The following is a 72089-nucleotide window of genomic DNA, read 5'->3' on the forward strand; positions in this document are numbered from 1 at the left end:
AGCCTTTAATAGCAAAGATGGAAAAAAAAATTGCATCCTGGAAGGAATAACTTATATCTACTATTCAGGTCCTGTTGTATCAGATGAGGTTTCAACCATTGTGTTCCCACTATGTTTAACACACCATTTTAAGTCCTATGAGTTTTTCTAAGATACTCAGTGAAAGCAAGAGAAATATTTCAGCCATAAAGTTTAATGTGATATAGACTGAACACAATTAAAGTTTCTCATCAGTTAGAGAGTGTTCACACTATAAATGGAGACAGATAAAGGGAGTCGGGCTACCAGTGAGCAATAATTTAAGTCTTTAAATGGACTGTGAGGATTGAATTCACTGAAAGGACTCTGACCCAAAAGTAAGAGGGAGTAGTAAGCAGGTTATTAGGTGGAGGCAGGCATGAGCCAGGTATGCTGGCATCTTTGTGATCAGGAAGCAGAATAACTCCTGGACATTCCAAGAAGATGAAAGGTGTTAGAGTTGTTACCATCAGTTTTCGTTCCTTATTGAGAAATGTTGCCATGGGTGTTCCATTTTCTATGCAAAATGTAAACAGCTGATACTTTATGAATTTGTAATTAGTTGCTTTCTGACTCAAGTTTTCTAATTATCTGCTTTACTAGGCAAAATGATTGTGTATATTATCCATCCATTTGAAAACTTCAGCTACCTTGAGGCTGGTACCCAGAGGGAACTAGGTAATAAATGAGTCAATTGCCATTTATTTGGCTAGATAATGATTCATATTCTGACTTGTAAGGCTGCTTAGCAAATGCTATTGTACTTCAACTTTCTATTAAGCAGGCAGGAAAACATGAAATCCATTTTTGAATTAAGTAGTTTTTCTCTTCTCTGTGGTGATACTTTTGGAACGTTCTGATCTTTTAAGGTGGAACCTGGCCTCTTTTTTATTTATTATTTTTTTTCTATTAAATATTTGAAAGAATATATGTCTATAGTCATAGAAGTATGGTAGGGATTGTAAAAACCAGATAATTAAATCCATTCTTTATTTCCATAATAGAAAGTTTCTGAGAGCCACAGTTCAGTTTCATCTCATGAAATATGTTGATTTTTAGATGATTGATTTTAGATGATTAGCTGCACTTTCATCTGTCCACTGAAAGGAGCATATTGGCTTCAAAGGCCCTGACTCTGACATCAGGTTGTATGTCTTGAATTCAGTCCCCCCTCTTGGTCTTGCTACCATTACAATTGTAGGAGAGGGAAGTTTACAGAACTTGAAATAAATGCCTGATTACAAGAATTGTGCTTCCAAATAAGGCTCTAGACTATGAAGTAAAATAGTAGATTAGAAAACAGAAGTGGGGATGCTGGAATGTAGGGATATAAAACTCACCAGAATGACTGTCCTAAGAAAGGCCCAATGACCACACTATGTACTATGTACTAAAGCAATAGAAATTACTGTTAATGAGCTAGAGTCATTGAGAAACATAGTAGTTGCTGTTCTCTGTAGGTTCGGGCTGAGAGTAAAAAATTATGAATTGAGGCTCATCAAAGCCAGTGAGGATGATACCATCAAGGATAATAGAAACTAGGTGGCTATGCTTAACCATCAGAAGGAAGGATAGACAACTTTAAATGAGACAAGAGCAAAAGAACTGACCAGGGAGAGTTAAGAAAATGGTTGATAGAACACAGCATTTCTAAGAGCAAGTCAGATGGACGTACGGGCTACCAAAGACATGGCTCAACATATACAAGCAGAAGAAATAAAACATGAATGAGGCTCAGAGCAGTCATAATAGTCATGGTCTCTTACCAAGTTTCCAGATGAGACTCATTTCAGACCTAGAAATAATGGCTAAGGAAAACATGACATCTGGGTGAAAGACCCTATAACACCAAGTATACCTGGTTGATTTCCTGCTTCTTCCCCAAGGGACCTAATCTTACATAGCTGGGACACCAATACTGACATTTTTTTCCCAAACATTTTGCAGCTGAGACACAGGTCCCAACACAACATTGATATCTAGAGATCCACAGCATAATCATGGCATTCCTGTAAAAGAATATATAAATTGAAAGATGGTGTTGGACTAGATCACCAATGGAGTCCTAGCCCAGCCACACTGTCCACAGAGCACCCCAATGGTCATTTCCCTGGTACCTGACTGCATAATCAATATGAAAATACTTGGTATCCAATACACTTCTAATAGTGGTTGTTTTAGCTTGTGGAGTAAGAACTGTTGTAACGGAGAAGACCAAAATGGTCAGCTTTTGGCCAAAACAGGAAATCAAATGTAACATCCTGGAAGGAAATGGCAAAGACTTGGTTAGACCTAATTTTTCAGGTTCTGTTGTATAAGATGAATATTCACTCAATCAATGGGTGCCTATGTGACATATCAATAAGTCCTGGTGACACTTGGTGGACTCAGAAGTCCCTGCCATTAAGAAGTTCAATGTATACTGAACAGTAGAGAGTACACATGGCACTGGATAAAGGTGTCAGGCATGGTCAAGTTTGAATTCACTGAAGTGGTTGGACCCAAAACTTGGAGGAGGGGAAGAGCAAACACTTGGCTTTGTGGAGGAGGTAGACATGAGCCAGATCTGCTAGCATCTTCCTAAAATGGAAGCAGAATCGGGGGTTCCCAGAGGATGGGAAGAAGAGGAAGTCATCCACCAGTCCTGTTTCCTGTCATTGATTCTTCTTACCATGGGTGGTAAAATTTCAATATAGCATAAAGATAAATTTTCAGGAATTTGGAATTGGTCACTTCCTGACCAAAACTTTCTAATGTTTATTTTGTCTACCAAATATATTTTGTCATCTTTACATTTGAGAAATCCAGCTCCCTTGACCACCCTGAGGCTCGTGCCAAGATGGAACAAGCTATTTGTAGCTTCCATTGTCCATTGTTCCTCAACTAGACAAGTCTTCTAGGTTGTGACTTCTGATGTTACCAAACACTTTTACTTTTCTCAATAAGTATAAGAACAGAGAAAAACATGCAAATATATAATTACTTATACTAAGTGTTCCTCTGTGGTGATCCTCTAGAGGGCTTCTGATCTGTTGAGGAAGATCTTGACTGACTCCCCCTTTATTCATGTACTTGCACCTTCAACAGTTCCAGGCTCTGAGTGTTCCTTTACCTGTCCTGATGGACAAATTCTCAGACCCCAGAATTATTGGCTTCATTTATATCTGCATTCGGAGAAGGCAATGGCACCCTACTCCAGTACTCTTGCCTGAAAAATACCATGGATGGAGGAGCCTGGTAGGCTGCAGTCCATGGGGTCGCTCAGAGTTGGACACGACTGAGCGACTTTACTTTCACTTTTCACTTTCATGCATTGGAGAAGGAAATGGCAACCCACTCCAGTGTCCTTGCCTGGAGAATCCCAGTGACAGGGGAGCCTGGTGGGCTGCACAGAGTCAGACACGACTGAAGCAACTTAGCAGCAGCATATCTGCATTATAGAGATCCCCGTGCTCTGGCAAAAAGTACCAGATTAGCCTCCTTATTCTTTTTTGATGGGATTAGCCTCCTTGATCTCCCTTGGTGAAATCTGAGCCTGAATCAAGGATGAATGGTTTGTTGGTAGTTCTAAATATAAAACCAATCAACCCATCCTGGGGATTAGCACATGATGAATGTGATTTCCCTTGTAAATTAAGGAATTCTTAAGGATGAAAATACTTCCAAATTTCAGCTTATATCACTACTCAAATTATTTAATTTATTGGTGTGATAGACTGGGTTCTGTTTTTCTCCACATGATCTGGAGAAAATCTGCCAGTTATGGTAAAACCATTTTGAAACACCTTTTTAACAGAAACAGAATAACAGGGCAGCTAAACTTCACACCTCCCCTCACAGCACTTCTTTTGAGTCTGAATTTGGTGAGAAGGTGCTATATTTTCTCTGGGTCTGCGAGGCCTGGGACTAATCCTGGAGCCACCTCATCTTCTGGAATAGTGTGATGTGGACCATGCCAAAGCTTGGCCTCATCTTGGACAAGCCATGGCCAAGGATGTTGGAGATGATGGGCAGTATCTGGGCTCTCCTTTTGAGCATGAGGCTGCATGTCAAGGTGACAAAGATGGAAGAATCTGAGGAGGTATTGAACTATCCCCAGACATTACCAGAGAGTTCCTCATCCAGGTTCTGATAACTATATTCATGTATCCAGGAAGTCCTACAAAATTCATCCAATGGATTTTGGTCATAAAACTTAGAATTACTATACTGACTCTGAGTTCCCTCCAGAAATGGTGTTTTTTTTTTTTAACATAGCAATTCCAGGTTTTTCACAAAATCTGAGAACTGTATCAAGTTTTCAGTATACAGATGTGTGAAGCAACTGCTAAAGAAACTGTTAACTGAATCTATTAATAGTCATCTATAACATTCTATATATAATAGTCATTAATAGTTAATAGTCATCTAGGTGACTACTGAGACAAGACTTGTGGGTAAATTGGTCATGTGTTCAGTCACATCTAGGTAGGGCAAGAGATGATGTGACCTCAGAGTCATCTTTTCAGACTCTAGTAAAGGGAAATATGGACCCCTAAAATCTGGGGATTGTATAGGAGTATCTGAAAGGGACCTTGAAGAATCTGGCCCTTGGAAGTCATCTTTTTTCTCTTTATTACTACTGCCAACCTAAAAAGTCCTTTCCTGGGATTATCAATTCTGACACCAAAAGGATAAGCACCTTTCTATTAACCTACCACCTCTGGTCTACAGATGATACAGAGGTCTTCTGAGACCTTCTCTAAAGATGAGAGAGCCATCAGAAAGGGATAAACATCTGACCCTGTGAAGAGACAAAGAAGGAAGGACTAAGAAGAAACTCTGACTGTGTCACCTTTCAGAAAGTTTTCAGCAGGCAATAGGAGGCCTTAGAGTTAGAACAGAGTTCTGTGCTGGGCAGGAGTAAGGTTTAGACTGCAAACAACCGAGGGGAGGACAAGGCCTCGGCCTGAATGTTGCAGTAGATCCTGGAGGTGCAGCTGCTGGTAGCTGTTGGTCATCTACACATGTCCAAGCATGCCACAATTTGGAATAAAGGTACTACCTTTAATCAACCATTTACTAGATTTTTAAGGTAAGAGAAGAGCAAGCATACTTCATCTCATGGGGCATTGGTAGCTGATGTGTTAGTATGTTGGGAAGAATCCAATATTTTTCTAAGCATCAGAAAAGCATGCTAGGCTGAATCATCAGTACCTGCTTAAGGGAGGCATGTGGCTTCAGTTTTGCATAAAACAGTATTTACTTCTCCTGTTCTGAAGACTCCTAAAACTTTTTAAAACTTATATCCCACAAGTCAAAAAGGATTAGACACTTAAAGCAATTTCAACTCTTGTCCAAACAATGCTATGTTCTCCTAGATTTACATTTACATTTTTCTTGCTGTATCTCAGAGCTACCTTTACAAATCCCATGTTGTAGAAATGCTAAAGATGTAAGTTACGTACCACAGCAGTAAAACAAGCAGAAAACGTTCATATCCTTCTTCACTGTGGGGCCACTGAGAACCAAATGTGATTCTTAATATACTCTAGTATATTCATATACATTATTGTGATATTCAAAAAAACCAAAGCTTAGTTTACATTATATATGTATCTTTTTAAGGGTAAGTGGTCTACTTGATATGTTGTTTGCCCTTAGAAAGTGAAAGTGAAGTCGCTCAGTCCTGTTGGACTCTTTGCGACCCCATGGATTGTAACCCACAGAATTTTCCAGGCAGCAGTACTGGAGTGGGTCGTCATTTCCTTCTCCAGGGGATCTTTCTGACCCAGAGATCAAACCTGAGCCTCCCACATTGCAGGCAGAGGCTTTACCTCTGAGCCACCAGGGGAGCCCTGTTGGCCCTTAATGAATCTAATCATACATATGACTGCATAGCCCTCATAATACATATGAAATCAGGTTCTTCATCATTTTTAAAGTTGGGAAATTATAGTATTTTTTAAGATAATTTCCACATTATAATAAGGTTGCTTATGAGCAACCATTTCAGTTTGATAGCAATTTTGAAGAGATCACCAATGGCACAAATTTTCCACCTTTTATATTTACAAAGAATACTTAGATTTGGCAGAATAGTATGATTTTAAACTTCATATAGTATTGGAGAAGGCTTGAACTTTCTCTAAAATCAAGGCATATTTGTATTATGAACTCTAAATTATAAATCTTTATGGTAAATTATCACATTGTTTAACTTCTGAGAATTCCAAAAGGCCAAAGAGCAACAGAATGAATGGGCCAGAACTGTGTTCACCAAGTCATATAATCAATTCACATTTGTATCAACATGCTTTCCATGCTCATCACTATCCAGGGAATGAGAAAACACAGCAAATGGCATCATACTTGCTTTAGAACTTGAAGTTTTTTGTAGGAATATATAGATGTTCAGGTGCAAGTAAAAGAATGTAAAATGTGTTGGGCATCTGTAGAAGGATTATCACAAATGGAACCTCAAGAGAAAATGAGTTTATTCCATTCTGCAATCTGTCATAGTGACTAGAATTATTAGTACTTCTAAAAAGGAACATTGTTGTCTGAAATACCGTGTACTATATGCTTTAAAAAGTTAGCTTGAGGTATGGTTATTAACAACTTAAATTCTACATGATATATATCACAGAATTCTACATGATGATATCTATAGAGGGGTGTGTATGTGTATACATACATATATCCTAGAAACAGAAAATACCATTTAACAGCTGGTCTAAAGAGACACCAAGGTCATCCTACTTGATGATGACCTAGCCTCATGATATGAAGTCTGAAGATGCTCTCTGTAGTTCTGAGACACACAGAGATCACAGATGGTCTTAGGGAAAAGAAAGACCTGGATTGAGACAGGGGTTGGACCTGGATTCAAGTTCAAGAATCCCTTGTCTTGTCCTGTTCATAGCAAAGTTGTGATCTGCATGGTCACAACTGAACATGGAGACATGTTCAGTTCAGTCACTCAGTTGTGTCCAACTCTTAGCAACCTCATGGACTGCAGCACGCTGGGCTTCCCTGTCCATCGCCAATTCCCAGAGCTTACTCAAATTCATGTGCATCCAGTCGGTGATGAGACACATTAGCTCCATTCAAATCCATGCTTTCAGAGGCTGAAGTTTTGGCATCACGTGCACCAATTGGTAAGCCTTTAAAGGCTATAGATCTTCATTCTCTGGCTTATCTAGAGTGGGTCCCATATCTGAAAGCTTGTTTTCTAGGCTAGGTCTGGACCATTGATAGCAAGGCTTTTCATGATCTGGGGACAGATCTAGGCTGATTTTGTTCTTATAGCCAGAATATCCATGTGGAAGAAGGTAAGTCTATTTTACTAAACAAAATAGACCATTACCATGTTTGTTTGTAGCTCCCGTCCTACAAGAAAATGATCATATTGACTAACCTAATTTTTAATGCCTTAATTTGGGCCCTTCCAGGAACAGAGCCTGAGACAAGAATTTAATGCTGACAGTGCAAAGTGAGGAAGGGATGGGTAGCGTGGAGGGAAGAAATGCAACCTTAAGGACCCACTGAACTCCTGACAAAATACACCTCTACTTTTCTTTCCCTTTACCTAAGTTTCTATTTTTCTAAGGTTTCCTTGAGTCTCCCTGGAGCGTTTTCTGAGGTACTTCACATCTTACGACTATAAAAACAATACAGATTATACAGTCTAGAAAATAAGGTCATCCTTTAACTGGTAAACCTATGGCTGTGTATTGGCCATTTCTGTTATGCATGAAGTAGAGAAAAGGAGGTGGGGGAAACTTGAATACGTTATAAGTCTGATACCTGAAATTGCACAGGAGACTTTGACTGGGGCTCCCCATTGGCTGAACAAAAGGTTTGGAATAAAGGTACAACCACTTACATGATTTTTAAGGCAAGAGAAGGGGAAGCATACTTCATCTCATGGGCCATTGGTAGTTGACTTATTGGATGCGTCCCAACATACTAATACTTTTCTAGGCATCAGAAAACATGCTGGGATGAATCATCAGTACCTGCATCAGGCAGGCATGTGCCTTCAGTGTTGTATAAAATAGGTATTTATTTCTCCTGTTTTGCATACTGCAAACTGCAGTCTATGGCTACCTCGAATCAAATCCTGAATCACAGGAGTGGCCAGGCTGTTGTGTTCTCAATGGCTAGGAGAATGTGAGAGAATTGAGTGGGAATCTCAGTTCAGGGCACCTTTGAGAAATTCTTACCCAGGCCAGTGTTGATTAGCAGAGCAAAAATGACCCATAGACGATTCTCAGTGAATTTGAAAAGGCGTCTGCAGAAAGCAGGAGAACGGAACAGTTGTAGCCTTCAGGAATGTCACTGGAACGGAAACTAGTAGTTCTCCACAATGATTTCTGAGCTCTGTGCAATGTCTTGCACTTTAAGCTTAAATGCTGAGCATATTCTAAGTTATCTAAAACTAACATTATACATTGTATTATATATCCTGCTATGTATCTCAATCTTAGATATTAAAATATTAAATACCAATAAATGCTTGTCTTAAAGAAGGAACAAAAGGCAACCCATAGTGTGGTAACCTTGTCCATTCACTTCGAAGCCTGAAGCTACCCAACAACCTGAGAATTTGAAGTATCAAGAGTGGCCTTCAGGGAAAAGACCTGGATTGAATCTGGGGTTTGTCCTGGACTCATGTTTAATAGTCCTTTTTCTGGTCCTTCTAGTGGCAAAGTTGAAATCTGAATTGGAGAGATAACAAGCTTGATTCAAATCTTGTTTGTGAGCAGGCTGAGATTTTGGGGGGCTGCAGTACATCCTAGATGGGTTAGAATTGTTGCTCCCAGGTTTAATCACTGAACCTTAAAGGGAGAAGACTAGTATCATGATAGGGAGGCAAGAAATAAAGGGGCCATCAGGACTTTGGTTAATGATTAGGAGTCTAGATATGATTCAACGCAAGATGTATGATACATAGGAACATTTAATGTACTCTCTTCTCACACATTCTCCCAATTTGCCAGAGTAAGATTTAGCCACTGGTGGACATTGTTCCTATATCTTTTGTCCATCTAAAGGAAAGCAATTAGGACATTACCAACAAGTTGGTAAGTGATCCAATTGCAAACTCTAGCCTTAGAGACTGCTTTCTTGGCTTACTCCTCCTAGTAGGGTCCCTGAATCGCCCTAAGGGAGAGCCTTAGTAGCCTAGCCCTGTCGTTACAGGGCAGCAGCCCTTAGCAGGCATGGCTTCTAGTGTAGAGATGGAACTCCGCAGCAGATGGACCCTCATCAATTTCCTCTCTGAAGTAGTCTGTTGGATTCAAGAGAATTATGTACAGAGGTGATGGTTCTCATACCGCTCTGCTGAAGTATCCACTAATTATTTTGTTTCAAAAAGATTCTAGTCATCAAAGTCTTGGACTTGGAGAAATAAGCTGGTTTATTCCCATAGATCATACAAGTTATGAGCCATTCATCCTTGAATACCTAGTCTATGGCTATATATCAGCTGCTTTTAAGTATGACACTGTGATCACTCAAATTAGTTTGACTATTTCTTATACTGTTCTGACTCTAATCACTGAGAGAGCCATTGTAGGAAATTAATAGTCTCTGAGAATATCTTTGGAACCATCAGGGTAATAGCATTTTGGTGATATGCAGAAATGGCCCTTGATCTCCTTCTACTTGCCCTGTGAGGCTTAGATGGGATGAAGCAGAGGAACTGAGTGTAGCTAATATGTGAACTGACCAGTGTTCCCAAGTCAGCCAGCCTGAGCTTTACCTAAAGCGGGTAGCAAGACCTCTCACCTACAAAGTTAAAAATCATCTGAGAAGATATGTCAAAGTCAGTGTCCATAAGATTAGAGGGAGTTTGTGGGTTCAGATCCTCCATGAAGCAGGCATCTGATGGAATCACTTTGGGAAAAAGCTGTAAAGGTAAGAGGAAGATGAGAGCAAGAGCGGGTGAGGAAAGACTTTGAAAGGCAATGCAGACCTGACATCCGAAATAGGAGAATTGAGTAAGAGGAGGCACACCACACTGCAATGCTGACTGGGGCTCCCCACTGACTGGCCAAAACTTTCTCAAATTCTCCTGTAAGAGTTCTGTACCAGAGGTGAATGGTAATGTTCCTACAAGCATGCCATGCTCAGTCCTTAGCTGGGAGTATCCCAAGAAGATTGTTGCCTGCATGGATCCTGCAGTCAGGCAGGGCACCAGCTGGAGGGGGTCCCCACCATTTAATTTCTTGTACAAAATTCTCTTGAAAGAAATCTGAGCATCATATCCATAGAGATTATTTCTGTCATAAAGAAATAAATTAGTGAGGTGCATGTTTGAGAGCCAATTCCTCCTTGGTTCACAAGGCTCAAGGAAGTTTGAATAGCTAAAATCATTAAGGACCCATACAGGTGTCTCAATCTGATGCTTCAGGGCTCCATGTTTTTCCAGACAGAGCCTTGACATTAGCATAGACATGCTTTAGTTAAGCATGCAGTGTGTTTTGAATTTTTGTCTCTAAGCTAGCTTCTTGGTCTCGGCTTTTTCTGTAGGAGATAATGACATTCTTTAAAACTACTAGAGATGCCTTCTGGGCCTCACAACATTGATTTCTAGAGATATGGATACAAAGAATAATCACTGTTGTCATCTTAGGTTCCATGTTGGGCCAGGTAATTGAGTCCTGACAGATTCAGTGTCCTTGGGCCAACCTGGTGGTTAATTCACTGGTCCTGACTGTATAAGTGTTAGTTGCTCAGTTGTGTCTGACTCTGATTCCAAGGACTGTAGCCTTCAAGGATTCTGTCCATGGAATTTTTCAGTCAAGAATACAGGAATGGGTTGCCATTTCCTCCTACAAGAGATCTTCCCAACCCAGGGATTGAACCTAGGTCTCCTTCATTGCAGGCAGGTTCTTTACCATCTGAGCTACCAGGGAAAAGAAAGTCGTGTCCGACTCTTTGTGACCCCATGGACTGTAGCCCACCAGGCTCCTCCGTCCATGGGATTCTCCAGGCAAGAATACTGGAGTGGGTTGCCATTTCCTTCTCCAGGGGAATCTTCCCGACCCAGGGATCGAACCCTGGTCTCCTGCATTGCAGGCAGATGCTTTAACCTCTGAGCCACCAGGGAAGCCCCTGACTATATAAATGCAAAGAAAATGGTCATTGGCAGAACCCTCATACCATTTTCTTAACTTGGGTAGGAACTATCGTCACAGAAGTGGCAAAAGGGAAATTTCTAAAGCTCATCTCTAGTGGCCAATGTAGAAATCAAATATTACATCCTTGAAAGAAATGGCAAGCAAGTATACCACTTAAAAAAATACATCTTTCCAACATTTTTCCCTTAAACCATTGATCTGGTCTATAGAAATCCAGGTTTCTGAAGAAAGTTCCTGGAAAAAGCAGATTACTTAAATTTACTTCAGTATTAGATGAGGTACTTTGTTAAACTGGTTATTACCACTTCAGGTACAAAGGCCTGGGACAAGGCTTTCCACGTATGATTGTCTTCATGGGGCTAGCTCATTTTACCTTCTGTCAAAATAGCCTGAAAGGACTGGTACATCTGGATATTCTGCAGAACATTTCATTAGTTTTCTATACTATATTGATGATATATTTGACCCAGACAAACTAGAAGTTGGAAATATATTAGAAGTACACCAGGATTGAGAGTTTAAAGCACATGAAGATTCAAGAGACTGTCATTTTAGTGAAATTTTTAGGAGTTTAGTAGCTTGTAGGGCATAACCTCAAAGGACAATCTTCACTATGAAGATAGAAGTACATCAATGGCTGATAAAGTGCTTCAGATTCTGGAGGCTGCATATGCTCCCATGGTAATAACATTTTGCTCTTTGTAACATTTACACCAAATGACAGAAATGGTGCCAGTTTGGTGCCTAGAATTGAAAAGGGCCTTGCTGCTTGGGCCGTATGTGGACGCATACTAAGTTGTATCTAACTCTTAGCTTTGCTACATGCTAGGGAAAACATGAACTAGCCATTTACAATAAAGGTTAAAAAAAAAAAAACTGAACTAATCAATTCTCAACTGTTTTCAGTTCATTCGCTCAGTTGTGTCCAACTCTTTGTGACCCCATGAACCGCAGCACACCAGGCCTCCCTGTCCAGCACCAATTCCCGGAGTCCACCCAAACCCATGGCCATCGAGTTGGTAATGCCATCCAACCATCTCATCCTCAGTCATCCCCTTCTCCTCCTGCCCTCAATCTTTCCCAGCATCAGGGTCTTTTAAAATGAGTCAGCCCTTTGCATCAGGTGGCCAAAGTATTGGAGTTTCAGCTTCAGCATCAGTCCTTCCAATGAACACCCAGGACTGATCTCCTTTAGGATGGACTAGTTGAATCTCCTTGCAGTCCAAGGGACTTTGAAGAGTCTTCTCCAACACCACAGTTCAAAAGCATCCATTCTTCGGTGCTCAGCTTTCTTTATAGTCCAACTCTCACATCCATACCTGACCACTGGAAAAACCATAGCCTTGACTAGACGGATCTTTGTTGACAAAGTAATGTCTCTGCTTTTGAATATGCTGTCTAGGTTGGTCATAACTTTCTTTCCAAGAAGTAAGGGTCTTTTAATTTCATGGCTGCAATCACCATCTGTAGTGATTTTGGAGCCCCCAAAAATAAAGTCTGCCACTGTTTCCACTGTTTCCCCATCTATTTCCCATGAAGTGATGGGACCGGATGTCATGACCTTAGTTTTCTGAATGTTGAGCTTTAAGCCAACTTTTTCACTCTCTTCTTTCACTTGCATCAAAAGGCTCTTTAGTTCTTCTTCACTCTCTGCCATAAGGGTGGTGTCATCTGCATATCTGAGGCTATTGATATTTTACCCAGCAATCTTGATTCCAGCTTGTGCTTCCTCCAGCCCAGCATTTCTCATGATGTACTCTGCATATAAGTTAAATAAGCAGAGTGACAATATACAGCCTTGATGTACTTGTTTTCCTTGGTATAGCTGTGCCTGCTGCACACACAACCTGTATACCAGATAGCCAGGGGGTGTTGGCACGAATTCCATCTGATTTCTTGATAGCTTTTCCTAGCACCAGTCTACAGTCTTCTGAAACAAGAACTTAATTTCTAATGTATTTCCAGGTTGGGTTGTGGATTGAAAGTGTTTTCTTATTGTCATTGTTGTTGTCCTCTTTGGGTCTTCTGGATAAGCTGACATATTCCAATCCAATAAATACAGATTTGAAAAGGATGAATGGACCCAAATAATCCCATCAGCTGCCCAGTCTGACTTCATACCTCCACTGGGGCTTGCCTTGATGGATAATGCCCTGCCTGGTTTGAGTAGCTCCTTGGTCAAAGTAAGTACCCTGATAGGGTAAAGGGGAGACAATTAGTATTTCTAGACCCGCTGGGATTGGATCAGGGGAAGACTTGGGTCATTATGGAGAATCAACCAGGTCACTATATGGGGGTAGAACAGTCAGAGTTCAACTGAATTAACAGCAGGTCTTTCCCTTACCGTTGGAATCAGGCAAAAGATGTTTGCCTTTCCTCCCTATTGAACCATAATGTTTTCTTTGCAAAAGTATATTCTGGTACAAGAACATAAAAGGTAGTATATAAGGTTTTTTTACCTCATTTTTCTTTTCATTGAGTTCAGTTCAGTTCAGTTGCTCAGTTGTGTCTGACTCTTTGCGACCCCATGAACTGCAGCACGCCAGGCCTCCCTGTCCATCACCAACTCCTGGAGTTCACTCAGACTCACATCCATCGAGTCAGTGATGCCATCCAGCCATCTCATCCTCTGTCGTCCCCTTCTCCTCCTGCCCCCAATCCCTCCCAGCATCAGAGTCTTTTCCAATGAGTCAACTCTTTGCATGAGCTGGCCAAAGTACTGGAGTTTCAGCTTCAGTATCATTCCCTCCAAAGGAATCCCAGGGCTGATCTCCTTCAGAATGGACTGGTTGGATCTCCTTGCCGTCCAAGGGACTCTCAAGAGTCTTCTCCAACACCACAGTTCAAAAACATCAATTCTTCGGTGCTCAGCCTTCTTCACAGTCCAACTCGCACATCCATACATGACCACAGGAAAAACCATAGCCTTGACTAGACGGACCTTTGTTGGCAGAGGAATGTCTCTGCTTTTCAATATGCTATCTAGGTTGGTCATAACTTTTCTTCCAAGGAGTAAGCGTCTTTTAATTTCATGGCTGCAGTCACCATCTGCAGTGACTTTGGAGCCCCAAAAAATAAAGTCTGACACTGTTTCCAATGTTTCCCCTTCTATTTCCCATGAAGTGATGGGACCAAATGCCACGATCTTCGTTTTCTGAATGTTGAGCTTTAAGCCAACTTTTTCACTCTCCTCTTTCACTTTCATCAAGAGGCTTTTTAGTTCCTCTTCACTTTCTGCCATAAGGGTGGTGTCATCTGCATATCTGAGGTTATTGATATTTCTCCCAGCAATCTTGATTCCAGCTTGTGCTTCTTCCAGCCCAGCATTTCTCATGATGTACTCTACATATAAGTTAAATAAGCAGGGTGACAATATACAGCCTTGATGTACTCCTTTTCCTATTTGGAACCAGTCTGTTGTTCCATGTCCAGCTCTAACTGTTGCTCCCTGACCTGCATACAGGTTTCTCAAGAGGCAGGTCAAGTGGTCTGGTATTCCCATCTCTTTCAGAATTTTCCACAGTTTATTGTGATCCACACAGTCAAAGGCTTTGGCATAGTCAATAAAGCAGAAATAGATGTTTTTCTGGAACTCTCTTGCTTTTTTGATGGTCCAGCAGATGTTGGCAATTTGGTCTCTGGTTCCTTTGCCTTTTCTAAAACCAGCTTGAACATTGAGTAAATTGTATTAGTTAAATCCAAAATTGTATTATAATTTAAAGAACCATTTTAAGACCATTTTTCTCCAGAGCCTAAAGAATATTGTGATCAAGAGGTGTTATGAAAAATACCATCTTTTTTTCATTTTCATGAGTTGATAAGTAAATTTTGCACAATTTGGAGGAATGCAACCTTGAGGGCTGCAAGGGGGAATGGAATTAACATTGCCAATTTTGGAGGGATTCCCCCCCAACCCCACCCCCACCCCGTGCAGCTGCAACAAACAAAACATTTGTAAGGGTCTGACTAGGTAGAATTAGCAGGAATTATCCAACCAACAAAGTTCAGGTGAGTCAGCCCCAGATGAGCTGCTAATGTCAACTGGCTTCACCAGGAATGATGAAGGCCCAGAAGAACTGTTCTCTTAAAAGGGAGTCCATAGCAGGTTGTTATGCACCATGGGCAGAAGACCCAACACCTCCATAAATTCCCTGGTCACCTGGAACTTCCCAAGAGACTGCAGGGAGCCTGGTTGGCTGCCGTCTATGGGGTCGCACAGAGTCAGACACGATTGAAGTGACTTAGCAGCAGCAGATTCAAAGAACCCCCTAAAGTTACCTCCTAAGGAAGTTTCATGACAGTTACCAAAATCTCAGTTTCTAAATAGCCAGTTCTGAGCATATAATATAATCTGAGATAGACATAGATAAGCAAGGCCAAAATTCTGGGACTTTAACCCAAGCTTGAGGCTTAGCAACTCCCACTTTCCATGGTTCCTCTTGTAGGATGGGCCTCTAACCCACCACCCTAGCCTTGAGGTTCCAACCCAATGGTCTGGACTCTAGCCAGAGTACAGTTTGACCAAGATGGAACTCTAACCCACAGTCTTGACAGGGTTATTAGACAATTTAGGAACTGGGACATTTTAGCAAGTTTAATTACCCAAAAAGACATCTTTCACACACACAAACTGTTTCTCAACTACAAAGGTGGGCAGCTTTGCCCTAGGGAAATCCTGGGGATGGTTCTGGGGGCCAGCAATTCCACCCTTTTCCCCTGTAGCTGCTGAGACTCATCCACAGACACTCGATTACCAATAAGGGATGAAAAACTGCAGCAAAGATCTGCCTGGACTTTTTCTGCTGCTGGTTGTAAACTTTGTTACCATGCTGAGCTCATTTGCAGAGGAGTAGTAAGTTAAATGCTGACAAACGCTAAGGGAGAAGACAAGAAAATGAATCTCAACCCCAGCTCTGGCCCCAAAGATGGGGTTCAGGGAGGTTTATGGGATGAAGTGACAGGATGGACTGAGACATGGGGAAAGGTAATTGGAGGTAAGAAAAGGGAGGTAATCAGTGGTCTGTGCAAGACTGGTTGAGCTTGATGGCTCTCCATAGGACACAAGTTCAGGAAAAGGTGTGGTGGTAGCGTGTTCCGAGTGGTGATATTTTGACTCAGTTGAATGGCACATGGTCTCAACTGGTCTGATCTGGGCAGAATACAGCTCCAAGTTCCTGAAAAGCAACTTGAGCAAGGGTGGATGTTGTTAAGTTGCCCCATCATGTCTGACTCTTTGTGACTCCAAAAAGTTTGGAGCACACCAGGTAGACCTGTCCCTTACTATCTCCCGGAGTTTGCCCAAGTTCATGTCCATTGCACCAGTGATACCATCCAGCCACCTCATCTTCTGAGGCCTTCTTCCCCTTCTGCCCTCGATCTTTCCCATAATCAGGAACTTTTCCAGTGATTTGCAGCACACCAGGTTTGCAGCACACCAGGTAGACCTGTCCCTTACTATCTCCCGGAGTTTGCCCAAGTTCATGTCCATTGCACCAGTGATACCATCCAGCCACCTCATCTTCTGAGGCCGCCTTCCCCTTCTGCCCTCAATCTTTCCCATAATCAGGAACTTTTCTAGTGATTTGGCTGTTCACAAGAGGTGACCAAAATACTGGAGCTTCAGCTTCAAAATCAGTCCTTCCAATGAGTATTCAGGGTTGATTTCCTTTAAGATTGACCAGTTTGATCTCCTTGCTGTCCAAGGGACTCTCGGGAGTTTTCTCCAGCACCACAGTTTGAAGACATCAATTCTTTGGTTTTCTGCCTTCTTTACAGTCCAGGTCTCACAACCATACATAATCACTGGGAAGACCATAGCTTTGACTATATGGACCTTTGTTGGCAGAGAGATGTCTCTACTTTTCAACACAGTCTAAGTTTGCCATAGCTTTCCTGCCAAGAAGCAATTATCTTCTGATTTCATGGCCCCAGTCACCATCCACAGTGATTTTAGAGGCCAAGAAAAGGAAATCTGTCACTGCTTCCACATTTTCCCCTTCCATTTCCCATGAAGTAATGAAGACAAATGACATGATCTTAGTGGTTTGTTTTTTTTTTTTAATATTTAGCTTTAAGCTGGCTCTTTCACTCTCCTCCTTCACCCTCATCAAGAGGTTCTTTAGTTCCTCTTAGCTTTCTGCCAATAGAGTGGTATCATCTGCATATCTGAGATTGTTGATGTTTCTCCCACCTGTCTTGATTCCAGCTTGTAACTCATCCAGCCTGGCATTTCTCATGATGTGCTCAGCATATAAGTTAAATAAACAGGGTAACAACAGACAGCCCTGTCATGCTCCTTTCTTGATCCTGAACCAATTAGGTGTTGCATACAGAGTTTTAAATGTTGCTTCTTGACCCACATACAGGTTTCTCAGGAGACAGGCAAGGTGGTCTGGTATTCCCATATCTTTAAGAGCTTTCCACAGTTTATGCTTCACGTACTCAAAGGCTTTCACATAGTTGATGAAACAGAGATAGATATTTTTCTGGAATTCCTTTGCTTTCTCCATGATCCAGAGAGTGTTGGCAATTTGATCTCTGGTTCCTCTGCCTTTTCTAAACCCAGCTTGGACATCTGGAATTTCTTGGTTCACATAATATTGAAGACTGTCATGCAAGATTTTAAGCATGACCTTGCTAGCATGGGAGATGAGTGCAATTGTCTGATGGTTTGAACTGCCCTTCTTGGGAATCTGGATGAGGATTGAACTTTTCCAGTCCTGTGGCTACTGCCGTGTCTTCTAGATTTGCTGACATATTGAGTGCAACACTTGGATAGCATCATCTTTTAGGATTTTGAATAGCTCTACTGGAATTCTATCACATCCACTAGCTTCATTGACAGCAGTGATTCCTAAGTCCCACTTGACCTCACAATCCAGAATGTCTGGCTCTGGATTACTGACCACACCATCATGGTTGTCTGATTCATTAAGATCTTTTTTGTACAGTTCTTCTGTGTATCCTTTCCATGTCTTCTTGATCACTTCTGCTTCTACTAGATCTCTACTGTTTCTATCCCTTCTTGAGCAAGGGTTACTATGACCCAAATATCAGATCTTACAATAAGGAAGCCAGTGGGAGTTGAGCTTAAAATCGGCTAAAAGCAAGAGAAGCCAGTTAGTTTTGGTGGGCCTAATCAGGTTATCCTGGGTTTTGGTGTGCTCTAGTCTTTCCCTACCCACTCCAGTGTTCTTGCCTGAAGAATCCCAGGGACAGGGGAGCCTGATGGGCTGCCGTCTATGGGGTCTCATGGAGTCAGACACAACTGAAGCAACTTAGCAGCAGCAGTCTTTCCCTGAACCCCTCAAGAATAAGGAATAAACAAAGGACCCCTCTGGGTACATCTTGGTGGCAAAGGGCATAGCTCTAACAAAGGCTTGAGGAATGAAGCTGTTTAGCACTTATCTGGAAATAGTCTCTGTCCCCAAGTTTCAGGTTAATATTGTACATTGTTAGAATTGTTCTGCTTCATTCAGTATAACATGTAAGGGCACCTTTTATGAGCAAATATCAGACTACAAGGCTGAGAAACATTGATAACCCTAATTTATTAGTGGCTGAAGATTAGATCTTCCCTTGGAGAATCTAGAAGTTCCACCCTGAAAACTAGTCTGGACCTGGAACTTCTCAGGATACTTGTAGCCAAGAAGCTGGTGTCCTGATTTTACCTAATTCACTTTCTACAAGGGTAGAAACATTAATGTCTATACACCAGGAGGTGTTAGAAATAGCACAAACTCCACCTTGTTCAGCCAGGATGTCATCTAGAGCTCTGTGGTTATCTAGGACTACTGTCTAACAAAAAATTCCTTCTATTGGGTAGCAGGAGCTAAGGAAGTTTCATTCGCTATAATGCCTAGGGTAATGGGAAACATCTCTATCACTTGCTTATGAGATCTGATCCCCAACCATGGTAAAAGTACTGTAAAGAATATGTACCAAAAGTCAGCCCCTTGATCTCCAGGTAAATTGGCAGCCTTTCTTATTCTGGAGAACAGTTTGAATGACTAGTTAAATGCTGAGTCTCATTGGAGTCATGAACAAAAAAAGGAAAGACTTTAGTACCCTAGAAGGGAGGTGCCCCCAACTCTGTAATCGTCCCAACATGTATAGGCCAAAAGTTGATCACTGGTGCCATAAAGATGTGTCCTTAGGGGGCACAGAAAATGTCAGATGTGTTTTGGAATTGAGTGTCTCAATCTCGGGGAGACAGTCTAGAACTTGCTCAAGCTAGTGATCACTCCAAGTTATTACTCATGAAAAGTAGTATAGTGTACAGCTTGAGAGAGGAGTAGGTTGCCCCACTCCTTAAAAAATATAACAAGTCTCCATTTGGGAACCTTGACATAATTGAGAAAACCTATAACCTGGTGTTGGGGTGTACGGATCCTGGACTAGAAAATAAGAACAAGGACAATGGAGAAAGAAGTGAGTAATGCCATTTAGTAAACAAAAAAACCTAGCTTTCCCATCTGAAAATGTCTGGTTTTGATAGAAGTAAGTTTTTTGTTTACATTTTCTTTCCAGAGTTCATTATCCTAGTCTATGTTAAGGGGCAGGGTGTGTTTGAGGGGGGGGGGGGGCGCAGTTAGGAATAAACAAGAAACAGAAGATAAAGTGCCTTGAAGTAGCTGTTCAAACAACAAGTGGTTACACTTGTAGGCTTTTGCTTTTATGTCAAAATAAATTTAGCGATGCACAAAAATTTTGCTGCAAGCACAAAAAAGGGGGATAGATTACATGAGGAAGGTGGTTTTTGATGACGTATCCAACAGTGAGAAAGATTACTTGCCTTCACCAACACTTGGGAATTTCTAGTCATTGAACTGTCCTTCTAAGCTTGCAGCAGGAAGAGTCTAAGGCAACAAGGATGCATGAAAAAAAGAAGGGCAATCATATTTCTAGCTCAACATGTAGTCAAACATGCATGTAGTAAAGAAAATCATGTAGTCAAACAAGGGAGTTATTCATTGCTTTAGAAGACTGTTTTCTGAATAGTAACTAGAGACCTGTGAAGGGTTCACTAAGGGAGGATCCAGCCAAGGTTGGGATGATGATGGTCATGATGTTCTATTACAACATGGGTGCTGTTCTCTGGGACGTTTCTGTAGATACAAGATGTCACTGAGGGTCCTTGTGAAGCCAACTTGAGTGTGATGAATCCATGGCTTCATTCATAGAAGAATGAGTTTCTTGTAGGGCCTCAAATTCTGGCCCAGCAAGTATAGACCTGATTTTCTGGGATGTTCATTTTTCCATGATTTCAGTAGAACCCAGTCTCCAGGACAGAAGTGGGACAGAGGTGCAGCTGTGGGAAACATCAACCTATTAGAAGCAAAATTATGTAGAGCAGTTACAGTAGCTCCCAATGATGGTACATACCTGACACTGTCTGGTTCCTTAAGATTCCAGTTCTCTTTGGGTCTCCTAAATCAACTCCAGTACATAGACAGGTACTCCCATGTAACATTGCACTGGGGCTCAACTGGAGATTGCTTTTGGGGGCCATGCTCATCGAAAGCAGAGAACCTAGGAATTATTTCTTTGAGTAAGGATTTTACAACCTGGGAAGCCCTTTTGGAAAGGCTCTCCTTTTGGGTGTAAGGAAAAACTTCTACCCAAACAGTGAAACTGCCCACAGTGTGTGGGCTAAACTAATATGTGCCTAAAATTTCCAAAAGTTCTTAATATCACAGTAAGTCAATCAGCCAGTTTTCTCCAGGTCCAGTGCCTCAGGTCTGAATTCCTCTGATTACTTGAGGTGACCCAGTTTCTGGATTGTTTGTAGCGTGTGCCATGCATTTCAGTATTACTTTTAAATAGTCTTTTGAATTTCTGAATCCAGTGGAGGGTGGCATCTTTTCCATAGTGGCTACTCTGGTGTATAGGATTTATGACATCCTCCAGAAGATGTTCAGGTACAGGGACTCGTCCATTTCAAGCCCATCCTTCTGTGCTGTACCTGTAGTAGTGGTCCTAAGGATGATCAGAACTCCAGTCAAGTCCCCATTCATTGGCCCTTCCTAAGTCCTCAGAATACTTCAGATAGCATCTTGTCATATCCACATCAGGAATCAGGGCCAGCATGGGGATCTATGTGTTTTGGTCCTGGTCACTTGCTTCCTGGCCTGATCTGTTCAGTTTTTCTCTTACATGATCACTCTGATCTCGAATGCCATGGGCAATGTACAATGGCCAGCTATTTTGACCCCATGCCAGTTTCTAATAAGTTTATTGTCTTCTGCACGTTTAAAGGTCCATCTTCCCTGCAGTTAACAGTCCTCTCATTTCAAACGCCCCATGGTCATGGATCACTGATTCTGTACTTAGAAGCAGTGAGAATAGTTACTTTTAGCCTTACCTAGATGGAGGGCTCTGGTCAGCGCTATAAGTTGGGCCTTTTATACAGAGGTAACTTGTGGGGGCTTCTGTTTCCAGTGTCTGTTGATGGACTACCACCCCATACCCAGTTTGGTGTTGTCCCTGGTCCATGAAGATCCTTGCAACTGTGAATATCTCAAGGTCTGGAAACTCCAATGGCAAGTCGCTCATGGAGGGGCAGCTGGAAGAGACTCAGTTATGTGAATATAAGCATGTACAGGTTCCCTCACTACCAGTGGGGAGCAGCATGGATTGTTTAAAGTTAAGACTGCCTTCAAAGACCAACATTAGGGTTATCCAGTAATATATATAGCCTGGTAATTTTCCAGTCTCTTGAGATTGATCAATATCCTCACCTCTATTCTAAGAGGTAAAGTACAGCGAGGAGTATACACAGTGATATATTATCCCAGTATAATTTTTTTTTTTTTTTTACTTCTTGTAAGAGGTCTCAAGTAGCCATTATGGCTTGAAGGCAAACTGGTTGTCCCTTGGTAACTATGTCTAATTGCTTTAAGATACAGGCAACAGGTCTCCTTATGCTTCCCAGGTATTTAGTCAAGACTCCAAGACTAAGTCCTTGACTTTCAGGAACAAACAGCTCAAAGGCTTCCTGATATCTGGAAGGCATAAAGCAGATAGCTTTGATAACTGGGAAAGCCTTTTCGTTAACTAGGAGTTCCTCATGGCATTCCCCAATCTAGAGTTTCATTGTCCTCTCCTTTAAGAGCTTCGTAAAGGGCTTTTGCTGAGTCCAAAGTTGAAGATTGGAATACATAGAGCCTGGCCATTCCCAGAAGCCCTGAAGTTCTCACTTCCAGGAGACATCTGCAATGCTGGCTAGAGTTTCCTTCCGTCAAGGAGCCACTTTTTCTGCTTAATGCTTAGGCTTCAAACTCTCCCAAGAACAGAGGTCTGGGAGATGTGTCCCTTTTTCTTCCATCTTGTTCAGCCAAAAGTTTCAAAATCAAAACTGTATTCTGGTCAGAGGTGTCCTTTGTTTTATTGGCAATCAAAGTATTATCCACATATTGGAGCAGAGATCCCTCATTTTGTTAAAGGTGACTTAAGTCCTTTGCCAAGACTTTCTCAAATATCTGGAGGCATCTTCAAATCCTTGAGCAAGTCCTGGCCGGTAGTACTGTTGTTTAACTCTTGTGTCTAGAGCTTCCCATTTAAAAGCAAGCAACTTTTGGGATTCAAAGTTTTCAGAGACTTCCTGATTTAAGGACCACTGGATGAATAGCTTCCACAATTTAATTAATTGCTCTCAACAACTATGTGAACCTGTATTCATCTGTGTCTGGCTTCTGGATCAGAAAAACTGAAGTATCAGGAGACCAGCGGGGGCGCACTAACTCATTCTAAGGCAAGGCTGTTAGCAGAGGTTGAATCCTGTGCTCTGCCCCTTCCCTTAATGGGTACCGGGTTTGAGTTTGGAATCTTGGCCCAAGGACTGAGTCTGACCCATATAGATGCAGCTGTTTTTTGCTCTGCCCAGCCTCCCTTCACTCTATATTTCCAAACTCATGCCCCACTTTATCTCTTTCCAAAGTGCCGAAGGTATTCATTTTGGGGTTGGGGCAACAGAGCTTGCAATGCACAAGGCTGCTCTCATAGTTTTTCAGGGTTTTTTCAGACATTTCAGTTACTAACGTAGTCTCAGAAGAAAGTTTAGAAAGTCAGGTATTTAGAACCAAGTAGGTGGCCCTCATATGAATCAGAAAGCCAAAAAGTTGACTTTCCACATTCATAGTCAACCAGGGCTCTACAAAGGAAATATTAGGAGATTCGGCACAACTTAAAGGAACCCTTGGGTCCATTATTCCTGGTTACTGTCATTCACAGTCAGCTCAGGCATGTGATGTTTCCCCCACAGTTTGCCTTCTCTAGAAGCTTCACTTAAGATATGACACTCTTCCAGCAGTCATGCTGTTTGCAGTCTGCACATTGGTGGGGTCCCATTTGGAAACCTGGGAAATTCTTTCTACTGCTGGGTCCCTTGTAGGGGACCTTAGTTTGGTTCAACATTGCCCTGTGTCAAGGCAGCCACCAACAGAGCAGGCTGTTTCATCTTTTGTGACTTCCTTTTTTCCTGAACCAAAAACTCGAAAGGCAGTTTCAACCAGTTGAGATGTTTTTCAGTTGCTAAGTTGTATCTGACTAATTGCGACCCCGTGGACTGCAGCACACCAGTCTTCCCTGTCCTTCACTACCTCCCCAAGTTTGCTCAAATGCATGTCCATTGAGTCAGTAATGCCATCCAACCATCTCATTCTCTGTCACCCCTTCTCCTCTGGCCCTCAATCTTTCCCAGCATCAGGGTCTTTTCTAGTGAGTTCACTCTTTGCATCAGGTGGCCAAAGTATTGGAGCTTCAGCACCAGTTTCCCCAAAGCCCTTTCTCCCTTGTGTAACTCCCTCTCTATTTTGGGGGCACTTAGATCATTGAACATCATCTTGAAGTTCTCTGTCTCAGGGTGTATATCTGTGTGTTGCCTACAGGCCTCAAAGAATCTTTCAAGAAACTCTGAAGTCTCCTCCTTTGGTTTTTATTTTCCTTTTGTATTTTATAGGGTTTCTCTATTTGGGGTACCTGTTTCGTAGCCCTGCAAGAATGCAGTCTCGTAAATGTTCAAGTTTTTGTCTACCTCCATCATTCACATCTCAATTACAACCCCTTGTTATAGCTGTGCCTGCCACAGTCTGCTCCAGGTAGCCAGAGGTATTTGCATGAAGCCAATCTGCCTCCCTCCTAGTTTTTTCCAGTACCATTCTACATTCTTCTGAAATAAGGAGAGGATTTTAAAAATTCCTAACATCTGCCCATGTTGAATTGTGGGTAGAAAAGATATTTGTTCTTTTTGGGTCATCTCAATAAGTTTGCATATTTTTCCCATTCAATAAATCCAAATTTGAAAAAGAGGAATGGACCCAAACCAATGAGCTGTCCAGACTCAGAGTTCATACTTCCACTGGGACTTGCCTTAATGGATATCGCTTATGATTTTAGGTAACTCCTGAGCCAAACTGAGCACCTGGATGAGGGTGAGAGGGAGACTGTTCCTATTTCTTGACCCTTCAGGGACTGAGGATCCCAAGTCTGGGGTTGTGGCTCACATGCTGATGACAGAAAACAGTGGGGCCACCATATGAAGGTAGAGGAGGAGCAGTTGGAGGGTTCAGCTGAATTAACAGCAAGTTATCCTGCTTTTCATTAGAATCAGGCAAAATGGGGCTTTTTTTTTTTTTTTTTTTGCCTTTCTTTCTTGAACCATAACCTTACATGTTCTCTCTTCTATTCCAGTAGAAGAACAATAAAGTTGAACATAAGATGTTTCATCCCATTTTTTTTCCCATTTACAAAATCTAACTATAAAACTGTAATTTAAGGACCCATTTTTAGGCCATGTTTTTCCCAGAGTTTAAAAAATATTCTGGCCAGAGGGGTGTCACCAAAACATCTTTTTTTCTTTTTATGGGTTCATAGCTAAATGTTACCCAATTTTGGAAAATGCAACCTAGAGGGCTACAAGAGGGAATGGAATTAACATTTCCCATTTTGCAGGGCTTTTTCCCACATGGTCTCAGCAAATAAAGTCTTTGTAAGGGTCTGCCTTGGTAGTATTTGCAGAAATTATCCAGCGCCAACAGAGTTCAGGAGAGTAAGCCCCAGAGGAGCTGTTGATGCCAACTGCTTCTCTGTGAATAATGAAGGCCCAGAAGGATTGTTCTCTTAAAAATGAGTCCCTATGAGTTCCTATGAGGTTGTTTCACATCACAGGCAGGTGCCCCAACACTTCCATAAATTCCACAGTCACTTGGGAACATCCCAAGAGATTGGAGGGAATACTTCTTCTTTAGAGTCAAAAGACCCTCATAAGTTTAATTCCTAAGGGAGTTTTTCTACAGTCACCAAGAAACTGAGCCCTTAAGTAGTCTTATTTTTTTAAGAATTGGCTATCAGACATAGAAAAATATAGGTAAACAAGTCTAAAACTCCATTACTCTGACCCAGGTTTGAAACCCTCAGCAGCCCCCAGCTTTCATAGTGTGTCTCACAGGGGGTGGGCCTCTACCATCATCCCAACCTTGGGACTCTACAAGGGTCTGGACTCTTAGCCTGACTAAAACCTCATGAAGGTGGGGCTCTACTGTACAATCTTAACCAGATTATTAGACAGTTTTGGCACAGGCACATTTTAATGAGGTTACTTACCCACGAGAAGTCTTCTAAACACAGAGACCATTTCTCGACTATAAAGCAAAACTATCCACCAAAGGTCAGTGGCTCTGCAGTGGGGAAATCTCAGGGATGGTCCCTGGGACAAATGATGCCCACTTGTGGCTTCTGGGACTTGTCGCCAGGCTCTCAGTATCATCAAGGGACTGATGAACCACAGACAAAAGTCCTGTCTAGATGTTTTCTGTTGACTAGCCTGCCAAACCTGTTATTGAACAAGGTTTATTTGCAGGACACACGACAAGCCAAACACAGAGAATATTGATGAGATAGAGGCATGGGGGTCTGAGGCATGGGAAAGGTGACTGCAGGAAGGAAAAGCCAGGCAATCAGTGGGCTCTGGAAGCATAGTAAAACTTTGTGGCTCCTCATAGAAATGCTAAGGCTACCACTTTCTCAACTGAAGTTATGAAAGTGGAGTTTTCAGCCTCGGACATCAAAAGGTCATTTGTCAGACACATGGGCCCAGATGAATGGTTGGTGTTCTCAACAGGTCTGAACTGAGCAAGATCTAGCTCCAAGTTCCTGAAAACAACTTTAGGTCAGTAGAGTAATAGTGCCTATCTATAAGGGAGCTAGTGAGAGTTTAAAACCAATTAACAGCTCAATTCCAGAAAAATAAACGACCCAGTCAAAAAATGGACCAAAGAACTAAACAGACATTTCTCCAAAGAAGACATACAGATGGCTAACAAACACATGAAAAGATGCTCAACATCACTCATTATCAGAGAAATGCAAATCAAAACCACTATGAGGTACCATTTCACGCCAGTCAGAATGGCTGCGATCCAAAAGTCTACAAGCAATAAATGCTGGAGAAGGTGTGGAGAAAAGGGAACCCTCTTACACTGTTGGTGGGAATGCAAACTAGTACAGCTGCTATGGAGAACAGTGTGGAGATTCCTTAAAAAACTGGAAATAGAACTGCCTTATGACCCAGCAATCCCACTGCTGGGCCTACACACTGAGGAAACCAGAATTGAAAGAGACACGTGTACCCCAATGTTCATCGCAGCACTGTTTATAATAGCCAGGACATGGAAGCAACCTAGATGTCCATCAGCAGACGAATGGATAAGAAAGCTGTGGTACATATACACAATGGAGTATTACTCAGCTATTAAAAAGAATACATTTGAATCAGTTCTAATGAGGTGGATGAAACTGGAGCCTATTATACAGAGTGAAGGAAGCCAGAAAGAAAAAACACCAATACAGTATCAGTTCAGTTCAGTCGCTCAGTTGTGTCCGACTCTTTGCGACCCCATGAACCGTAGCACTCCAGGCCTCCCTGTCCATCACCAACTCTCAGAGTTCACTCAGACTCACGTCCATCAAGTCAGTGATGCCATCAAGCCATCTCATCCTCTGTCGTCCCCTTCTCCTCCTGCCCCCAATCCCTCCCAGCATCAGAGTCTTTTCCAATGAGTCAACTCTTTGCATGAGCTGGCCAAAGTACTGGAGTTGCAGCTTCAGCATCATTCCCTCCAAAGGAATCCCAGGGCTGATCTCCTTCAGAATGGACTGGTTGGATCTCCTTGCAGTCCAAGGGACTCTCAAGAGTCTTCTCCAACACCACAGTTCAAAACCATTCATTCTTTGGTGCTCAGCTTTCTTCACAGTCCAACTCTCACATCCATACATGACCACTGGAAAAACCATAGCCTTGACTAGATGGAGCTTTGTTAGCAAAGGAATGTCTCTGCTTTTCAATATGCTCTCTAGGCTGGTCATAACTTTCCTTCCAAGGAGTAAGCGTCTTTTAATTTCATGGCTGCAGTCACCATCTGCAGTGATTTTGGAGCCCAAAAAGATAAAAGTCTGCCATCGTTTCCACTGTTTCGCCATCTATTTCCCATGAAGTGATGGGACCAGATGCCATGAATGTTGAGCTTCGTTTTCTGAATGTTGAGCTTTAAGCCAACTTTTTCACTCTCCTCTTTCACTTGCATCAAGAGGCTTTTTAGTTCCTCTTCACTTTCTGCCATAAGGCTGGTGTCATCTGCATATCTGAGGTTATTGATATTTCTCCCAGCAATACAGTATACTAATGCATATATATGGAATTTAGAAAGATGGTAACGATAACCCTGTATGTGAGACAGCAAAAGAGACATAGATGTATAGAACAGTTTTTGGACTCTGTGGGAGAGGGTGAGGGTGGGATGATTTGGGAGAATGGCATTGAAACATGTATAATATCATATGTGAAATGAATCGCCAGTCCAGGTTTGATGCATGATACAAGATGCTCAGGGCTTGTGCACTGGGATGACCCAGAGGGATGGTATGGGGAAGGAGGTAGGAGGGGGGTTCAGAATGGGGAACACATGTACACCCATGGTGGATTCATGTTGATGTATGGCAAAACCAATACAATATTGTAAAGTAATTAGCCTCCAATTAAAATAAATTTATACTAAAAAAAATAAAGCCAACTAAAAACAAGTGACTAGGCCCACCAAACCTAACCTGCCTCCCTAGCTCTTAATCAGATTGTTGTTGTTCAGTCACTAAATCATGTCCAACTCTTTGTGACCCCATGGACTGCAGCATGCCAGGCTTCCCTGACATTCACCACCTCCTGGAGTTTGCTCATTGAGTCAGTGATGGCATCCAAGCATCTCATCCTGTTGCCCCCTTCTCCTCTGCCTTCAATTTTTTCCAACAACAAGGCCTTTTCCAACAAATCAACTCTTCATATCAGATTAGTCCTTAGTTTCAAATTATAAACTTTAATGGTAAGTCAGACATGGAACATGCAGGTGACCCTGATGCTAAGAACCAAGACCTTCAAAGGTAGTTATTTTCAGTAACTACTATCTCAGGGGAGCATTTTATTGCTTTTTACAGAGCAACAGATTAACATGGCCAGCCAGGAATCTATTCATTGCCCTATGGTAATTTTTACCATAATTTCAAACACTGCTCCCTACCTGAATTGTTTTGTGTGTCTGGGGATTGATATAGCTTTATCCTCTACCTATTTGCTAGCAGTCTGCACAAGCCATGTAAGTGCCTCACTATATTCTGAGCAGAAATCATCTGAGTCTTCCTCATCTTTCTCATCAGTTCTGTTACAACAAAATTCTTTTGCCCATATTTCATAGACTAAGAAATCATAATGGAGACTTATGGTTCCATTTAAAAAAAAAAAAAAAAACACTTTACATGCCCCATCTGTACCACTGTGCCATATTTGTCCTATTGAAGAGAGTCAGACTTCTGAACAGTCAAGATGACACAGATTCCTGGACTCAATTCTCGGAGATTCTCAGTCAGTGCATCTAGGATAAAGTCCATGATTCTGCAGTTTAAATTCCTCTGTTTTGTTTTTGGTTTTGCTTTTGTTTTTTTACCATGCATGTTAAATGGAGGAACCATCACTTTACATGTGTGGCCACTGAACAATCCTCTTGGTTAGGCTGAAGTGAAGTGAAAAGTCACTCAATCGTGTCCAGGTCTTTTGCGACCCCATGGACTATATATAGCCTGCCAGGCTCCTCTGTCCATGCAATTTTCCAGGCAAGAATACTGGCATGGTAGCCATTTCCTTCTCCACGGGATCGTCCCAACCCAGGGATCAAACCTAGGTCTTCTGCACTGCAGACATACTCTTTACTGTCTGCACCACCAGGGAAGATTTGAATGAATAAATTTCCCTTTTAAGTTTGTTGGTCAGCTTATCTGCACCCACTGTTTTTTACCACCTCAGGCCATGTGATATTAAATGATAGCTGCCAATTGTTCTTGACAAATGCCCTAGGGAAAAGGCAGCTTATTTGCAAAGAATAAGCTCTGGGTCAGATCAAAGTCCAGGTCTTGCCAAATAGACTGTTCTCTAGAAACTGAGCTTTTCAGGGAGCATCAAGCCCCTTTTGCCCCACCAATCCTAGGCTGCTATTTTTCATGGCTACCATGATTGTGAAGCTGAGGACTCAAACATTAGCATGAAATGAAGTCGTTCAGTTGTGTCCGACTCTTTGAGACCCCATGGACTCCTCCATCCATGAGATTTTCCAGGTAAGAATACTGGAGTGGGTTTCCATTTCCTTCTCTAGGGGATCTTCCCGACCCAGGGATTGAACCTGGGTCTTCCGCACTTCAGGCAGACTCTCTACCGTCTGTACCACCAGGGAAGACTTTGGGGCTTCCCTCATAGCTCAGTTGATAAAGAATCCACCTGCAATGCAGGAGAGCCAGGCTGGATTCCCAGGTCTGGAAGATCTGCTTGGAGAAGGGATAGGCTACTCACTCCAGTAATCTTGGGCTTCCCTTGTGGCTTAGTTGGTAAAAAAAATCCACCCACAATGAGGGGTGGGTTCAATCCCTGGGTTGGGAAGATCCCCTGGAGAAGGGAAATACTATCATAAAGATCAACAAAAATAGGTCAATGAAACCAGAGGTCCTAGATTTAGGCTCACACTTAATTGCAATTAGAGTTTTGACAGAAGCACCACACAGTAACGAATAGTCTTTTCAACAAAACCAACTGTGGCCATATGAATAATCATACAACTAAGAAAACTACCCTCTATTGATTTTCTTTGCTTTCACATAATTTTACCTAATATTTTATTGTGAGATCCTACATCATAGAAAAGGTGAAAGAATGACTTGTACTCCCCACACACAACTCGTCAACCAGATTCAGTGGATCTACTGTCTCTAGGGACCTCTCCTGTGAATTAAGCCACTTGCTGCAAAGTTTCCTTGAGAAGCCTTGGCCAGCTCAGTACTGCCCCACTTTTGATTCTTTTCCTTCCTCTCTCCCCTGCTTCTTGCTCTCCATCCCTACTTCCTTGGGAATATACTTCCAATGATGTTAGTTTATGTTCTCTAACATTACTTTGCTTACAAAGGTCCATCTAGTCAAAGCTATGGTTTTTTCCAGTAGTCATGTATGGATGCGAGAGTTGGACCATAAAGAAAGTTGAGCGCCGAAGAATTGATGCTGTTGAAATGTGGTGTTGCAGAAGACTCTTGAGAGTCCCGTGGACTGCAAGGAGATCCAACCAGTCAATCCTAGAGGAAATCAGTCCTGAATAGTCATTGGAAGGACTGAAGCTGAAACTCCAATACTTTGGCCACCTGATCCAAAGAATTGACCACTAGAAAAGACCCTGATGCTGGGAAAGATTGAAGGTGGGAAGAGAAGGCAACAACAGAGGATGAGATGGTTGGATGGCATCACTGACTTAATGGACATGAGTTTGAGCAAGCTCTGGGAGTTGGTGATGGACAGGGAAGCCTGGCACGCTGTAGTCCATGGGGTGACAAAGAGTCAGACACAACTGAGCAACTAAACTAAACTGAGAAATGATCTTAAGGCAAATCTCAGATTGATTCTATTTTGCTGTTCCACAGCTACCTTTTCATTTTTCTCTACTGTTCTTTAAACTCTGCAGAGTATTTCTCTAGAACTGCAATTGAGTATATAAGTAACCAACAAAACAAACCATATTTTTACTAAAACTTAATTTCCAGCGGCCTGAAGGAATACTACCCCTCCAACAAAAATATTTAACATTCAGAGTATGCAAAAGTTTGATATAATAATTTGATCACATTTTTATTAAAAGCATATACTCATGTATTTAAAAAGGAAGAACTTGCTTTAAAATCTTAAAAGACATATATAAGAATGCTCTTGGCAACATACATAGTTGCTAAAAGCTAAAACACTTCAAAAGTAGAGCATTAGAAAAAAAATGTGTATTGTAAAATTAGGATTGCCAGATAAAATAAGGATGAACATTTAAATTTTTTAGTTGCTTGAAATTTAAACATATTTTAACATGCACAATAGTATATGTACATATTAAAACACTTGGACTTTTTTTGAAATTCAAATTTAACTGAGTATCTTGAATTTTTATGTGGAATGCTATACAATAGTGAAAATGAGTGCACTGTAGTTACATGAAACACGAATTAATTAAGCAATGCTGAGCAAAAAATGCTGTCTACACAAAACTTAAACTTGGGCTGCACTCGACAGTCTAGAAATCAGGAAAGTGGTTATAAGGTGAAACAAATAGTCAGTGATCTAATAGGAGGCATGAAAGGATCTCCTGGCCTGCTGATATCTTCATCTATCAAAAAAGATTTTTATGTTGCTTTAATTCACTGACCTGTGACTTACAAGTTTGGCACATGTACAATTTTTGAACACGTTATAAGTTACTAAAATGTTACAGAATACTTTTTGCTCATCCAAAGAAAGTTGCAGCCACTACACACACTTTCTTGAGTGTTATCTGTTTATAAAAATACCCAATTCTAAGGTTTAAAGTAAAAAACAAACAAAGCAAGCTAAGAAAAGCACAAAGCATAAATTCAATCCAAAGTAATCACTATCATGTTAAGACAAAGTTTGGCAGTGTACTCTTTCAGAATTGGAGAGAGAATGTTTTTAAGAAAATATTTCAAGATGACTTTATTTTTAACTAACATACTTTGTTTTCCTCCCAGACTGCACCTCTTCTCCATTCCTCTATTCTGAGCATTCAGGGAAAAGAAAACAATTTCTTACTAGTGGGCTACGTGAGCTTTAGAAACATCAGTGATCTCTTTGAAGATTTGTCAAAAATAGTCTTGACAAAGTTTGAGCCACTGACCCTGTACTGAGACAGGTTGTTCACATTTCTAAACTTAAGTTTGATAAATTGCCCAGTCAGAGCTGGATTCAAAGCTTTAATGCCCTCATTTTTAAATCATTTAGGCCTCAATCTAGGAATGACAAGTTTAGCCTAGTGCCTGGCAGAGAGGAAGCCTTCAGTTATCAACATGATAAACCCACTGTTATGAAGTCTCAACTGGAGGACTCTTCCGTGAGCCTTGACCTTTCCGCAGGTCTGGGTTTGCCTGTCTTCCTCCTACTGGCAATGTGCCTGAGTCTGATTTCCTTGCAATTTCTTCCCTTCTTGATTTTATCAATAAAATACATAATTTCAGCCGCCTCCCATTTTTATAGAGTAAGTTAAGATGCTTCTTTTCCTAAGCCCTCTGATTCGTTCCCAGAACAATCATCTGAGAAAAGTTCCTTGTAAGCTAGACTAGCATCTTTGTAAATTTCCTTGGGCAATGACTGTGAAACTGCCTAAACTACAGGATGCTTATCTCTTAATTAGGTGTGGGCAGAACAGATATTTTACCAAAAAGGCTGATTTCATTATAGCACTGTGTCACTTGGCTGCTTTCCAGGGTCTCTGAATATGCAGGGAAGAAAGGGACAGGGGATGTGCTTTATTTCATTTCTTAAGCTCCCATGAAAGAGCAAAATGGCAGAAACAGCAGTCTGAGACATTGGAGATAATTGCTGTTTAATTCTGGATTTGATGAGCTAATGAGCACTGTGCAGAAGGCATATGATGGGACCTCATTTACAGCATAAACTGTGTTGCTCTGTGCATTGGGGGAATATATGTCGTTTGTATCATTGCAAATTACATTTTTCAGTGTAAGCAGTAATCCTGCCAAACAATTACAATGTTTACAGAATCTGATGTAATCCATCTGTTGAAAAGACTTTTGGGTGTTTAGGCTGATAAGTCATCACCAACTGTTTTGTATTTTAACAAAATCCATGGCTTTTTATTTTGGGGAGACTGTCATGTCCTTTCTAGGCTGTGCTATGGCAATGAATGGTGAAAAGTTTCCAGAGGCCTGCTGGACTCCAGCAAATCCTGTGAGATGGGAGGTGGCAACATCGTCGAGATGCAACTGCCTTTCCTAATGTATCACCTTCTTGCTAAGCACTGACATCAAGGCGTGGTCAAGTGAACTTGAAATGCAAAGTGTTCAAAATATATATTCTCTTCTTTCTGCTGCCACTCTTGCCTTACATCTAAATTTGTCAAAGTGTTAATGGTGACAAAGTATCTTAGTTGAGTACCCCTTCCCTCACGAGAGGTTGACTTGACTACTCAGGTGAGCTGAAAGACAACTCGATGCTTTACAAATGTTAACTTTTGGGGGACTAATTTGGGCTATGGACTTTAGGCTACTTAAATAGCCTTGCTAATAAGTAATAGGGCCAAGACCCATGACCTTAACCTTTAGAGAAGACTTTCTTGACCTCATACCATGGACACTTTACTCACCAAAGAATTATCTGGGGTAGAGGTAAACATCCTATAATGCACAGAACAGCCCCAACAAATGCCAGCAACAACCCTCCAAGTTGTGATAACCCAAAATACCTCCAACCATTACCAAATGTCCCCTGGGGAACATAGTTACCACCCCTACCATGGTTGAGAACCACAGCTCTAGGGTATAATATTTCATAAACAGTAATTGTGCTATGGGTTTTCACATCAGATGGATTTATGTTTGCATCCTGACTTTACCACTTACATGTATGATCGTAAGGTAGGAACTTCAAGAATCCTATCTATAGGCAGCAGGAATACAGCCATAGCCTCAAGGTGGGGCAGGGGGGTAGGTTTTACCCCCTACCACCTTCTCAGAGTCCTCCTGCCCTTAGGCCTTATTGAGGAAGCATAGCACCTAAAACAAGACAGGTTGCTTGCTATGCCAAGACTACTTCAAGACAAGTCCTCTTGATCTCATCCCCCTTTAAACTAGATTTTACTGCCCATATGATACTCATAAGTATAAACAGAGTCAGTCCAGAAGCACTGGCATTTTCTCTGGAATAAAATGGGAAGAAAGGGAGGCAGACATTATTATCCCTAAGAATTTACTGAAGCATTGTGTTCCAACCCGCTTGCAGCTTCTAGTATCTGCATCTCAACTATTTTCAGATGAATGCTCTGCAGGGACATATATGGCAGGCTGGACATACTAGGGACTGACCACTAAGCCAGAAGCAGGCCTTACCCAACTGAGAGGTAAGGGAGCTGGGGTATTTATATCCCCACTCTCTGCCATTCTTGATTAATCCTGAGAGATGCGTGCTACCATTTCTGAGATTTCAGCCACCCACAGTGATAACTAGCTTAAAACATCCACTGTTGACTGTATCCCCTGGATCACTTCATCCCTCTGCCCCTCCCCATACCTTCCAAATAAATCACTTGCATTTATTCTTTGTCATGTCACTAAAAGGAAAGTATAAATTACTTTCTAGTAAGTTACTCTAGTGTACAGAATTTCAGGGAGTGATTAAACATGCAGAGTTCTCAACCCCACATGCTGTGCTGTGCTCAGTCACTCAGTTCTTTCAGACTCTTTACGGCCCCATGGACTGTAGCCCACCTGGCTCCTCTGTCCATGGGGATTCCCCAGGCAAGAATCCTGGAGTGGGTTGTCATGCCCTCCTCCAGGGGATATTTCCAACCCAGGGACTGAACCCAGTTCTCTCTCATTGCAGGTAGGTGCTTTACAGTCTGAGCCACCAGGGAAGCCGTCTCAACCCTATAGATCCTGATTAAGTAATACTGAAGCAAGGGCCTCAAAACCCTGCATTGTAAAAAGTACCCTCACGTATTTGAAATAGACAACTTTTGGAGAAGCTTTATTGTATGGTAGTTTCTAGAACAGATGAAAACTGTTTTTCATTTTAAATATTATACTTAGCATGCTTAAAGTGCCCCCAAATGTAAGCTGCTCTGATGACTACTTGGGCTGATTTCATCAGCAGTGTCAGCCTCAGAAGAAAAGTCAGATCATCCAGAATGATCAGAATAGGAAGCTGATAGAGACAGACATCATAGGCAGGGATATGGAAACATCTGGTGGCTATAAGATTCAATGCCCTGTTCCAATGAATGGGTTTGTGACTACAGTAGACTATGAGACGAGTTGCTGTGTAAAATCTTAGCTAATGCTGTCTATAAAATGCTGGGAATAGAGTCCTTATAAGAGCAAGATTTTCTGACATTTTCATACACACAAATCATAGCATGCTGTCTGCCATAGTCAAGATCCAACAAATACATTGACTCAGTGGACAGAAGTTGCAGAGAAAGAGTAGACATACCAGAATCTGACAGTTGGCTAGATTTTCCAGATTTGGAAGTTTGGACGGGGTAACATCAAGTTTACTGATGGTGACAATTTTCAAGTTAATTCAAGCCTTTCATAGACAGTTACAAGATATGGTAGAGTCAACTGTTGGGGCCCCACCCAGCTTATGTGAGTGTGGGATGCTAAGAGCTCATAGATGGACATTTCTCTAGGAAGTTGTTCTCAGCTAGTGGGACCACCTCCTCTGGAAATGCTGTCCACAGGGGTGGCTCAAGACCAATGACTGAGCAATACTGGGATTCAAAAGCACAGATCCCTCACCTCAGGGTAGGAAATCTTATGGAGCCATTCAGTTCCAGAGCCTCCTTAGAAGTCATGCTGAAATAGGCTTCAACTGAAGCCATCTCTCTGCTTACCTCCTTCACCTGCCCTAATCTTCTCCCTCACCTCCTTACAAATCTTTTTGGAAAGTCCTTCCTCAAAAACCATCTACACAAGAATCCCTGTGCTTAGGAAACCTGACCTAAGGCATTTGGCACCAGGAGTGAGGTTCACATCTACATGTGTACATATCCATGCATGTAGACTCAATGATCACACCACATAATACACCACTGAGAAGTTGCTGGCCTGGTAGAGTGATGAAAAAAACACTTGAAGATGTAGCTGAAGTGCCAGCTCGAGATACCAGCAAGTGAGTCCACTATCCTTCTGGACATATTACCAACCAATATCTACTACACGTTGCTGGGTTCCCACTATTAGAATGCATGGATCTGGGAACCAAGAGGTGGAACTAGGAACACCCCTTAATGTGGGACAATTCTATGATCCACTCATGCTCCAGTACTCTTCACAGAACAAAGGCTGAGATGTAATTTGAGTTGAAATCACATCTGTGAACTTCTCCTTCTCTATCCTGCTTCCCTTGCCTCCTATACAGGTTCTTCCTCTGGACATTCTCTCACTGTCACTTTCATGAGAGTCCTCGCTAGCTCTGCTTCTAGGGAACCCAGGCTAGGGTAAGCACAAGGCATCTTGGTCCAAATAATACAAAAATCATCTTGTCCTTTGCTCTCCCTTTGACAGATGTTGGAGGGAAAATCTGATGCTTTGTTTGCTGAGTAATAAAACTGAGATCTGACAGGGTAAATAAATTATCTAAGATCACTTAGTAAGAAGCAAAGCTGATACTGATCCTGGATCAGATGCGAGAGGCCTCTTTCCACTGCAGCATCCCTGCTGGTTCCTCAGGCTAGCTAATGCCTGGAATCACAGTGCTTTTATGCAGGATCTCACCATCCTCTTATTCTGCCAGACCAGACAGCGTAGGAGGCGGAGGACAACAAAAGACAATCATGAGTGGTATCTTGGATGGGTCACAGTAAGTTAGAAACCCAACTTTGGAAGTCTCCTTTCAGCCCTGGGAGGGGATCTATCTGCTAAAGCAAAGGAAATAAAAGCAAAAATAAACAAGTGGTGTTGGGAGCCACGTTAGGCATTACTGACAAAATGGAGGCATGGCCCCAACTCTAAGTGGGACCTAATTAAACTTAAAAGCTTTTCCACAGCAAGGAAAATCATCAACAAAATGACAACATACTGAATGGAAGAAAATATTTGCATATGATATGACACTTAAGAGGTTAATAAGTTGGCTTAAAGCTCATCATTCAGAAAACAAAGATCATGGCATCTGGTTCCATCACTTCATGGGAAATAGATGGGGAAACTGTGGAAACAGTGTCAGACTTTATTTTTCTGGGCTCCAAAATCACTACAGGTGGTGACTGCAGCCATGAAATTAAAAGACGCTTACTCCTTGGAAGGAAAGTTATGACCAACCTAGATAGCATATTCAAAAGCAGAGACATTACTTTGCCAACAAAGGGTCATCTAGTCAAGGCTATGGTTTTTCCTGTGGTCATGTATGGATGTGAGAGTTGGACTGTGAAGAAGGCTGAGTGCCGAAGAATTGATGCTTTTGAACTGTGGTGTTGGAGAAGACTCTTGAGAGTCCCTTGGGCTGCAAGGAGATCCAACCAGTCCATTCTGAAGGACATCAGCCCTGGGATTTCTTTGGAAGGAATGATGCTAAAGCTGAAGCTCCAGTACTTTGGCCACCTCATGCGAAGGGTTGGCTCATTGGAAAAGACTCTGATGCTGGGAGGGATTGTGGGCAGGAGGAGAAGGGGACGACAGAGGATGAGATGGCTGAATGGCATCACTGACTCGATGGACTTGAGTCTCAGTGAACTCTGGGAGTTGGTGATGGACAGGGAGGCCTGGAGTGCTGCGATTCATGGGGTCGCAAAGGTCAGACACGACTGAGCAACTGATCTGATCTGATCTAAATTACAAAAACAGCTCATACAACTCAACATCAAAGTAAAAAAGACCTGATTAAAAAATGAGCAGAAGAACTGAACAGACATTTTACCAGAGTAAATGCAGATGGCCAAGAGGCATGTGAAAAGATGCTAATTATTGGGAAATTTATATCAAAACCATGGGATACTACCGCACACCTGGAAAATGGCTATCATCAGAAAGAATACAAATAACAAATGCTGGCAATAATGTGGAGAAAAGGAAACCTTCCTACACTGTTGGTGGGAATGTATCACCAAATTGATGCAGTCACTGTAAAGAATCTGCCTGCAAGGCAGGAGACCTGGGTTCAATCCCTGGATGGGGAAGATCCCTGGAGAAGGGAATGGCTACCCACTCCAGTATTCTTGCCTGGAGAATTCCACGGACAGAGGAGCTTGGTATGCTGCAGTCAATGGGGTAGGCAAAGGTTCGGACATGACTGAGTGACTAACACTTTTTCACTGTGAAACAGTATGGAAGTTTCTCAAAACACTAAAAGTAGAATTATATGACCATCCTGGTGTCACATACCCTCCTGGGGTAATATAATTCTACTCCTGAGTATATATCTGAAAAAAATATGAATTTGAAAAGACTCATGCACCAAAATGCTAAAGCAGGTCTATTTAAAATTTCCAAGATATGGGAGAAACCTAAGTGTCCATCAACAGATGAATGGATAAAGATGCATTCTGTATGTCTATGTGTGTGTATATATATAATGAAATACTATTAAGCCATAAAAAAGATGAACTTTCACCATTTGCAGCAACGTGGATGGACTTAGAGGGCATTATGCTAAGTAATGCCCTGAAAGACATGAAAGACAAATACTCCGATAGCATTTCTAGGTGGAATCTAAATGATGCAACAAATCAGCGAATATAACAGAAAAGTAGACTTACAGGTATAGAGAACAAACTAATGGTTACAAGTGGGGAAAAAGAAAAGGAGAGGGGCAAGAAAGGGCTAGGGAACCAAGAGGTACAAACTACTATATGTAAAATAAATAAGCCACAAGAATATATCATATAGCACAGGAAATATAGCTAATGTTTTATAATAACTACAATGAAATATAATCTTTAAAAATTGTGAATCACTATCTTGTACACTTATCACTTCCTCAATATTTTATATCTATTATACCCAGAAAAGTAAAAAGTTTGAGGCAGAAGTTACCTAAAAGATCAGTTTGGCAGTGAACATAAAGGAATAATTGGAAGGACTTAGGAACATCCTCTGCGTCTGCAGTTATGGTAGATCTGTTGTATTGCAAACTGCATGATCCTTCTCAAAGTCCCTTGACACTACTCACTTCCTGGACTCATGGCAGCTTGTTCTCCTATGGTTGACCAACCACCTCAGCACCCACCTGAAGTCAACCAGTCACTTGCCTTAGGAAAATCAAGGATGCCACCCCATTACCAGGCTAACTAGCTGCATACCTAAAATTTTTGTCTCTTTCGGCTATATGTACTCTGCTGCTGTTAAATCTCTTTAGTTGTGTCTGACTCTTTGTGACCCCTTGGACTGTAGCCCACCAGGCTCCTCTGTCCATGGAATTCTCCAGGAAAGAATGCTTGAGTGGGTAACCATTCCCTTCTCCAGGGAATCTTCCCAACTTACAGCCTAAGATAAAACATTATGCCTCAGGGCATGCAATCTGGCTGCCTGAGTTCAGTTCAGTTCAGTCTCTCAGTTGTATCCGACTCCTTGCGACCCCATGATTGCAACAGGCCAGGCCTCCCTGTTCATCACCAACTCCCAGAGTTCACTGAAACTCAAGTCCATCGAGTCAGTGATGCCATCCAGCCATCTCATCCTCTGTCATCCCATTCTCCTCCTTCCCCCAATCCCTCCCATCATCAGAGTCTTTACCAATGAGTCAAGTCTTCACATGAGGTGGCCAGAGTATTGGATTTTCAGCTTCAGCATCAGTCCTTCTGAAGAACACCCAGGACCGATCTCCTTTAGAATGGACTGGTTGGATCTCCTTGCAGTCCAAGGGACTCTCAAGAGTCTTCTTCAACACCATAGTTCAAAAGCATCAATTCTTTGGTGCTCAGATTTCTTCACAGTCCAACTCTCACATCCATACATGACTACTGCAAAAACCATAGCCTTGACTAGATGGACCTTTGATGGCAAAGTAATGTCTCTGCTTTTGAATATGCTATCTAGGTTGGTCATAACTTTCCTTCCAAGGAATAAACGTCTTTTAATTTCATGGCTGCAATCACCATCTGCAATGATTTTGGAGCCCCCAACAATAAAGTCTGACACTGTTTCCACTGTTTTGCCATCTATTTCCCATGAAGTGATGGGACCAGATGCCATGAATGTTGAGCTTCGTTTTCTGAATGTTGAGCTTTAAGCCAACTTTTTCACTCTCCACTTTCACTTTCATCAAGAGGCTTTTGAGTTTCTCTTCACTTTCTGCCATAAGGGTGGTGTCATCTGCATATCTGAGGTTATTGATATTTCTCCTGGCAATCTTGATTCCAGTTCGTGCTTACCAGCCCAGCGTTTCTCATCATGTACTCTGCATGTAAGTTAAATAAGCAGGGAGACAATATACAGCCTTGACGTACTCCTTTTCCTATTTGGAACCAGTCTGTTGTTCCATGTCCAGTTCTAACTGTTGCTTCCTGACCTGCATACAGGTTTCTCAAGAGGCAGATCAGGTGGTCTGGTATTCCCATCTCTTGAAGAATTTTCCACAGTTTATTGTGATCCACACAGTCAAAGGCTTTGGCATAGTCAATAAAGCAGAAATAGATGTTTTTCTAGAACTCTTACTTTTTCCATGATCCAGCGGATGTTGGCAATTTGATCTCTGGTTCCTCTGCCTTTTCTAAAACAAGCTTGAACATCTGGAAGTTCATGGTTCACATATTGCTGAAGCCTAGCTTGGAGAATTTTGAACATTACTTTGCTAGTGTGAGATGACTGCAATTGTGTGGTAGTTTGAGCATTCTTCGGCATTGCCTTTTTTTGGGATTGGAATGAAAACTGACCTTTTCCAGTCCTGTGGCCACTGCTGAGTTTTCCAAATGTGCTGGCATATTGAGTGCAGCACTTTCACAGCATCATCTTTCAGGATTTGAAATAGCTCAACTGGAATTCCATCACCTCCACTAGCTTTGTTCGTAGTGATGCTTTCTAGGCCCACTTGACTTCACATTCCAGGATGTCTGGCTCTAGGTGAGTGATCACACCATCATGATTATCTGGGTCATGAAGATCTTTTTTGTACAGTTCTTCTGTGTATTCTTGCCACCTCTTCTTAATATCTTCTGCTTCTGTTAGGTCCATATGATCTGTGTCCTTTATTGAGCCCATCTTTGCTTAAAATGTTCCCTTGGTATCTCTAATTTTCTTGAAGACATCTCTAGTCTTTCCCATTCTGTTGTTTTCCTCTATTTCTTTGCATTGATCACTGAGGAATGCTTTCTTATCTTTCCTTGCTGTTCTCTGGAACTCTGCATTCAGATGTTTATATCTTTCCTTTTCTCCTTTGCTTTTCGCTTCTCTTCTTTTCACAGCCATTTGTAAGGCCTCCCCAGACAGCCATTTTGCTTTTTTGCATTTCTTTTCAATGGGGATGGTCTTGATCCCTGTCTCCTGTACAATGTCACGAACCTCAGTCCATAGTTCATCAGGCACTCTATCTATCAGATCTAGGCCCTTAAATCTATTTCTCACTTCCACTGTATAATCGTAACAGATTTGATTTAGGTCATACCTGAATGGTCTAGTGGTTTTCCCTACTTTCTTCAATTTAAGTCTGAATTTGGCAATAAGGAGTTCATAATCTGAGCCACAGTCAGCTCCTGGTCTTGTTTTTGCTGACTGTATAGAGCTTCTCCATCTTTGGCTGCAAAGAATATAATCAATCTGATTTCTGTGTTGACCATCTGGTGATGTCCATGTGTAGAGTCTTCTCTTGTGTTGTTGGAAGAGGGTGTTTGCTATGAACAGTGCGTTCTCTTGGCAGAACTCTATTAGCCTTTGCCCTGCTTCATTCTGTACTCCAAGGCCAAATTTGCCTGTTACTCCAGGTGTTTCTTGACTTCCTACTTTTGCATTCCAGTCCCCTATAATGAAAAGGACATCTTTTTTGGGTGTGAGTTCTAAAAAGTCTTATAGGTCTTCATAGAACCGTTCAACTTCAGCTACTTCAGCATTACTGGTTGGGGCATAGACTTGGATTACTGTGATATTGAATGGTTTGCCTTGGAAACGAACAGAGATCATTCTGTCGTTTTTGAGATTGCATCCAAGTACTGCATTTAGGACTCTTTTGTTGACCATGATGGCTACTCCATTTCTTCTCAGGGATTCCTGCCCACCCACAGTAGTAGATATAATGGTCATCTGAGTTAAATTCACCCATTCCAGTCCATTTTAGTTCTCTGATCCCTAGAATATTGACATTAACTCTTGCCATCTCTTGTTTGACCACTTCCAATTTGCCTTGATTCATGGACCTGACATCCCAGGTTCCTATGTAATATTGCTCTTTACAGCATCGGACCTTTCTTCTATCACCAGTCACATCCACACTTGGGTATTGTTTTTGCTTTGGCTCAATCCTTTCATTCTTTCTGGAGTTATTTCTCCACTGATCTCCAGTAGCATATTGGGCACCTACTGACCTGGGGAGTTCCTCTTTCAGTATCCTATCATTTTTCCTTTTCATACTGTTCATGGGGTTCTCAAGGCAAGAATACTGGAGTGGTTTGCCATTCCCTTCTCCAGTGGACCACATTCTGTCAGACCTCTCCACCATGACCCGCCTGTCTTGGGTGGCCCCACGGGCATGGCTTAGGTTCATTGAGTTAGACAATGCTGTGGTCCTGGTGTTATTAGATTGACTAGTTTTCTGTGATTATGGTTTCAGTGTGTCTGCCCTCTGATGCCCTCTCACAACACCTACCATCTTACTTGGGTTTCTCTTACCTTGTACGTGGGGTCTCTCTTCACGGCTACTCCAGCAAAGCGCAGCTGCTGCTCCTTACCTTGGACAAGGGGTATCTCCTAACCACCACCCCTTCTGACCTTGAACATGGAGTAGCTCCTCTTGGCCCTCCTGTACCTGTGCAGCCACTGCCCCTTGGATGTGGGGTTGCTGCCTAAGTAGCTGAAAAAGAAACCAAGTGATGAAACTGCTGCTAGAAAACAATGTGGGAGGTAGCTGGGAAGATAAAAATCTTCTCTGCCATGAACTATTTATTCTCTTGTGTGTGTGTGCTCACTTGTGCCCAACTCTTTGTAACCTCGTGGACTGTAGCATGCCAGGCTACTATCCATGGAATTTTCCAGGCAGGAATACTGGAGTGAGTTGCCATTTCCTTCTCCAGGGAATCTTCCTGACCCAGGGATCAAACTCACATCTTCTGCATGGGCAAGCGAAGTCTTTACCACTGTGCCACCTGGGATGCAAGTTTTTCCTGAGTCAATGAAGTCAAGGTTTAGAGAGACTATGACAGTCTCCTTTTCCTTTCCAAACTTTCCAAACAACTGCTTTGCACGTGAGAGAGAAGGGGAAAGAAAAAGTTAGGAAATGTGCCTGCATGCTAAGTTGCTTCTATCTTGTCCTTCTTTTTGTGACTCAATGGACTGTAGCCCATCAGGCTCCTCTGTCCATGGGATTCTCCAGGCAAGAATACTGGAGTGTGTTGCCATAGCCTCCTCCGGGGGATCTTCCCAACTCAGAGATAGAGTGCTTGTCTCAAGTATCTCTTGCATTGGCAGGTGGGTTCTTGACCACTAGTGCCACTGAGGAAATATGATGATATGCAATATATGGAATTTTTCCCTTTTGCTCTTTAGAAACACTTCTTAAAATAATGTGAAAAAAATAAGTGATTTTTTTTTTTAATGTGACATCATTCTAAGGCTAGACTACTAGGCACTTCAATTTTCTTACTTATTTTTTAAATTGAAGGATAATTGCTTTATAGAATTTTGTTTTCTGTCAAAACTGAACATGAATCAGCCATAGGTATATATATGTCCCCTCCTCTTGAATCTCCCTCTCATGTCCCTCACCATCCTACCTCCCTAGGTTGATACAGAGCCCCTGTTTCAATTCCCTGAGACATACAGAGAATCCCATTGGCTATCTATTTTACATATGGTAATACAAGTTTCCATGTTACTCTCTCCATACATCTCACCCTCTCTCTGTGTCCATAAGTCTATTCTCTGTCTGTTTCTCCATTAGTCCCTGCAAATAAATTATTCAGTACCATCTTTCTAGATTCCATGTACATACATTAGTATATGATACTTATGTTTCTCTTTCTGAGATACTATCTTTCTCTTTACTTTACTGTATAATAGGCTCTAGGTTCATCTACCTCATTAGAACTGACTCAAATGTGTTCCTTTTTATGGCTGAGTAATATTCCATTGTGTATATGTGGAACATATATACAACTTGTATTATCTACAACTTCTTTATCCATTCATCTGTCGGTGGACATCTAGGTTGCTTCCATGTTCTAGCTATTGTAAATAGTGCTGCAATGAACACTGGGGTACACGTGTCTTTTTCAATTTTGGTTTCCTCAAGGTATGTGCCTAGGAGTGGGATTGCTGGGTCATATGGTGGGTTTATTCCTAGCATTTTAAGGAATCTCCATACCATCTTCCATCGTGGCTATATCAATTTACATTCTCACCAACAGTGTAAGAGGTCTCCCTTTTCTCCATACCCTCTCCAGCATTTGTTTGTAGACTTTTTGATGATGGCCATTCTGACTGGTGTGAGGTGATATCTCATTGTTGTTTTGATTTTCATTTCTCTAATAATGAGTGATATTGAGCATCTTAGGCACCTCAATTTTATGTGGGTTATACTACATTCACTTTAATCCTATCCAAAGAATTTGGAACCATGACTATAGTTTTCTTGGTGATTTTGATTTTAACTAGTATCTACTATCTCAGGAAAAGTAATCTATTACCAGATATTGCTATGTACTTGTTTATCTATATACTTTATATCAATTTCTTCTAAAATAAGAGTGAAGACCATTTTTACCATCACATCTTAAATGACAATACAACATATGGTTCTGATTATTTTTGTGGACCTAATTCTTTAAACAAAGTTAGTAAGACTTTTTGAATATGACTGCTTCAATACAATTATTAAAATACATTATAACTACCCTTTGCTCTATGTGTCTTGTGATGTCTTTGGCCAAAAGCAATATAATTTTGACTGGAGCTCATTCAGCAGAAACATTTGCTTAATCTTGTTAACATTCTCACTAATGAACCATCTAATGATCATTACTACAAAATGCAGCCAAAATGTCCAGGTGCCTCTCATCACAGTTCTGGTCATTGCTCTCTTCCAGTTCCTCTAATCCTACATAGCAACATGAGCAGGATAAGCTTAAATATGGGAGCAATCTGCACATCATTTCATTGGTCACTGACTTCCTCTGACAACCAATTTAGAGGGAAAAGTTTTTGACTTAAAGTCCAATTAGGGAGTCCCTCTGTTTTTTTCCTCTTTGCAGGTTTAGAAGATTTGGAAAATCTTTGGAATGATTCTCTATCCATTAGCACTTCCACCCAAAAGTAAGCAAATAAAAGAAACAAGGCAGAATTCTCACCAATCATAGATTCTGTAACAGGCCCTGGACTTGAACTAAAAGTAATCAAACATTTGCAATGACTAGGATAGTGTGCTGCACAGAAATGTCTAAAGATAATTAGAAGCAGGAGGAGTAACATTCTAAAACTTGTTTGGAGGGACATATTGGGGGGATGGTGAGTAGCGAACACTGCACTGAGTATTCCCTCTGCCACAGCCCATGATCTGACTTTAACTCTTGTGCTCTTGGAAATATTTCCCACCCTTTGAGTTGACTTGGTCTGCCTAATGAATGCCTTTTCATCTTTTTTTAAATTTATTTTTAATTGGAGGATAATCACTTTACAATGTTGTGCTGGTCTCTGCTGTACAGCGATGTGAATCAGCTCTGCTGCTGCTGCTAAGTCGCTTCAGTCATGTCTGACTCTGTGCGACCCCAGAGATGACAGCCCACCAGGCTCCCCATCCCTGGGATTCTCCAGGCAAGAACACTGGAGTGGGTTGCCATTTCCTTCTCCAATGCATGAAAGGGAAAAGTGAAAGTGAAGTCGCTCAGTCGTGTCTGACTCTTAGCGACCCCATGGACTGCAGCCTACCAGGCTCCTCCGTCCATGGGATTTTCTAGGCAAGAGTACTGGAGTGGGGTGCCATTGCCTTCTCCAAATCAGCTCTAATTACACATATATCCCCTCCCTCATGAGCCTCCTTCCCCCACGCCTGCCAACCCACCCCTATAGGCCATCACAGAGCACTGAGCCGAGCTCCCTGTGCTATACACCTGCTTCCCAGTAGCTATTTTATTATACATGGTACTGTGTATGCATCAGTACTACTCTCTCAATTCGTCCTACTCGCTCCTTCCCCCACTGTGTCCACAGGTCCATTCTCTGCATCTGTATCTCTATTCTTGCCCTGCAAATATGTTCATCAGTACCATTTTTCCTATAAAAGCAAACTCAAAATGATTAAGGAAATGCCTATTCATTCTTAAGATCTGTACCTAGTCATCACTTCCTCAAAGACCTTCCACCAGCTCTGATTAAACATGCCTGAAGATTCACTTCACTGTAATACTTTACAGAATTTTACACTTACTTATTTATCTGTTTCATCCACTCACCACCTTTAAGTTCCATGAGGACAAGTGTTCTCTTCCCACTGTATCACAATGCCACAAATAAGGGATCAATGGCTTGCTGAATGAATTTCTTCTTAGGGCCTAAATATCCCTACCCTTTAAAAGGAGGAAGTTGAAGATCTTTAAGAAACTACTAAACACTAATGTAACAGCTCTTCAGAGTATAGAAAAGATATTTATCTGTCCTAAGGCATACCACGGAAAAGGCAATGGCACCCCACTCCAGTACTCTTGCCTAGAAAATCCCATGGACGGAGGAGCCTGGTAGGCTGCAGTCCATGGGGTCTCGAAGAGTCAGACACGACTGAGCGACTTCACTTTCACTTTTCACTTTCATGCATTGGAGAGGGAAATGGCAACCCACTCCAGTGTTCTTGCCTGGAGAATCTCAGGGACGGGGGAGCCTGATGGGCTGCCGTCTATGGGGTCGCACAGAGTCAGACACGACTGAAGCGACTTAGCAGCAGCAGCAGCAGCAAGGCATACCAACTTCTCCCCTAAAAGATGTGTTGGGCAATCTGGAGTTTACAGAGCAAGAGTAAAACAAACCCAAAGCTTTGATTTCTCATGAAAAGGGTTCAAACACCATATTTTGGAGGATCAGGGGAGAGCTTCTAAAACCCATTCTTGGGCTGTTTTGGTAATGTAGGATCACACAAATCGTATCAGCTTTAAAATATCTGTACAGGATACTGCATGGACATTGATAGAAATGGAGCTACTATTTTATTTTTTAAACCTCAAAAACTCAAATGCACCTCAGATTAAAATCTCAAATGGTTGTCCTCAGTTTCTTTAGATCTTTTTTTTTTTTTTCCTTTTGGCATGTCAATGACTAATAAATGGCAGTAAAGCTTGAGTTTATACTAGTTCATAGGTGATTACACTGGACAAGTAGTTTTCCCAAACCCTAGGGCCCCTTGGAAAATTAAATAACCCACATATGGAAGAAATAAGCAGGCAGAAGGGCCCCTACCTACCTGCATTCCCTAGCTGCTGAAATTGTGTTTTGATAAGATAAGAGGAAACAGGGCAAGAAGGAACTGATAGGCTCCTGGACCCTGAAAGCTAAAATTCTTGTAGCTGTAAAAAACTGTACTGAATAGGTCAGCCCGGCCTGAGTGACTGTTGTAGGATTGCTGATCTGGGCCCTAATCTAAATTTTTAATCTCCATCCCATCCCTACCTCTGCCTATCCTTTATCCTCCATCATGACATTACACTAGAAACCATGCATTTCAGCCACTTCAGGAGAATCCCAGAGTCCATTGTTTTGTCCTGATATCATCATGATTGCCTACATTCTCATCACACCAGGTGCTCTATTTTTGCCTCCAGCAGCATGGCCCCTAGAATCACACATCATATGGGAGTTGCAGACCCACAGGTTGATGGAAGCCAGCAACTAGCAGAAAGAATTAAAGCCAACCCAATACATTGGGGCAGTTGTTACTAAAGCCCCAGTTAATTGTTACCAGAAGAAGGCAACAGAAGGCAAGCCTGATTTTTTTAAAGCTCTTCTGACCTTTTAAAATTCTGAACACAAGATTTTCATTGAAATATCCTATTAAAAAAAGTTTACAACTAACTTGACTTGAAAAACTGTGACTCAGCCAAAAAACAAAGACAAAAATATACAAAAGTCAATTTGTCTATAGGCTCATCAGGTTACACTTGTCAGATTACTTCAGTCTTTCCCTAAACTCTATATTTTATCACTGTCTGTCCATGGATGCCCCCACATAGCTGGTAGTGTTTCCATTTTTAATTTGAGGGCATAGAGGCTCAGATATTGCTAATTGGGTGATGGTTATACAACTCAGAAAAGATTTAGTGTTTGAAAAGGGTTCTCTCTGATCCCAATATCCCTGATAATTTTCCTTATTATACCATTATCCCCTGAAATATCTAATAATACACCCCATTAAAAAAATAAACTATCATGATAGGCCCTAAAAAGAAATCCATAAAAATAAAAGTGAAATACCTGGATGTTCACCTCCAAGTGCCAGCACAGCCTGATGACTGCCACCCCAAGACTGCCCGAAGCCAAACAAGTGCAAATGTATCCTGCACTTGGTGGACAGTAAGTTGGAAGGACTCTGAGCTCACCTCCTCACAGGAATACCAATATCACAATTATTTATACAGCAACCAGTTTTAATAACTGGAACCTACCAGAAAAAGATCTACAATCAAAGATATGAAGAAGGAACCACAGCAAGATGGGTAGGAGAGGCAGAGTTACAGTACAGGCAAACCCCATGCCCACAGGCAACCCACAGACTGGAGAATGAGGTCTGAGCCCCACTTCAGGCTCCCCAGTGGGGGTCCCAGAAAGCTGAGGGAAATAGAGACTCTACTCCTAAAAGGCTCACACAACACCTCACATGTTCCAGGACCAGAGCAGAACCAGTCATTTGAATTGGAGGCTAATTACTTTAAAATATTGTATTGGTTTTGCCAAACATCAACATGAATCCGCCACGGGTGTACACGTGTTCCCCATCCTGAACCCCCCTCCCACCTCCCTCCCCATACCATCCCTCTGGGTCATCCCAGTGCACCAGCCCCAAGCATCCTGTATCCTGCATCGAACCTGGACTGGCGATTCATTTCATATATGATATTATCCATGTTTCAATGCCATTCTCCCAAATCATCCCACCCTCTACCTCTCCCACAGAGTCCAAAAGACTGTTATATACATCTGTGTCTCTTTTGCTGTCTCGCATACAGGGTTATCGTTACTATCTTTCTAAATGCCATATATAGGCGTTAGTATACCGTATTGGTATTTTTCTTTCTGGCTTACTTCACTCTGTATAACAGGCTCCAGTTTCATCCACCTCATTAGAACTGATTCAAAGGTATTCTTTTTAATGGCTGAGTAATACTCCATTGTGTTTATGTACCACAGCTTTCTTATCCATTCATCTGCTGATGGACATCTAGGTTGCTTCCATGTCCTGGCTATTATAAACAGTGCTGCAATGAACACTGGGATACACGTGTCTCTTTAAATTCTGGTTTCCTCGCTGTGTATGCCCAGCAGTGGGATTGCTGGGTCATATGGCAGTTCTATTTCCAGTGTTTTAAGGAATCTCCACACTGTTCTCCATAGCAGCTGTACTAGTTTGCATTCCCACCAACAGTGTAAGAGGGTTCCCTTTTCTCCACACCTTCTCCAGCATTTATTGCTTGTAGACTTTTGGATCACAGCCATTCTGACTGGCGTGAAGTGGTACCTCGTTGTGGTTTTGATTTGAATTTCTCTGATAATGAGTGATGTTGAACATCTTTTCATGTGTTTGTTAGCCATCTGTATGTCTTCTTTGGAGAAATGTCTGTTTAGTTCTTTGGCCCATTTTTTGATTGGGTTGTTTATTTTTCTGGAATTGAGCTGCAGGGGTTGCTTGTATATTTTTGAGTTTAGTTGTTTGTCAGTTGCTTCATTTGCTATTATTTTCTCCCATTCTGAAGGCTGTCTATTCACCTTGCTTATAGTTTCCTTTGTTGTGCAGAAGCTTTTAAGGTTAATTAGGTCCCATTTGTTTATTTTTGCTTTTATTTCCAATATTCTGGGAGGTGGGTCATAGAAGTTCCTGCTGTGATTTATGTCAGAGAGTGTTTTGCCTATGTTCTCCTCTAGGAGTTTTATAGTTTCTGGTCTTACGTTTAGATCTTTAATCCATTTTGAGTTTATTTTTGTGTATGGTGTTAGAAAGTGTTCTAGTTTCATTCTTTTACAAGTGGTTGACCAGTTCTCCCAGAACTACTTGTTAAAGAGATTGTCTTTTCTCCATTGTATATTCTTGCCTCCTTTGTTAAAGATAAGGTGTCCATAGTTGTGTGGATTTATCTCTGGGCTTTCTATTTTGTTCCATTGATCTATATTTCTGTCTTTGTGCCAGTACCATACTGTCTTGATGACTGTGGCTTTGTAGTAGGGCCTGAAGTCAGGCAGGTTGATTCCTCCAATTCCATTCTTCTTTCTCAAGATTGACTTGGCTATTTGAGGTTTTCCATATTTCCATACAAATTGTGAAATTATTTGTTCTAGCTCTGTGAAAAATACCACTGGTAGCTTGATAGGGATTGCATTGAATCTATAGATTGCTTTGGGTAGTATACTCATTTTCACTATATATTGTATACAAGAGACCCACCTCAAAACGGGGGACACACACGGGCTGAAAGTGAAGGGCTGAAAAAAGATATTCCATGCAAATAGAGACCAAAAGAAAGCAGGAATAGCAATACTCATATCAGATAAAATAGACTTTAAAACAAAGGCTGTGAAAAGAGACAAAGAAGGACACTACATAATGATCAAAGGATCAATCCAAGAAGAAGATATAACAATTATAAATATATATGCACCCAACATAGGAGCACCACAATATGTAAGACAAATGCTAACAAGTATGAAAGGGGAAATTAACAATAACACAATAATAGTGGGAGACTTTAATACCCCACTCACACCTATGGATAGATCAACTAAACAGAAAATTAACAGGGAAACACAAACTTTAAATGATACAATAGACCAGTTAGACCTAACTGATATCTATAGGACATTTCACCCCAAAACAATGAATTTCACCTTTTTCTCAAGTGCACATGGAACCGTCTCCAGGATAGATCACATCCTGGGCCATAAATCTAGCCTCAGTAAATTCAAAAAAATTGAAATCATTCCAAGCATCTTTACTGACCACAATGCAGTAAAATTAGATCTCAATTACAGGAGAAAAACTATTAAAAATTCCAACATATGGAGGCTGAACAACATGCTGCTGAATAACCAACAAATCACAGAAGAAATCAAAAAAGAAATCAAAATATGCATAGAAATGAATGAAAATGAAAACACAACAACCCAAAACCTGTGGGACACTGTAAAAGCAGTGATAAGGGGAAAGTTCATAGCAATACAGGCATACCTCAAGAAACAAGAAAAAAGTCAAATAAATAACCTAACTCTACACCCAAAGCAACTAGAAAAGGAAGAAATGAAGAACCCCAGGGTTAGTATAAGGAAAGAAATCTTAAAAATTAGGGCAGAAATAAATGCAAAAGAAAAAAAAAGACCAGAGCAAAAATCAACAAAGCCAAAAGCTGGTTCTTTGAAAGGATAAATAAAATTGACAAACTATTAGCCAGACTCATCAAGAAACAAAGGGAGAAAAATCAAATCAATAAAAATAGAAATGAAAATGGAGAGATCACAACAGACAACACAGAAATACAAAGGATCATAAGAGACTACTATCAGCAATTATATGCCAATAAAATGGACAACATGGAAAAAATGGACACATTCTTAGAAAAGTACAACTTTCCAAAACTGAACCAGGAAGAAATAGAAAATCTTAACAGACCCATCACAAGCACGGAAATTGAAACGGTAATCAGAAATCTTCCACAAACAAAAGCCCAGGTCCAGATGGCTTCACAGCTGAATTCTACCAAAAATTTAGAGAAGAGCTAACACCTATCCTACTCAAACTCTTCCAGAAAATTGCAAAGGAAGGTAAACTTCCAAACTCATTCTATGAGGCCACCATCACCCTAATACCAAAACCTGACAAAGATGCCACAAAAAAAGAAAACTACAGGCCAATATCACTGATGAACATAGATGCAAAAATCCTTAACAAAATTCTAGCAATCAGAATCCAACAGCTCATTAAAAAGATCATACACCATGACCAAGTGGGCTTTATCCCAGGGATGCAAGGATTCTTCAATATCTGCAAATCAATCAAAGTAATACACCACATTAACAAATTGAAAAATAAAAACCATATGATTATCTCAATAGATCCAGAGATAGCCTTTGACAATTCAACATTCATTTATGATAAAAAGTCTCCAGAAAGCAGGAATAGAATGAATGTACCTCAACATAATAAAAGCTATATATGACAAACCCACAGCAAACATTATCCTCAATGGTGAAAAATTGAAAGCATTTCCCCTAAAGTCAGGAACAAGACAAGGGTGCCCACTTTCACCATTACTATTCAACATAGTTTTGGAAGTTTTGGCCACAGCAATCAGAGCAGAAAAAGAAATAAAAGGAATCCAAATTGGAAAATAAGAAGTAAAACTCTCACTGTTTGCAGATGACTTGATCCTCTACATAGAAAACCCTAAAGACTCCACCAGAAAATTACTTGAGCTAATCAACGAATAGGGTAAAGTTGTAGGATATAAAGTCAACACACAGAAATCCCTTGCATTCCTATACACTAATAATGAGAAAATAGAGAAATTAAGGAAACAATTTCATTCACCATTGCAATGAAAAGAATAAAATACTTAGGAATAGATCTACCTAAAGAAACTAAAGATCTATATATAGAAAACTATAAAACACTGGTGAAAGAAATCAAAGAGGACACTAATAGATGGAGAAATGTACCATGTTCATGGATCGGAAGAATCAATATAGTGAAAATGAGTATACTACCTGCATATCTTAGAAAATCACCTGAACAGAGATGAGAGGCAACTGAACCTCACCCTGTCCCTACCCAACAGCCTGCTAGGCACCAGTTGTGGGACACTGCAGATCAAGGAACTAACTGGATATGGCAAAGCCCCACCTACCAGCAGAGAGGCTGCCTCAAGAACCCCTTTGCTCACAACCAACACTAGACATAGCTCTGCCCACCAGAGGGTCCAGGACTCGGCTGCACATACCACTGCACAGGCACTGGAACCAGGACTCCCAGGTTTCTACAGCCAGGAACTTGGTTCCACCTACTAGTAGGCAGACGCCAGCCCCAGAATCCAAAGCCCCACCCACAAGCCAGCCTGTCTTAGCCTTAGGATCAACTTCACCCACCAGCAGGTGGACATCAGGCTCAGAAAAACTGTAGCTTCTCAGTCTGTGGACACAGTTGATCAGTCTTGGGATTGGCTTGGCCCTGGCCTCTCCCATCAGCAGGTTAACACAAGCTTTGGGACATCCCAGACACCGCAGCTAGTGGTGTAAGGAATTAACCCCACTAACTAGTGGTCTGATTCCAGTTCTGTAAACCCTGGACCCTGCAACTAGACCTCAGGAGCTGGCTCTGCCTGTCAGTGGGACAGCACTAGTCCCCACCCTCCCCCCTCACCCTACTCCATTTCCACAACCAGCCATCTCATGACCCAGCCCCACTAGCCAAAAGCCTCTGCACAAGACAGGACCTGGTAACCAATGAACTTGGAGACTATCAGACCACCCATAGCAGTTAGCGCTCCACAACTAAAGGACTCCTGCAGCCCACATAGGGGACACCTCTAGAGCATATAGCTCTGGTGATTAAACGGGAGTGCGTGGCTGGGTCACACAGGATGTCTCCTACCAAAAGGTCACTTCTTCAGTATCAGGAAATATAACCAACCTACCAGATATTTATAAATAAAAAGAAAAGTTAGGCAAAATGAGGTGACAGGGCAACATGTTCCAAATGAAGGAATAAAATAAAACCCAGAGGGATGGTATGGGGAGGGGGGAGGGAGGAGAGTTCAGGATGGGGAACACATGTATACCTGTGGCAGATTCATTTTGATATTTGGCAAAACTAATACAATTATGTAAAGTTTAAAAATAAAATAAAATTTAAAAATAAATAAATAAATAAACCCTAGAAGAACTAAGTGAAAGGTAAATAGACAATCTACCTGAGAAAGAGTTCAGGGTAATGATAGTAAGATGATCAAAGAACTCAGAATAGGTGCAGGGGGTGAAAAGTTAGATTTTAGTAAAGAGTTAGAAAACACAAAGAACAATTAAATAGAGATGAAGATTACAATGTTGTTGATCAATTGCTAAGTTCTGTCTGACTTATTGTGACCTCATGGCCTGCAGCACACCAGGCTTCTGTGTCCTTCACTATCTCCCAGAGTTGCTCAAACTCATGTCCATTGAGTCAGTGATGCCATCCAGCCATCTCATCCTCTGTCACCTGCTTCTCCTCCTGCCTTAAATCCTTCCCAGCATCAGGGTCTTTTTCAATGAGTCAGCTCTTTGAAGGACACAATAACTCTAATGAAAAATATGCTAGAAGGAATCATCAGTAGACTAAATGATACAGAGGAATAAATCAGCAAGCTGGAAAACAGATTAATAGAAATCACTGGTGAAGAGAAAGAATGAAAATAAATGAGGACAGTTTATGAGATCTCTGGGACAACATCAAGTGTACTAATGCTCACATTACAAGGATTTCAGAAGGAGAAGAGAGAGAGAAGGGGGCAAAGAACATATTTAAAGACATAATAGCTAAAACCTTCCCTAACCTGGGAAGTGAAACTGCTCCCTGGATTTAGATGTCTGAAAGTTTCAAACAGGATCAACCCAAAGAGGAACACACCAAAACACATTGTAATTTTAATGCAAAAAAATAAAGGGAGAATATTAGCAACAAGTTATATATAAGGGAATTCAGGCTATCAACTAGGCTATCAGCTGACTTTTCCAGAAACTCTGTAGGCTAAAAGGAACTGGTGTGATATATTTAAGGTGGTAACAAAGAAAAACCTAAAACCAAGAATATTATACCCAGTAGAGTAAATTTGACAGACATCAAAAGCTTTACAGACAAGCAAAAGCTAAAAGAGTTCAGCACTACCAAATCAACTTTATAAGAAATGTTTAAAGGGACTTCTAAGTAAAAAAAAGAAAAGTCCACAACTAAAATGTGAAACTTACTAAAAGTAAAAGCTCATCAGCAAAGGCAAATAAACAATAAAGGTAGAAAACAAAACACATGCAGTTAATAGGAGGTTAAAAGAATAAATAGTAAAATCATCCATATACAATAAGCACTTAACGGAGACACAAAACAATTATATGTAAAATATGTCAAATAGTAATCATGGGGGAGGAAAGTACAAATGCATGGTTGTTATAATGTACTTGAACTTAAGAAATCAGCAACTTCTATATAAAAATGTTATGGTAACAACAAACCAAAAATCTATAATAGATATACACACAAGGTCTGGGAGTGGGCATGAGCTGCCACAGCCATAACAAGCTCCAAAAGCAGGCATAGGCCAGTGCTGCTGCTGGGAGACCTGTGAGCATGCATCAGTTGCTACCCCTACCATCCTGGGAGAATGCATGGGCTGCTGCAGCCACTGAGACAATTACATGGAAACTAAACAACATGCTACTGAAAAATCAATAGGTCAATGAGGAAATAAGAAAGGAAATTTAAAAATACATTGAGACAAAGTATGATTTAAAAATCCATACAAAATCTACAGGATGCAGCAAAAGCAGTTGTTTGAGGGAAATTCATAGCAATAGAGGTCTTCCTCAAAAAAGCAAAAGATCTACCACCTAAAAGAATTGAAAAAAGAAGAACAAACAAAACCTACAGTTAGCAGAAGGAAGGAAATAACAAAGTTTAAAGAATAATTAAATAAAAGAGATATCAAAAAATAAATAAAACAAAGAGCTGGTCCTTTGAAAGGATAAAAAAGAATTGACAAATCTCTTGCCAGGTTTGTTCACCAAGAAGAAAAAAGAGAGAACCAAGATAAACAAAATAAGATATGAAAAAGAAATATCAGCCAATAATGCAGAAATACAAAAGAGAGAGAGAGAGACCACTATGAACAATTGTATGTCAATGAATTTGTCAACTTAGAAATGGACAACTTTCTGGAAACAGTCCACCAAAACTGAAACAAGAAGAAATAATTTGAACAAATTGATCACTAGAAGTAAAATAGAATCTGTAATAAGAAATTCTCTACAAACAAAACTTCAAGACCAGACGGCATCACAGGTAAATTCTAACATACTTATTAAAAAAAATAAATAATCCAATTGAAAAATGGACAGAATAACTGAAATAGACATTTTTCCAGAGAAGACAGGCATGTGGCCAACAGGCACATGAAAAGATGCTCAATACTGCTAATCATGAGAGAAATGCAAATTAAAATTAGTGAGATAGCATCTCATACTTGTCAGAATGGCTATCATCCATAAGACCTCAAATAATTAATGTTGGCAAAGATATGGAGAAAAAGGAACCCTCCTACATTGTTGGTGGGGGATGTAAACTGGTGCAGCTACTATGGAGAATAGTATGGAGAATTCTCAAAAGACTAAAAATAGAACTACCATGTGATCCAGTAATTCCACTCCTAGATATACAGCTGAAGGAAACAAAAATACCCATTTGAAAAGTTACATGCACCCCAATTTTCATAGCATCACTATTTACAATAGCCAAGATATGGAAGCAACCTAAGTGTCCATCAACAGATGACAGAATAAAGAAGATGTGGTGTATATTCACATTCAGCCATAAAAAGCAATGAACATTTGCCATTTGTAGCAACATGGGTGGAATTTGAGGGTTTTATGCTTGGACAAATAAGTCAGAGAAAGAAAAATGCACATGTTATCACATATGTGGAATGTAAAAAATAAACTAGAGAATACAACAAAACAGATTTCACAGATATGTAAAACAAATTAGTGGTCAACAGTAGAAGAAGAAAGGGGGGCAAATGCTAGACAGAGGTAGGGCATTAAGAGATATAAAGTACAAGGTATAAAATTAACTACAAAGATATGTTGTACAGCTCAGGGAGTATAGGCAATATTTTATAGTAACTATTCAGTCTTTAAAAGTTGTTAATCACTATGTTGTACACCTGAAACTTATATAACATTATGAATAAACTATACCTCATTTTAAAAAATGAAATAAAAATTTTAATCCAGAATAATTAAGCTACATGCATGTGTGCTAAGTTGCTTCAGTTGTGTCCGACTCTGCAACACCATGGACCGTAGCTTGCCAGGCTCCTCTGTCATGGGATTCTCCAGGCAAGAAAATTGGAGTGGGTTGCCATTTCCTATATCAGGGGATCTTCCTGACCCAAGGATCGAACCCGCGTCTCTTATGTCTCCTGCATTGGCAGTTGAGTTCTTTACCACTGGAGCCATCTGGGAAGCCCAATTAATTAAGCTCCAGGTACTGGAATTTGGGGGTGGACAGTATTGAGAAGCAGAGTCAAAGGGGGAAAATGTGGTTAGAAATAAGACTATCAGGAACTCCTAGTGGTCAAGGGCTTAAACAACTAAACAAGTTAAGAATATTTAAATACTCAAGTTGAGGTTGTGATTCATGCTATAACATGAGACCACCCCATCCTCCCCCCTCTGCATAGTCCAAACACTCAGTAAAAGTCTGGGGCTTCACAGCTGGGATGATTGCTATTTGTGGGAGTAAAAGATGGGGTGGTTTTCAGTATGGGATGATGTAATATGGAAAATGGGTTGCATGTGTGGGTAGCCAAGTGATTGATAAAACAGTCTAATTCATTAGAATCAGGAACCTATAGCCACAGCCATAATAATGGGGAGAAACATAAACTGCCCCAGAAAACTCCTAGCCAACAATCTCAAGGAGATTAGAATGACAATGAGTTTCTCATCCTGTGAGATGGGAGTTCAGCAAAATGCTTCTGTGTTCTCAAGAGCAGAGTGACTCATTTTGCGTCTTCATTATACCTGGAAACATATATACACAATAAAAGTTCTCCATAATCACCCCCTGATGACAAGCATGATTTACTGCTCCAGCATCTATGCTCCCACTACATTTTGTTACAATATGCACTATTGTGACTATTATCTGGAAGAGAATGAGTCTTTATCCCCATGTCTCTAGTACCCATCAGGAAAACAGGAAGAAGATATACAGTAAGAGTTAAAGCTATTTTAAAATCCCACTATCTCCAAATTAATAGTTGTGTATATTATCTGTTTCAATCAATTCTGTTTATACTTAGTATCCTTTTGTAACTGAGTTTAGTTTCCCAGAAGGTACTAATTTTATTGCCTCCAAAGCAGTCAGTTATTTTTCTGTTTATATGACATTTTATGTTTCGATTTTCCTTCAGACACCCGGTTGGGATATGCACTTGGTAATGTAAACTCAAATTAATTTGCACAGTTTTGCTTGACTGGGCTTTTTTTCTTGAAGTCACGCTCCATGAAAAATTCTAACCAGGTGAGCCTTGGCAAAGCAGCTGTTCCTCCAACAGTATGTAGGGAGGAGTCATCAAGGCATGAGCTAAGAGGAGGCAGGTAATTGCCTGGCCTCTTTCGGGTCTTCGCCTAATATTGACTTTTAATTATGAAGGCCAAATGTTTGTTTTCTTATGGGATCCATTTCTGCCCCTTGGTTATTGACACAGTTGGAATGTGAAACATGTTTACTTTTTTCTAATGGGGGTGGATGGGTAAGTTTATATTACAGTAATATATTCTGAGTGTCAGTTCTTGTAAACTCTGATTATATGTCTGTCTTGTGGGAGTTTCTAACTAAGCGTCCTATGTGTCCTGATCAATTTTATATCTTTACGCTCTACAAGCGCACTAAAAATGTATTAAGGATGCACCACCTGTTCTGGGAAACACTTCAGAAATGTGTATCAACACCATAGTGTGTGTTTATTTAGCACTGGGGCTGGCATATAGGAGGGCATTCCCTGGTGGCTCAGTGGTAAAGAATCTGTCTGCAATGCAGGAGACACAGGCTCAACCCCTGGGTTGGGAAGATCCCTTGAGAAGGGCAAGGCAACCCACTCCAGTATTACCTGGAGAATCCCATGGACAGAGGATCCTGGGGTGCTATAGTCCCTAGGGTCTCAAAGAAAGTGAAAGTGAAGTCGCTCAGTCATGTCCTTCTCTTTGTGACCCCACAGACTGTAGCCTACCAGGCTCCTCCATCAGTGATATTTTCCAGGCAAGAGTACCAGAGCGGGTTGCCATTTCCTTCTCCATGGGATCTTCCTGACCCAGGGATCGAACCCAGTTCTCCCACATTGCAGGCAAAGAGTTGGCCACAACTGAAGTGACTTAGCACACATGCACTTTTTCAACTGCCAGGGATACAATGAGAATCAAAAAGCCCAGCTCCTGCTCCAAGAACTCGCATCTTGGAGTTCTCAGCAACAACAGGTTATTACAATGGAGTATGCGAAGTGCTGCCATAGAAGTAGGCATGGGCTGTTTGGACCTGGAAATACTATTTCTAGAAATCTATCCTAAGGAAATAATCTGAAATGTAGAAATGACATACACAGAGATAGCTGGCACAGTGAACACTGCTATCAGCAGACCCTATTCCTGCTGATATGGTTCACATAGTGCATTATTTAACAGTGGAAAAATTATTGAGATAGTGGGAAAATTATAATTAGCCAATATGCTATTATAATAAAATAGAAAGTGCAATATGTTAGCAATTCTGTGTCAGTGAAAGTTCAAAGCACTTAATCTGAATTAACATATTAATTCTCTCAATAACCCCATTAGGGTATGATTACTATTATCACCATTTTATGTATAATAAAATTGACACCAAAAACTTTAAATAACTTGTCCAAGTTCACTGAACAGGCAGTTATTTGACAAGCAGCATAGCTCTAGAGCCTGTCTCATGTTACAACCATTAAAAATGTTTATATATCTTATAGTGATAGGGAGACAGGCTTATGATAGTTACATAGAGTTAGATACACATTACTAATCTTAGACTGGGTTCTCCTAGAAAGCACAGCCTAAGATAAGGACTTGCTGGCATGTAATTTATTTTGGAAAGTTATTTCAGGAAAGAGGTTTGGGGGGGATGGTAAAAGTGAGACAGGAAAAGTGGGAAACTGGTCACCACTGAGCAAGAGGGGCTCAGTCCCACTGGGACCCTCTGAGGAGTTATGGAGAATGTGGCTCAGCAGCAGTCCCTGAGTTCATGGGGAGGGGAGGTTACATCCAACTCCATTTCTCATGAGTCAAGGCTTACCCATGGGTGTTCCCTCCCTCTATGTCCAGGAAAGCACAAGTGTGAGTATTGAGTGAGATCCCAAAATTGTCTTGCTCTAGGGTATCACGCAAGACCTGGGGCAGAAAGTAAGAATCAGGTGTTGAAAACTTGAACCTTTGCAAAGCTAGTGTTGTGGCAATGGAGGAAGAGAAGGGAGGGCCCAAGGACAGGAGGTGAGGCACACGATGGCGTCAGGCTGTCCTTCACACCTGCCATCACTATTTCTGCTCCATCTTGAGATGGTTTGGTACAGTCTTTTCCCATCAGCCTTGCCCACTGCAGCCTCCTTGAGAGTCAGTGCAGGTGTGTTAGGGCAACAAGGCCCTGTCTCCACTGCTGCAGAAGTCCCTAGGCTGCAACACATCATCAACATCCCCTTCCTCCATTACCCATTTGGGTTTCTCCCAAGCTCACATGCATTTCAGCAGCCTGAGTGTGCTTGCCTAGTTGATTGATCCAGACCCTCATCATCCAATGACCCAGGCCTGGCACAGAAGGAAATCAGTGTCTCTTCTGGATGCTATGGGCTTCAGCACTGGGGAAGATGATTTTTGACAGAGAAGACCCACTCTCCAATGGTGGGCATGAAGCTGGAGACTTGCAAACCTTGGAGCTGTGGTTTAAGCAAGAGAGATCCTTTTCTTACTCTTTGGGGATCCCACACAAGTGCAGCAGATGCCTTGGGTGTCCCTTCCACATCTCTTGAAACATTCACTGCACTTCAGAAGATGCGTCTGAGCCTTGATCACCTAACTCATCAGGCTACAGTTGCTGAAGTTGACCTGAAGTTGTCACGGGCATGGGATCTCCAAGAGATATGCCCAGTTGGGTCTCACAACAATGGGGAGATGAAAAAGTAGAAGGTGAACTAATGCAACCAAATTATACTCTATAAAAAAGTGGTTAAAATACCATCTTTTATATACTTTACCACAATAAAATATATTGTAAAGAAAACATACCTAACACACTGCTTATATGCAGTTTTAATGCCTTTATTTCTTATGTGCTTATATATACAAAGTACTACTATCAATGGTTACTTCTACACATCATTGATATGAGTGACTTTATTTCTTCCTTCCACTTCTAGATAGTTTCCAAACTTTCTCTAGTGTCTCTACAATGAGAATTAAAATCAACTTTTATAATTTTGAAATCATCTAAAGGAAAACATTTGGCTTTAAATGGCACCTGACTGTCAGAATTTAAAAGATGTTTATAGTGTCCCAATTTACTCTTCCGTTCAATGCTGTCTTCAGCTGAAACATTTTAGAAGTAGCTCAAAGGTAAAGAGAGAAAATGGGCTTCCCTGATGGCTCAGCGGTAAAGAATCAATGCAGGAAACCAACTTCGATCCCTGGGTTGAGAAGATCCCCCAGAGAAGGAAATGGCAACCCATTCCAGTATTCTTGCCTGGGAATCACAGGACAGAGGAGCCTGGTGGCTACAGTCCATGGGGTCACAAAAGAGATACAATTTAGAACTCAACAACAACAAAGAGGGAAAACAAGTCCATGTATCTTAACTGTATGAGATTCAGATAATTCCCTAGCCACAATCTGTCCTCTCATTTTGCTTTCTGAGCAGTGCAGATCTAGAGGACGCTACTTTCTTCCCATGACCTTGGACTCAGGTCTCTAAAGCCCTACTGTTGCTACAAAGAAAGGGGCTTGGAAAGACCAAGAGGAGCAGAGGCAGGTTCTCCTAATCCCTTGGGTCCTTTGAGGGCTTGTCCTGCCAGTGCCTTCCTGAATCCCAGACCACCATCCTACTCCCTTCTGTCCTGGGGCTTTTGTGTCACAGCTGAGCCACCACGGGACAAACTTGCTAACATCTTCAGCTGACCAACCTAAAAGCACTGGAGAATTGACATCCCATGCAGCCATCTCCAACTGTCCACCAGCTCCCAACTCCCACCAAATACTTTCTTCCAAACAGAGTCTGGAGACAGAAGCTGCAGACAGCCTTTCTGCAGGTACCCAGAAGACAGGGAGCAGACTTGTTGTCAAGCTATGGAAATTCATAATGCACAGCTATATTTACTCTACTCCTCCCCTGCCTTACTCCTCCTTTTCCTTTGCTCTTTCATCCCTGAAATTTCATTCTCAAGGGAGGTGTTAACACAAAAACTTTAACTCAAGCTTCCTTTCTGCAAAAACTGGGTGTGCTACCTTTCATGTAAAATGAACTTAACAGAACTTACAGAATCCATGAGATGGCTGTACATCAGGATTGAGTGTTGGTTTAGCATAAAAAGCATCCAGTATATTTCCTGACATAAACAATAGCCAACAACAGTCAATCTCTTTCACTTCACCCTTGGCATCTGATAACTTTCACTGTGTTGATTCTGCTTGTGTGGCTGGTAGCCTGGAGCCTAAGAGGAAATTTACTAAGTGGAATCAAAGTGAAAGTTGTCAGCAGAGAAGAGAGTAGAGTGCTGGTGATTTCATGTGGCTCAGCTTCATATAACCTAGAAAAGCAAATGCAGCACCCACTATAAAACATACTTGGCCTCCTGAATCTGTACGCCCTTAGGCAGAAGTTAGTCTTATTCTGGAGATAAGCTGGGTCAGAACTTTTCCCAGTGTTTTTTCTTCATAGGACTGAGACAAGAATAGGATTTCCTTTTCCCTCGTCTTTGTTTCCCACGGGTATTCAAGTCACCTCTGCTAACCTGCCTATTTCCAAACAGTCTCACCCAATGAGGCTTATGTGTTTTTTTAAAAGACCAGATTTGTGTGCCTTACAAGCAGCCCCAGTGCTTGGAGCATATAATCTGACAGACCCTGTGATGTTAGAAGTGTCAGGACTGAGAAAGATACATATAGATTTTGTGTCATGTCGCTGGGGATAATCATAGCACAGATCACTAGCATTTCCCAGCAAGGAAGTCATGTGATCTTCAATAGATGATTATACTCCATTTTTAAAAATTTACTCAGAACTTTTATTTTAAAAGGAATTTATATAGTAAGGTATTCAAAATAATAGTTCCTCATAGTTACTGCTTTCTTCATTATTTTTCAATAATTTGTTTAGTTATCCCTTCTAGAATTTCTTGGAGGTTGATATGAGGTTAACTGGATGATCATTTCTGAAACTCTGAAACTAAAGCTTTTCTCTTGAAAATTGAGGCATATATTCAACTCATGCATCCTATTATTTTCTATACCTCTATAATTAGTGAAAGGATTTTGATAAAAAATCCACAAGTTTCATTTTTTTAATTATATTAAGATGTGTTCTTCTGAGCCTGCAAAAATTAAAATTATTTAGCTTATAGTTTATAAGTTTATTGTTCATTCACCCAATTTTATGTTTCAGTTCAGTTCAGTTCAATTGTTCAGTCGTGTCCGACTCTTTGTGACCCCATGAATCGCAGCACGCCAGGCCTCCCTGTCCATCACCAACTCCCGGAGTTCACCCACTCAGGTTAATCGAGTCAGTGATGCCATCCAGCCATCTCATCCTCTGTCATCCCTTTCTCCTCCTGCCCCCAATCCCTCCCAGCATCAGAGTCTTTTCCAATGAGTCAACTCTTCGCATGAGGTGGCCAAAGTACTGGAGTTTCAGCTTTAGCATCATTCCTTCCAAAGAAATCCCAGAGCTGATCTCCTTCAGAATGGACTGGTTGGATCTCCTTGCCATCCAAGGGACTCTCAAAAGTCTTCTCCAACACCACAGTTCAAAAGCATCAATTCTTCGGTGCTCAGCCTTCTTCACAGTCCAACTCTCACATCCATACATGACCACTGGAAAAACCATAGCCCTGACTAGACAGACCTTTGTTGGCAAAGTAATGTCTCTGCTTTTCAATATGCTCTCTAGGTTGGTCATAACCTTCCTTCCAAGGAGTAAGCGTCTTTTAATTTCATGGCTGCAGTCACCACCTGCAGTGATCTTGGAGCCCAGAAAAATAAAGTCTGACACTGTTTCCACTGTTTCCCCATCTATTTCCCATGAAGTGATGGGACCGGATGCCATGATCTTCATTTTCTGAATGTTGAGCTTTAAGCCAACTTTTTCACTCTCCACTTTCACTTTCATCAAGAGGCTTTGGAGTTCCTCTTCACTTTCTGCCATAAGGGTGGTGTCATCTACATATCTGAGGTCATTGATATTTCTCCCGGCAATCTTGATTCCAGCTTGTGTTTCTTCCAGTCCAGCGTTTCTCATGATGTACTCTTCATATAAGTTAAATAAACAGGGTGACAATATACTATACTGGTTCCTATTTGGAACCAGTCTGTTATTCCATGTCCAGTTCTAACTGTTGCTTCCTGACCTGCATACAAATTTCTCAAGAGGCAGGTCAAGTGGTCTGGTATTCCCATCTCTTTCAGAATTTTCCACAGTTTATTGTGATCCACACTATCAAAGGCTTTGGCATAGTCAAGAAAGCAGAAATAGATATTTTTCTGGAACTCTCTTGCTTTTTCCATGATCCAGCCGATGTTGGCAATTTGATCTCTGGTTCCTCTGCCTTTTCTAAAACCAGCTTGAACATCTGGAAATTCACAGTTCACATATTGCTGAAGCCTGGCTTGGAGATTTTTGAGCATTACTTTACTAGCGTGTGAGATGAATGCAATTGTGCAGTAGTTTGAACATTCTTTGGCATTGCCTTTCTTTGGCATTGGAATGAAAACTGACCTTTTCCAGTCCTGTGGCCACTGCTGAGTTTTCCAAATTTGCTGGCATATGGAGTGCAGCACTTTCACAGCATCATCTTTCAGGATTTGGAATAGCTCAACTGGAATTCCATCACCTCCACTAGTTTTGTTTGTAGTTATACTTTCTAAGGCCCACTTGACTTCACATTCCAGGATGTCTAGCTCTAGGTCAGTGATCACACCATCGTGATTATCTGGGTCGTGAAGATCTTTTTTGTACAGTTCTTCTGTGTATTCTTGCCATCTCTTAATATCTTCTGCTTCTGTTAGGTCCATACCATTTCTGTCCTTTATTGTGCCCATCTTTGCATGAAATGTTCCCTTGGTATCTCTAATTTTCCTGAAGAGATCTCTAGTCTTTCCCATTCTGTTGTTTTCCTCTATTTCTTTGCATTGATCCTGAGGAAGGCTTTCTTATCTCTTCTTGCTATTCTTTGAAACTCTGCATTCAGAAGCTTATATCTTTCCTTTTCTCCTTTGCTTTTTGCTTCTCTTCTTTTCACAGCTATTTGTAAGGCTTCCCCATACAGCTATTTTGCTTTTTTGCATTTCTTTTCCATGTATGTTTATGTCATCATAAATATTTTGAAAATTGTTCTCTGTGATAAATTAGAGGAACAGATGTCAGTTATTTTTCCTTTTTTTTTCTTTTTAGCTCTATTGTCAGTTAAGTATTGCAACTCCCCTCCAGAAAAACAAGGTGAATATGGCATCATATTCCTTGTCATCTTTTGATAACCAGAATTGTTTGTAATTAGTAATTTCTGAAAAAGTAATCCATTCTGAACTTTGGCCTCTTCGGTGGTATTTTGAAAAACAACTTTTGTTATTTTCCCTCTCTATCTGGGTCCTGATAGAAATGAAATGACAATGCCAAGTGGCCACGTGCCCACAGCAGCCTGTCATGAGCTGAATCCTATCAGACCTACTGGGTGGTAAGATCAAGTGGCCCAGCAACAAGATGGAAGTAGTGCACCAAAGATCAAACAGGGGCAGAACCAGGAGGTCCAAACAAGCTAATGAGCACACAGCTCAAATCCACCACCTATGCACCAGCATCCTTTCCTCAGCCCATGTCTGTGAGTGTGATGTTGGCCAAGTCAGGTTGGAAACAGAGGGGAGAGATTCAGCCAGTGGTTGTATGTATTTATGATCCTGGAGCTTTAGGGACAAGTTTATCAGATACTCACTTCTTGTTGTTGACCACTATATTTACCACTGTAAATATTCCTAAGTTGACTTCTGTCCCTGTTACAATTCTTAGGGTCACTGAATGTCGATGTAGCAAGTATCAATCAAGACCTCACTAACTGTCCTGGGCTCCATCCTCCAAACATGACCTAGCCTACTGACTAGGATATGACTTGCAACCACCAACCATTGGCAACTGGCCTTGTGTTCACCTCCTTAGTTAGTCCTTTAACCTCCCAGATAATATAAAGTTCATTCACCTCTTTCCTGGCCCCAACCCCTGACTTTTCCTCTATACTCTGAAGTTACTACATAGGTTGGTTTTCATCATGGAGTAACTGGGTCATAGCATCTTTCAAAGAATGAAAAAAGCCAAGCATTTGATCACTTCCCACAGCTTGAATAAGTGAAAGGTAATCAGACAGTACATCTTGAAACTTTGTTTCAAGACTCAGCTACAGATGTTAATTTTTCCCTCATTTCTATGTACCTAAAACAAGCATAGAGAGGGCTGCTTCCATAAAATACTCTGCAAAAATATATAAATATCAGATATTCCCAATATTGTAACAAAACTCAGCACTTAGAGCTGTCTGCAGAGCAAAGGGCTCATGCAAGAGGCAGGGAGCCTTACCTTTGGAAGTAGTTGTACAATCAAGATAGAAAATCAAGGCAAGGGTGTTTTAGGTATGATACAAGCATTCTATTTGGGCAGGAGGAGCCTGGTGGGCTGCAGTCTATGGGGTCGCGAAGAGTCGGACACGACTGAGCGACTTCACTTTCACTTTTCACTTTCATGCGTTGGGGAAGGAAATGGCAACCCACTCCAGTGTTCTTGCCTGGAGAATCCCAGGGACAGGGGAGCCTGGTGGGCTGCCATCTATGGGGTCGCACCGAGTCAGACACGACTGAAGCGACTTAGCAGTAGTTGTGGCAGATTGGAGTAGGAAATGGCAACCCACTCCAGTAATCTTGCCTGGAAAATTCCATGGACGGAGGAGCCTAATGGACTACAGTCCATGGGGTCACAGAGTCGGACACAACTGAGCACACACACGCACACACGCACACACACACACACACAGAGGTGGCAGATAGAAATCATCTGAAAGTCTTAGATTCTAAAACATAAAGGCTATTATTATTAGAGACTTGACAGGCAAGAGAAGGATGCCTTCTCATGCCTGAGAAAACTAAAGCTGCCTGTGGTAAAGGATAGAGAAGCTTCACCAAGATCAGTCTGTATTTCAGACTTTGTTAGGACTAAGATATGGGACCAGATATGGGAGAGAAACAGCCACCTGGAGGTGTTCTGAAACCTTCCCAAGAGAGCTTCCACTAGAGGTCTAGAGAACTCAAGAGAGCCTGAAACACAGAGTCGAGTGAGAGGTTCAGCAGTAGCCAACTAAAGAAAATGTGCCCAATCTCATCCTAGAAATGGTAGTATCAGGTGGTGCCCAGCCGGTAGTTTCAAGGCCCCATGAAGAGCCTAAGAGGACAGTTCACGCCAACATCTGCCACGACTGGAGAGCAAGGCCATTTCCCGTGAAGAACTTCAGCACTTTACTGTCTTCTTCCTGAGCACTCACCCATGTGGGCCCAAATCTGAAGAAGGGGAAAAATTTACTCTCAAGTTTGGAGTTTGGTTAATGTCTTGGATATTCTGACTTCTGAATTAAACCTGTTTTTGACCTAAATTGGCTTCCCAGGTGTCTCAGTCGTAAAGAATCTGCCTGCGGATTCGGATTCAATCCTGGGTTGGGAAGGTCCCCTGGTGGAGGAAATGGCTACCCACTCCTGTATTCTTGCCTGGAAAATTCCATGGACAGAGGAGCCTGGCGGGCTACAGTCCATGGGATCACAAAGAGTCAGACATGACTGAGCGACTACACCTTCTCCTCCTTTGACCTAAACTGATCATAGGAAGAATACTTCTTAACAGTAAACAGCCAAAATGTGGGGAAAAGACCTAAAAAGACATTTTTCCCAAGAAGACATACAGATGGCTAACAAGCACATGAAAAGATGCTCAACGTCACTCATTAGATGAGAAATGAAAATCAAAACTACAATGAGATACCACCTCACACCAGTCAGAATGGCCATCATCAAAAAGTCTACAAACAATAAATGCTGTAGATGGTGTGGAGAAAAGGGAACACTCTTGCATTGCTGGTGGGAATATAAACTGATAAGCCACTGTGGAAGACAGTATGGAGATTCCTTAAAAAGCTAGGAATAAAACCACCATATGACCCAGCAATCCCACTCCTCGGCATACACCCTGAAGAAACCAAAATTGAAAAAAAAAACAAAAATGTACCCCAATGTTCATTGCAGCACTATTTGCAGTAGCTAGAACATGGAAGCAATCTAGATGTCCATTGACAGAAGTTGTGGTACATATATACAATGGAATAAAAGGCATAGAAGCAAATACATTTAAATTCATTCTAATGAGGTAGATGAACCTAGAGCCTATTATACAGAGTGAAGTAAGTCAGTTGGAGAAATATAAATATTGTATACTGACATATATACATATATATATATGAAATATAAAAAGATGGCACTGATGGATTTATTTTCAGGGCAGCAAAGGAGAAACAAATATAGAGAAAAGACCTATGGACATGGGGAGAGGGGAGGATGGGGAGAAGACAAGAAGATGTATGCAGAGAGTAACATGGAAACTTACAATACCATATTTAAAATAGATAGCCAATGGTAATTTGCTGTGTGACTCAGGGAACTCAAATAGGGGCTCTGTGACAGGCTGAAGGGTGGGATGGGGAGGGAGAGAGGAGGGAGGTTCAGGAGGGAGGGGACATGGGTGTTCCTATGGCTGATTCTTGTTGATGTATGACAGAAAACCTCAAAATTCTGTAAAGCAATTATCCTTCAATTAAATTTTTTAATTAAAAAAGAGTAAACAGAAAAGTCATGGATCTATTGGTATTTGCATTTAGAAGAAGGAAAAAACTGCCACTAGTTTTATTGTAAAGAAAGAAAGAGACAAAATTTTCAATGAGACTAAGGCAGGAGTGCAAACACATTCACTTTCTGAGGAATAGACTTTGTCAAATTTCCAAAGGGATCTGTGACAAGAAAATAGATTAAAAATCAGCCTTTTTTTCTTAATGTAGAACAGGGCAATGAGCTGAAGCAGGCTTATGTAGAAAGGACCTGAATGTCTCCTCCTCCCAGCCAAAAGCACTGAGACCAAAACTCTAGACTTTTAAATATCAAGTGTAAACAGAGTTCTGTATCTAACAAGATCAGATTTTATGTCTTTTCACATTTCTCTCCTAATGAGCCATCTCAGGGCTGCAGACCGATTTGAAATACAGAAGAAGGGGGAAAAAAAAAACTCTGGCTTTCTCTTAAGCAGAGCACACAAGGATCATGTGTCTCCATAATGAGACTCCAGTAGTTTCTAAGTCATAGCCCCACTCACTGCCAACCACATCTGTCTGCATGTTTGATTGACTGCAGACTTCATTTGTCTGGCATCTCTGATTACCCTTGATGGGCTAGAAACCCTGAGGCCCTCAGGCTCAAGGAGGCACAGTGTCCTAAGGGCTTGGCCATCCCTAGGTGAGCTGTGTGCAGTGCTTCACTACCCTTGTTCATGGCTGGAGATGGAGGGAAGCAATTTATGGATGCATTTTTCCTTGTAAGCAGACAGAAGTTTGAGGTCTCTGGTAACCATACTGTTCTTCGTGGCATAAAGAGGGTGAGAAGGATAAAACTGAGGTAGAAACCTGGCTCCACAGGTGGCTCTTGCACTTGTTAATTGGAAAAGGAAAGAGAATGCAAGGCAGAAATTATCATGACTACTTTTTTTTTTTTTTTAATAGATGATGACCTTACAGCATGGTGTATCTCAACTTCTCCACTTGCTCTTTGAGAAGGCCCATCATAGTGTCTGGTGTATGGTCAGTGTCCAGTAAACCTATGTTGAATATCTGTCTTCTTTCCTCTGTATAAGTGAGCACTATAGAAAAGGTGCTGAGCTGTAGACAAGCATTAAAATATCATCCTTAACTTCTAGAAACTCTAGCCTCTGGGGATGATAGACAAGTCAATTGATAGATATGATGGGTATAAAATAAGATACTAGTTTATGATGATAAAGTGCACCCAGCCAGACAGGGCTATCAGGGCAGCTTCATCAGAAGGTGGTGACCATTGCCCAAAGGAAGAGTGGAAGTGAGCTGGGCAAACTGAAGGAAGAAAGGGTCTCAGGAAGAGAGAAGAGCGTGAGTTGGGTTGCAGCTCAGGAAACAGCCAGGTGTTCTTACAGGTCTGTTCAGACTTTCTACTTCTTCATGATTTAGATTGTATGTTCCTAGGAAACTGTCCATTTTGTACAGATTATCCAACTTGTTGGTATGCAACTGCTCATAGTACTCATAATCCTTTTTATTTCTGTAAAATCAGTAGTAATAATTCCTCTTTTTTGTCAAGTTAGCCAAAGGTTTGTCAATTTTGTTAATTTTTTCAAAGAACCAGCTTTTAGTTTCATTGATTTTTATTTACTGTTTTTCCTATTCTCTATTTCATGTATCTCTAATGAAATCTTTATTTCCTCCCTTATCTTAGCTCTGGGTTTAGTTTAGTTTTCTTTTCTTTTTTCTACTTCCTTAAGATGTAAATTTAAGTTGTTGATTTAAGACTATGTTTTCCTTTAATATAAGCTATTACAACTATAAATTTCCCTGAGCCCAGGTTTTGCTGCAGCTTGTATTTTAATATCTTGTGTTTTTATTTTCATTTGTCTCAAGCTATTTTCTAATTTCTCCTGTGATTTATTCTATGGCCTATTGGCAAAATAAGAATGTTTTTATTTCCACACATTTATGGATGTTTTTAGTTTTTCTTCTGTTGATTTCTAGTTTCATTTAATTGTGATCAGAAATTATTTCAGTCTTTTAAGTTTATTGAAACTTGTTTTGTGGCCTAACATATGGTACCTCCTGGAGAATATTCTATATGCGCTTAGGAAAAATATATATTTTGCAGTTTCTAGGTAGAATGTTCTGTAAATGTTGGTAAGGTCCATTTAGTCAATAGTATTGCTCAAGTTCTCTACTTCCCTACTGATCTTCTATGTAGTTGTTCCATCCATTATTGAAAATAGGATACGGAAGCTTCCTATTATTGTAGAGCTGTCTACTTATCCCTTCAATCCCCTCAATGTTTGATTCACATTTGAGAATTTTAATGTTTAATGCGTGAAAGTGAAGTCGCTCAGTCGTGTCCGATTCTTTGCAACCCCATGGACTGTGGCCCACCAGGCTCCTCCATCCATGGGATTCTCCAGGCAAGAATACTGGAGTGGGTTGCCATTTCCTTCTCCAATGTTTAATGCATAGATGTAAATAATTGCTATATCTTGTTGGTGAATTTATCCTTTTATCATTACATATGTCCTTTTTAATCTTTTATAACAATTTTTACTTAAAGTTTATTTTGCTTGATATTACTATATTCAACTTATCTTTTTTTAGTTTTTGC

The sequence above is a fragment of the Bubalus kerabau genome, chromosome 6 (genome assembly GCF_029407905.1).
Source record: "Bubalus kerabau isolate K-KA32 ecotype Philippines breed swamp buffalo chromosome 6, PCC_UOA_SB_1v2, whole genome shotgun sequence".
NCBI lineage: Eukaryota > Metazoa > Chordata > Mammalia > Artiodactyla > Bovidae > Bubalus > Bubalus kerabau.